At 34.8% G+C, this 72,089-nt stretch overlaps 1 pseudogene; it reads left to right on the plus strand.

Moving 5' to 3' along the window:
* Positions 1-36,657: 36,657 nt before the first annotated feature.
* On the plus strand, positions 36,658-38,359 carry LOC133192491 (uncharacterized; annotated as a pseudogene).
* The last annotated feature ends 33,730 nt before the right edge of the window (positions 38,360-72,089 follow it).

A 72,089-nucleotide genomic window follows, 5' to 3' on the forward strand; every position in this document is an offset into this window, starting at 1 on the left:
TTGATTTCTGAAACGTTAGAGAACAATACTACATTGTATAATTCATTACAACAATTATTGTCTATTGTGCGCACTCTCTCTCTCTTACAAACGAATAAATGTACACTTTTAAACAAGACACTATATAAGCGCATCACCTAGTAACTTGTTGCCTTTGCATGGATTTATACAGGGAATGAGTTTAAATTTCATCCATGCTATAAAACGTAACTTTCCCCAAATGAACACAGCGCACACTAGTATATACATGTATACGTATAACCACTGACGCATGACAAATGTGTTTCCTAACCCGTCATAGGTATTTTGGCGTATTTTCTTCTATTTGTCCGCTTTTAATTACATTGTAAGTGATTACAGAAAATTACACAGGTGAAATTATCATTTACAAAGTGATTAAAATATTTTCCGTTCTATTATACACATATACTTAATTTTTCAGATTTATTAATATTAAACTAGGTGCAATAACTGGTCCCTGGAAAACTACCGAGATACGGGAAGTTAGGGCGAGTTACGTTCGTTCGTAAGATGTCGGTATTTCTCTAATATGAAAGATGCGTCTCTTCGATAAGTTGCGAAACAAAAAATTAGCGGAAGAAAAATAATAATAAGAATAATAATAACTAGTAGACTAATTGTTCTTGAACAATTAGAGGTCTTTCCACCTTCTTAAAATTTCATATATTTTTCTTATTTTACTCTCTAAAGTTAATTTCTATACAAAAAAAATCCATAAATGGCTTGAGAGATAGAAAAAATAAAAATATCAAAATTTTGAAATGACCTTGACCTTTGACCTTGAACAAATATTCAAGGTCAAAGGTTATGGGTCACATTGCACTTGACCCCATGCTTCTACGACTTTTAGTTTTAAAGTTATAAGGTTTAATAGTAAGCGCAAAGACGTTAAAGGTCGATAACTCATATAAGGGGTCATCGGATACTTTCGCACTGAATAGATTGAAGTTGTGCTTAAGACCCTGAAAACATTAGTGAAAGTTTTGTGTCTCTACGGTTTACGGTTTTGGAGGAGTAGTGATAACAAGGTTTTCAGTAAAAGGGGCAATAACTTTTAAAGGGGTAAATCTTAGGGGACAAGTATGAAATCTTTGAAATAGTTTTAAGAGGACATATTAATGATGCAAAGATATTTAGTATACGTTGAAAGACAAAAGAGATATAAAAAGAGCTTAATTTCTCATATTTTGAATGACCTTGACCTTTGACCTTTGCATATGTTTTAAGGTCAAAGGTCAATGAATCTTATGCAGTTGGTTCCATGTCTCTACGACTTATCGTTTTGAAAATTTTTAATTATTATTTAAACATCTAAAACTTTCAGGGGCAATAACTCATAAAAGGTGTCAATTAATACTTTTGTAATGAATAGATTGAAGAGTCACCTAAATTAGTCGAAGACATTGGTGAAGGTTTCGTATCTCTATGGTTTACGGTTTCAAAGCGATAAAAAGCTTTTATTGCGAAAGGAGATGTAACTCCTTGAGGGGTCAAAGTTTATATACGCAGGGTCAGCTGCAAAAATCTTTTACAGAGTACATTCTTTTGGACTATAAGTCTTTTCGATAAATCTTGAAACTCAAAATCACGTGGCGGAAAAATAAGAAGAAGAACTAGTAGACTAATTGTTCTCGAACAATAAGAGGTCTTTCCACCTTCTTTAAATTTCATATATTCTTCACATTTAACTCTCTACTGTTTATTTTTATACAAAAGAAACCAGAAATGGCTTCAGAGATGGAAAAAATGAAAAATTTTAAAAAATTGAAATGACCTTGACCTTTGACCTTGAACAAATATTCAAGGTCAAAGGTCAAGGGTCACATTGCACTTGACACCATGCTTCTACGACTTTTAGTTTTCAAGTTATAAGGTTTAATAGTAAGTGCAAAGATGTTAAAGGGCGATAACTCATATAAGGGGTCATCGGATACTTTCACACTGAATAGATTGAAGTTGTGTCTAAAGACCCTGAAGACATTAGTGAAGGTTTTGTGTCTCTGCAGTTTACAGTTTCGGAGGAGTAGCGATAACAAGGTTTTCAGTAAAAGGGGCAATAACTTTTAAAGGGGTAAATCTTAGGGGACAAGAATGAAATCTTTGAAATAGATTTAGGAGTACATATTAATGATGCAAAGAAAGAAAGTATCTGTTGAAAGACAAAAGAGCTGTAAAAAGACCTAAATTTCTTATTTTTGGAATGACCTTGACCTTTGACCTTTGCATATATTTTAAGGTCAAAGGTCAATGAATATTATGCAGTTGGTCCCATGTCTCTACAACTTATCATTTTGAAAATTTTTAATTAATTGTAAACATCATAAACTTTCAGGGGCAATAACTCATAAAAGGGGTCAACGAATACTTTCACAATGAAAAGATTGAAGAGTCACCTCAATTAGTCGAAGACATTGGTGAAGGTTACGTACCTCTATGGTTTACGGTTTCAAAGGAGTAGCGATAACAAGCTTTGATTGCGAAAGGGGTAATAACTCTTTAAGGGGTCAAAGTTGATATACGCAGGGTCAACTGCAAAAATCTTTTACGGAGTACATTCTCATGGACTACAAATCTTTTTGATAAGTCTTGAAGCTCAAAATCACACGGCGGAAAAATAATAAAAAATAATAATAACTAGTAGACTAATTGTTCTCGAACAATTAGAGGTCTTTCCACCTTCTTTAAATTTCATATATTTTTCATATTTTACTCTCTAAAGTTAATTTTTATACAAAAAGAATCCATAAATGGCTTAAAAGTGAAAAAAAAATGAAAATTTTAAAAAAAAATTGAAATGACCTTGACCTTTGACCTTGAACAAATATTCAAGGTCAAAGGTCAAGGGTCACATTGCACTTGACCCCATGCTTCTACGACTTTTATTTTTACAGTTATAAGGTTTAATAGTAAGCGCAAAGACGTTAAAGGGCAATAACTCATATAAGGGGTCATCGGATACTTTCGCACTGAATAGATTGAAGTTGTGTCTAATGACCCTGAAGACATTGGTGAAGGTTTTGTGTCTCTACGGTTTACGGTTTCGGAGGAGTAGCGATAACAAGGTTTTCAGTAAAAGGGGCAATAACTTTTAAAGGGGTAAATCTTAGGGGACAAGTATGAAATCTTTGAAATAGTTTTAAGAGGACATATTAATGATGCAAAGATATTTAGTATATGTTGAAAGACAAAAGAGATATAAAAAGAGCTTAATTTCTCATATTTTGAATGACTTTGACCTTTGACCTTTGCATATATTTTAAGGTCAAAGGTCAATGAATCTTATGTAGTTGGTCCCATTTCTCTACGATTTATCATTTTGAAAATTTTTAATTATTTGTAAACATCAAAAATTTTCAGGGGCAATAACTCATGAAATGGGTTGACGAATACTTTCGCAATGAAAAGATTGAAGAGTCCCCTCAATTAGTCGAATACATTGGTGAAGGTTTTGTACCTCTACGGTTTATGGTTTCGAAGGAGTAGCGATAACAAGCTTATATTGCGAAAGGGGTAATAACTCTTTGAGGGGTCAAAGTTGATATACGCAGGGTCAACTGCAAAAATCTTTTACGGAGTACATTCTTATGGACTATAAATCTTTTCGATATATCTTGAAACTCAAAATCACACGGCGGAAAAATAATAAAAAATAAGAAACAGAAGACTAGTAGACTAATTGTTCTCGAACAATTAGAGGTCTTTCCACCTTCTTTAAATTTCATATATTTTTCATATTTTACTCTCTAAAGTTAATTTTTATACAAAAAGAATCCATAAATGGCTTGAAAGATAGAAAAAATGAAAATTTTAAAAATTTTGAAATAACCTTGACCTTTGACCTTGAACAAATATTCAAGATCAAAGGTCAAGGGTCACATTGCACTTCACCCCATATTTCTACGACTTTTAGTTTTAAAGTTATAAGGTTTAATAGTAAGGGCAAAGACGTTCAAGGGCAATAACTCATATAAGGGGTCATCGGATACTTTCGCACTGAATAGATTGAAGTTGTGTCTAAAGACCCTGAAGACATTAGTGAAGATTTTGTGTCTCTGTGGTTTACCGTTTCGGAGGAGTAGCAATAACAAGGTTTTCAGTAAAAGGGGCAATAACTTTCAAAGGGATAAATTTCAGGGGACAAGTATGAAATCTTTGAAATAGTTTTAAGAGGACATATTAATGATGCAAAGATATTTAATATATGTTGAAAGACAAAAGAGATATAAAAAGAGCTTAATTTCTCATATTTTGAATGACCTTGACCTTTGACCTCTATATAAATTTCAAGGTCAAAGGTCACACACGCCAATGCTATTGGTCCCATGTCTCTACGATTAATCGTTTAGAAAAAAATTAATTATTCGTAACCATCAAAAACTTTCAGGGGCAATAACTAATTAAAGGGGTTTATGCAACCTTTCGCACTGAATAGATTGAAGAGTCTACTAAATTAGTCAAAGACATTAGTGAAGGTTTCGTATCTCTACGGTTTAGGGTTTCGAAGGAGTAGCGATAACAAGCTTTTATTGCGAAAGGGGTTGTAACTCCTTGAGGGGTCAAAGTTCATATACGCAGGGTCAACTGTAAAAATCTTTTGCGAAGTGCATTCTTATGGACCATAAATCTTTTCGATAACTGTTAAAACAAAAAACCATTCGGCGGAAAAATAATAAAAATAATAATAATAACTAGTAGACTAATTGTTCTCGAACAATTAGAGGTCTTTCCACCTTCTTTAAATTTCATATATTCTTCAAATTTAACTCTCTATTGTTTATTTTTATACAGGAGAAACCAGAAATGGCTTGAGAGATGGAAAAAATTAAAATTTTAAAAATTTGGAAACGACCTTGACCTTTGACCTTGAACAAATATTCAAGGTCAAAGGTCAAGGGTCACATTGCACTTGACCCCATCCTTCTACGACTTTTAGTTTTAAAGTTATACAGTTTAATAGTAAGCGCAAAGATGTTAAAGGGCAATAACTCATACAAGGGGTCAGCAGATCCTTTTGTACTGGTAGACTGAAGTTGTGTCTAATGACCCTGAAGACATTAGTGAAGGTTTCGTGTCTCTGTGATTTACGGTTTAGGACAAGAAGCAATAACAAGGTTTTTCACACAAGGGGCAATAACTTTCAAAGGGGTTAAGCTTAAGGGACAAGAATAAAATCTTTGAGATAGATTTAAGAGTACATATTAATGATGCAAAGAATAATTGTATATATTGAAAGACAAAAGAGCTGTAAAAAGAGCTTAATTTCTCATTTTTGGAATGACCTTGACCTTTGACCTTTACATATATTTTTAGGTCAAAGGTCAATGAATCTAATGCAGTTTGTCCCATGTCTCTACGACTTATCGTTTTGAAAATTTTTCATTATTCGTAAATATCAAAGACTTTCAGGGGCAATAACTCATAAAAGGAGTGCACGAATACTTTCGCAATGAAAGATTGAAGAGTCCCCTCAATTAGTCGAAGACATTGGTGAAGGTTTCGTACCTCTACGGTTTACGGTTTCGAAGGAGTAGCGATAACAAGGTTTTATTGCGAAAGGGGTTTTAACTCCTTAAGGGGTCAAAGTTCATACACGCAGGGTCAACTATAAAAATCTTTTAAAGAGTACATTCTTATAGATTATAAATCTTTTCGATATATCTTGAAACATAGAATCACATCAGGGGGTGGAAAAATAATAATAATAATAATAATAATAATAAACAGAAGAATATCAATAGGTCTTTCCACAGAAAGGTGGAAAGACCTAATAATAATAATAATAAACAGAACAATTTCAATAGGTCTTTCCACAGAAAGGTGGAAAGATCTAAATATCAAAAGGTCTTTCCACGGAAAGGTGGAAAGACTTACTAGTAGACTAATTGTTCTCGAACAATTAGAGGTCTTTCCACCTTCTTTAAATTTCATATTTTCTTCATATTTAACTCTCTAATGTTTATTTTTATACAAAAGAAACCAGAAATGGATTGAGAAAATGAAAATTTTAAAAAATTTGAAATGACCTTGACGTTTGATCTTTAACAAATATTCAAGGTCAAGGGTCACATTGCAATTAACCCCATGCTTCTGAGACTTTTAGTTTTAAAGTTATAAGGTTTATTAGTAAGCGCAAAGATGTTAAAGGGTGATAACTCATATAAGGGGTCATCGGATACTTTCGCACTGAAGAGATTGAAGTTGTGTCTAAAGACCCTGAATACATTAGTGAAGGTTTCATGTCTCTGCAATTTACAGTTTCGGAGGAGTAGCGATAACAAGGTTTTTCGCACAAGGGGCAATAACTTTTAAAGGGGTAAATCTTAGGGGACAAGTATGAAATATTTGAAATAGTTTTAAGAGTACATGTTAATGATGGAAAGATATTTAGTATATGTTGAAAGACAAATGAGAAATGAAAAGAGCTTAATTTCTCATTTTTGGAATGACCTTGACCTTTGACCTTTGCATATATTTTAAGGTCAAAGGTCAGTAAATCTTATGCAGTTGGTCCCATGTCTCTACGACTTACCGTTTTGAAAATTTTTAATTATTCGTAAACATCAAAAACTTTCAGGGGCAATAACTCACAAAAGGGGTCAACAAAAACTTTCGCAATGAAAGATTAAAGAGAATTCTAAATTAGTCGAAGACATTTGTGAAGGTTCCGTACCTTTACGGTTTACGGTTTCAAAGGAGTAGAGATAACAAGGTTTTTGATACAAGGGGCAAGAACTCCGAAAGGGGTCATAGGTCATACTCGTTGGGTACTTTTTAGAAATAACTTTTGTTGTCGACTATCATGAAAATTAAAGTTCTTCGATAAGTCTTTCGATTCAAAAGTCCGTAACGGAAAAATAATAATAATAATAAACATAAGCATTTCAAGAGGTCTTTCCACAGAAAGGTGGAAAGACCTAATAAGAAACAGAAGAATATCAATAAGTCTTTCCACAGAAAGGTGGAAAAACCTAATAATAAGAAGAAACAGAAGAAAACCAATAGGTCTTTCCACAGAAAGGTGGAAAGACCTAATAATAAACAGAAGAAAATCAATAGGACTTTCCACAGAAAGGTGGAAAGCCCTAAATATGAGATATACAACCAATTTTGTAAAAAGGGAGATAATCCAAATTTCCAGTAATTACAACTTAGACAGAAAAATCATGGAAATGGGTCTGAAAACGCCACTGACTTGACCGCACTTGGGAAAGTTCAAGACCATATATATATATATATATATATATATATATATATATATATATATATATATATATATATATATATATATATATATATATATATATATATATATATATATATATACGCTTCTCAACATAACTAAGTTGCACGTCAACATATTTATCTCGCATGTCAACAAAACTAAGTCGCATGTTGACATAAATATGTTGCATGTTGATATTTATAAGAAGCATGTTAACATACCTAAGTTGCATGTTGACATAAATAACTTGCATGCCAACATATTTATTTCGCATGTCAACATAAATAACTTGCATGTCGACATAAATAAGTAGCATCTAGCATGTTGGAAGTCACATGTGGGAAATATTTGAGATTTTTAAAAGATTTTTAACTTCTTATTTGATTGTAATTTTCTTGCATGTCAACATGGTTATGTTGCATGTTGACATAACTATCTTGCATGTCAACATATTTATCTTGCATCTCGACATATTTAACAGAAAAATAACTTGCACACATGGGGGAGAAATATGCCACCATAAGGTTGAAATTGAACGTGCATTTATTTTACCAGAAAATAGAGCTCAAATTTGAATTTGGTCGTGATCCGATGATTTTTGACAGAGTTATCCCTCTTGAACTTATAGAAAAATAAATTTTCAGTTTCTAACTTTTGTAGGGATGTATGTATAAGGTTGAAATTGCATATGCAGGTATTTTACCAGAAAATACGGGTCAAGTTCGAATACAAATTTAAAACAAAATTTTGCATTTGAAATGTTTGCCTGCTTGCAGGGGCATTCATGGCGATAACGACACATACAGTTTTTCAATAAGTGGCACTGAAGCTCTATGGTCATCTGAAAAGTAGGTCACTGTGACCTACTTTTGAAATTTTATGGTAATAATTTTAAAAATGTTTAAGGTATTAATTGGCTTAGAATCATCAAACCTTGTTGATTGTATCTTGGGTCCTCAGAGAATGACACGTGATAAGTAGGTCACCATGACCTACTCTCAGGCACTAATTGGCTTAGAATCATCTTGGGTTCTCAGCGTTTCATCTAAAATGTAGGTCATGATGACCTACCTTTGGAATTCCAAGGCTTTATCTAAATATACAGGATACTTAGAGGCTTCAATTAGAAGTGATAGGTTGTACAGTTTATCAGAAGAGCGATTCAAGGCCCTTAGGCCTCCTGTTCGGGGTCACAAGATCAGGAGTACAAGGTTCAAATTGAATACGTTAGGAATAAAATGTCAATATCATAAAAAGCATAGTGACTTTGAAGTTGTTCCCTCTTTTATATTGTCATAAGGTGGATATATTTTTTATAACATGCATTGATTCACTTGTATTGTGAATTAAGTTTAGGAGGAAATTGAAATCTCATTGTATTAGTTTGATGTAATTGAACAAATGACTCATTAAAAAGGTTACTATAGGATTATTTTTCCTATATTGTGCCAAGACATGGGATTTTTAATCCTAGCTTCTTCATTTAGTGGGATTTTTTGTCCTGTGGGAGAAATAAACCCATTTTGCAACAACCAAGGGATTTTTTTTCCCATATGGGACAAATTATCCCATAGTATTATTTCTCCCATGGGATTTTGGTGGGATTTCAGGTGGGATGAAAAATCCCCCCATTCTTCCATGGGATTTTAAGTTTTGGGAGAAGTTTATAAGAAAACTACAACATTGTGGAAGTTATGATTGACATGATGAAATGAGAATAAAAAATCCCACCAAAATCCAGGAACATTTTTAAATTATTTCTTTTCGAAAGGGTACCTAAAAGTCTGGACTATGTCGTGTCCGGACTTAAATGTCGCAGTGTTCCATGCAAATTATTTCAGACCAGCGAGCTTCAGATTTGCAGCAAACAGTAATATCAGTTACGATTTTTTAAACACTTCTCGCTTCAAGATGTTCATGTACATTTTTGAGAGACATCTACTTGTAAGTTCTTGTGTTATAAAATGAATTATAAGGAGCAAAAATGGAAGTTGAAAAGAGTAGAATATACAACATGCCTCATTATTTGATAAATATTATCGAAGTATGGAGCTGCCCCTACCCCAACCCCCGAAGTCGTCTGCATAGGAAGCGTAGTGCTTTTAAAAGATATATGTACAATTTTTTTTTCATGTCAGCGTCTACAGGGCTAGGTTATATAATCTTGCGTTATCGATAAGGGCATAAATCTATATAAAATATTCACCATTGGGTAGTGGGCTATCTCAAAATGTTGTTAAAAACAACAAAAATCATGTGAGATGAATAGAACATATAAAATATTTGCTTTTTCCGTTCATTCTTATGTCTAAAAAGCTATTCAATCCTTAATTTTGTTAAAAGGTCAATTTCTGTTGATTAAAACCACACGTGTTCTGATAAGCGTCACTTCTCTCCCTTTAAATCAGGACACTGTTATCGTTCTTTCTGTGTGTATTTGCTCTCGATATGAATACAGATAACCTTTTGCCATTCAAGGGCATAAAACAAACAACAGGACGTGAAATAATGTCACTCAACTTAAATAACAGACCCATTCATAGCATGTATGCTTATATGATTAAAACCTATAGCTATGAAGGATTAAAATCCTTTTCGCATACTTCTGTGAAACCAGAAATTCAAGGTCACAATATTGTAAATTCATGAACGGTTACCCTGAAAAAGTTACTCGCTGTTGTAATTTTGAAAATTATGCATTTTTTGACTTAAAAAGGGTTTTTTTTTTCTCTCTCTCTCCCAAAGATTCTGATCTGATATATTTGAAACTTGAAAAAATAATCTGTGCTTTCACTGTTCTCAAACCTTTTTCAGTATTCCAATGAATTAATTTTAAACTAAAGTTTCAATATAAAAATATCTACCATAAATATATTTATACATGTACCAAGAAAATAAATTTGCATCAGCTCACCATAAAGACAGTAATACGGTAAAAGTCTGTTATTTAAATGTATAGAAACCTCTGTTTATGCTGTTCAAGGTTCATAGTCCTTCATAGTCACCCTTATAAAATGTTGTTTTAACGCTTATGCTAGAGAAATATATTTTATAAATAAAATGTAAATGATTCTAGGAAAGCTTGCAGGTCAAAATTAAACCAGAAATACATTTTAACTTGACAAATTGATAAAGGAATAATAGAAATATATTCCATATAATTATTCTAACTTTCTTATAATGAACCTTTAATCGATGAGTCGATTGGACAGTTTTATGTTAGGTCTCAAACTGAATATTTACCGGCAACTAGTTTACAAGGTGTAAAAAGGATGACGGATTAGATTTATTTTTAACATAAGAGTAGAAATGCATGACAACAATTGAAATATCATTTCATTCATAATTGAAAGCCCATTGTCTTATAGAATTTCAAACAAAAGGCTGTCGGACAAAAGTGAATATATTTTTTACTGTGACACTACATGTACATAATGTATTTTTTTTTCGTCATCACCCACTATAGTTCTTTGTTGATGGATTCCGCAACATATTTGAAAGTCATCTATTATTAAATTTCTACTGTAACGTGTCGGACCTCAGAGGTCAGTAGGTCCGTGCTCGGATTACCGAGTTTTACTGGGGGTATGATTAATGCAAAATATACAGATAGTATGACACCTGCCTGGTGTCTTTAAATCAAGTGGCCTACGTGCTCTATACAATATATATCTTCAGTTAAAACTGGCACCTGCCTGGTGCCTTATGACAATTATCTGACTCTACAACTGACTATACAAGTCAATCGACATCTGCCTGGCGTCTTCTGACAAAAGCCTTATAGGTTGACACATGCCTGGTGTCTTATCGCTTACTAGTTGCCTACCCTAGACAAGTGGCTTTTTAATAAACGTACACAGTGCAACTTCACTATTCATGTAACAGGGTACACTATCTTATATTCAACAATGCGTTGCAAATAACTAGTCAGAGACTAAATCCAGTTGCGCGCACCGAATGGCAATTTTCGCACACAAGCCAGCTGAGCTGTACGGCCCTTTGTACTACGGCTTAATGAATATCAATAAGTTTTCCAATTTTGTATTAGCAAAATACAACAAACTGCCTTTCTTTTGACAATACAATTCTTATTGTCTGACTTTACATCATTAATCAATTTTACTTGTATAATTCTTTTGTCAATGGACCAATTAATTACAATATTTACATTGATTATCTATTATCATATAAACAAGTAACGGGAGGTTACTCCTCCAACCATTTCTCTTCGCTCACCTTAAGAACAGGCGTCCCGCATGATCTTTAACAAAATGACAAAATAAGTAAGAAAATAGCAAAATGTTAACAATTGTCAACTAGCAGTTCACTCAATCCTGTTGCATAGTCAAGTTGTCATGTTAAAGTTTATAACATCTTTTCTCTCTTGATGGTGATTACTTTACAACCATTTCCCTCATAATCGTTGTGTTCTTAATGGATTTAGTGTAAAGTACCGGTTCAGTCTGAAAGGCAGCATCCATCATTTTTCGTGGGACATCGTAAGAAAGTTCATCAAGCCGTGGCGCTTTACTCTTACTCGGGGTGAACACTGGAAGTGGGTGCGTTCTTTTCCTGACAGTAGGGTCTGCTACAGTTGAACCCTCTAGTAGATCAATCTTAGACTGTGCACTGGTAGACGGACCTTCAATATTCTCATCTGGTACTTCTTCTCCTAAAAATATGTCCGGCTCCTGTCCGAGCCAATCTTCGTCACCCGAAGAGTCTTGCTCAGGCACTTCTTTCGATGTCTCAGGTAGTTAACCTTCTTGAGGATAGATTAGTCGCATTTCTTGCAAAAATGTCTTGTTTCATAGCACTCTGTCATGTGGTCTTTCCAGGCAGTATGGGATGTTGTCTTGAAAGAGAAAAATTTACACTTTTTGGATTGTTCCCCACTAGTCATCTTTGTCTTTACCATCTGCCTATAATGACAAAAAATAAAATAAAATAATCTTGAGTTACTAAGCTTATTTTGTTTGACAATACAATTAATTTAACACATAGTCTTGCAACCAGGTAGGCGGTCTTCTGATTCTAGCCCCACCCCCATCAACATCAAAATTGTCATCACTTGGAGGTGCTCCTATTTCACTTCTTTCATTGTTAATGACACCTTTTTCTGTGTCTTGACTAATGCCTTCCTGAGAACTACTGTCCTCCACAACCTCATCTCTTAACGTCTGGCTACGTTTCAGGCGCAATCTGTCCACATGCACAATCTGTGGCTTACCCCGTGGTCCACACTTTATCTTATAGGCAATGTCTGTCATTCTGTCTATTACCTCATATGGACCACGCCAGTAGCTTGTAAACTTCGGAGATAACCCCGCCTTTCGCAAAAGGAAAAAGACATACACTTTGTCCCCCTTTTTAAACTGTTGCCAACTTCTGGTCATGATATCTCTTTTATCTCATCATGGCTGCTTTGATATTTTCCCTAACACGTCTATGGGCATCTTCCACAGTCTCTTTCAGATGCCAAGCATATCGTATATAATGTCATGTGGACTTGATACCTCCCGACCAAGCATCATGTAGTTTGGAGTGAATCCAGTCGTCTCATGTACAGATGCTCGGTACCCCATCATGACGTAAGGCAAATATCGATCCCAGTCTGAGTGGTGTTCATTGACAAAAGCGCTCAGCATCGTGACAAGGGTCTTATTGAAGCGCTCGACCATGCCAACGCTCTGAGGATGATTGGGCGAGGTGCGAGTCTCCTTTATGTGCAGGACGTGGCAAACCTCCGAAAAGAGCTCGCTCTTGTACTGGCGCTCTTGGTCTGAATGTATACTAGAAGGAACGCCAAATCGTGATACTACCTCCTCGACTAAGATTTTGGTAACTGTTGAAGCTTCCCTGTTTGGCATTGGGAAGCTTTCCGTCCATTTGGTAAATATGTCGGATATAACAAGGATGTACTTGTTGCCATTGTCAGTCATGGGCAGTTCACCAAGGATATTGGTTGCGATTCTGTCCTAAGGCATTCCACTCTCGACAATTGTCATTGGTGCTCTCTTTTTCTTCTGAGGACTCTTTCTTTTTGAGCATTTTTCGCAACCCGCAATGTAAGCTCTTGTGTCTGCCTGAAGACCTGGCCAATAGAATTTTTGTCGAATGCGTGCTAGTGTCTTAGTCACACCTAAGCGAGCAGCTGTTTCAATATCATGACAGTATTGTAACACTGTCCTACGCTCACTGCTCGGTACTATTGCCTGTAGGCAAAATGACTTCCGACTGTCCTCTTGGTATTTCATATACAAAATGTCATCCCCAATAAGAAGGCTTTCCCATTGAGACCACAGGGATCTAATAACATACCCAAGTCCACTTATTTCATGATACAATGGTCGACTTTTTGTATGCAGCCATCCTTTCAGGACGCTGTCTTTGTCTTGCAGTTCTCTCATCTTGTGACAAAGCTCTCTACCTGGATTGACTGGAAGAGCTGCACTGACATGTGTCACTGTATTTGCATCTTGGAAACTCATTTCATCTTATGCTGATGTTTCCCATTCAGGGTCATAACCACATTGTCGACAAGGCACTCTGCTCAAAGCATCAGCATTTCTATGTTGTATGCCAGATCGATGTTGGATCTGAAACTTGTAAGTACTCAGGGTTTCTAACCATCTGGCCAGTTGACCCTCAGGATTTTTTTAATTTGAAAAGCTACCTTAATGAACCATGATCACTGCGAATCAAAAACACTTTGCCATAAAGATAATGTTTAAAATGCTTAACGAAATGCACGACTGCCAAAAGTTCTTTTTTCGTAACGCAATATCAACGTTCACATTTAGTTAACGTTCTACTGGCATAGGCTATGACATGCTCTTTACTATCTACATTCTGTGACAATACTGCCCCAGTAGCTTGGTCACTTGCATCAGTGTCTAATATGAATGGAACAGTAAAATCTGGATGGACTAGCACTGGGTATTGAATCAAATGATTTTTAAGACAATCAAAACTTAATGCTTCCTGGCAATCAGACGTCCATGCAAACGGTTTCCCCTTCTCTGTTAGTGTATGCAGACACTTAGCAATGGCAGAGAAGTTTTGAATAAATCTTCGATAGTATCCACACAAACCCAAAAAATGACCTAAGCGCAGTGACATTAGCAGGTACTGGCCATTCTTTGACAACTGCTCTCTTCTTCGGATCTGTGGATACTCCTTGTTCAGTAACAACATGTCCGAGATATGTTACTTTTCTTGCAAAGAGACAGCATTTCTTGGCCTTAAGCTTCAGATTGGCAGTTCTCAGCCTTTCAAAGACTTTTTCCAAATTGTCAACCATTTGTTCGAATGTTTTGCCTGTGACAATTATGTCATCTAGGTATATCATACAAACGTCCCATTGCAATCCAGCAAGCATGCTCTCCATGAGGCGTTCGAAAGTTGCAGGGCACAACTCAAGCCAAACGGCATAACGTTGAATTCGAACAACCCTCGTCTTGAGGTAAAGGCGGTTTTTGGCTTGTCTGCAGATGCCATTTCAACTTGCCAATAGCCTGAGCAAAGGTCGAGTGTCAAAAACCAAGTAGACCCAGACAACTGGTCAAGTGACTCGTCAATCCTCGGGAGAGGGTATGCATCTTGTATAGTGCAACTGTTAAGGCGACGATAGTCAATACAGAACCGATATGTTCCATCTTTCTTCCTGACCAACACTATTGGCGAGGACCATGGACTGTTGGGGGGGATGTATGACACCTTTTGCAAGCATGTATATTTTAACAGAAAGTCTTCTGCCTGCTTTAACTGTGTAAAAGTCATGTTGTCTTTACTCTTATTAAATAGATCAGCTAAATCCTTGCGTAGCACTCTGGTAGTTGATGATTTCTCATTTACTAGTGAGTTTTTTTCTGCGTCTATCTCAGCAAGTTGTCCAATTACTGTCCCAGAGTGTACCACCTTCGACTCTAGTTCAACGTTCATTAGTCTAACTGGCACAGTTTCTTGGGGGTTTACCACTGTTCTTGCATTTAGTGTGCTCTGCTGTTTGATGTGCTTATCAACTAATTCAATAATACTCTCGCAGTATGGCAGACTTGAACCCTCTGGAACACACACTTTACCAGGTACGATTATCTCTCCTTAGCGGAATGCTCACTGTCTAAGTTGCTGTAATTCTATAGCATCCAAGTGAACATTTAATTGTCATTCTCTTATCATGACCATTAAGATCAAGAACTTCATTAATAACATCGACTTTGCAATGATTTGTTTTCATAAAGTCAAGGCCCAATATACCATCTGCCTTTAAATTAGCCACCACTGCCTCATTGTGGTATGTGAACTATTCAATGCAAATATTGAATTCTGCCTTCCCATAAACAGACAAGGCAGTGCCATTGGCCGACATGATGGTCTGATTTACCTCATGTAGCTTCGGTCTCACTGATTCAGGCAACTTCTTGTACAATGTCTCAGAAGCAATTTAGCTTTTACTCCTTGCACATTTACATCTATGTACAACCCACACACACTCCTCTATAGATGATCCAAGGCCTACTGATACCTGTGACCCTGATGCTCTTTTTCCATCTTGTTCTATCTGTTTCATAGATGCTTTACTGGATCTGTCATCCGACTGCTTTTGCCTTTTGTTCAACTGAGGGCAGTTACGCCTTATGTGTCCTGGCTTTTTGCATTCATAGCATCTTATATCCTGCTTTGTGCCACTTGCCCTTGTATCTCTACCTCTGTACCGGTTGTCGTAAGGTCTTCTCTGCTTAGAGACCTTAAGTTCCCTGAGTTCTTCAGTAATGCTTTTCATTTTCTCTTCAACAAATTTCATCCAATTCGCAAGATGCATGGCCATTATTACATTTGTCAGAGGTGTCAGGTTGTTCTTCAACAAGAGTTGCTCTCAAATGACCTTTGAGTTCTCTGTCCCTCTTCTCTACTCTGTTGTATGCCTCCAGTTCTACAGCAAGGCTAATGGCCTCATTCCAACTGGCAGGTCGCGACTGCTTGATTCTTATACGGATATCAGAATCAATCAATACATCGATGAATTGATCCTTTGCTAGGGTCTCCCGAACTTCTCCTGGTGCAGTTGGATAACCAAATTGGTCAATTGCCTGATAGATTTGCCTAATTCAGAAAGTGTTTCTGTTGGGTTTTTTGTCTCCTCTATTTTAGTTGTACCCGGTACAGGTCAGTTTGGTAAGGGGGAGAAAACCTTTCTCGCAGAGACCTTACAAGTGTCTCATAATGTTGTCCTCTGTCAGTTGGTAAATCGCCAAGGACAGCTTGAGCTTGACCACGTAGTGATAGTGCTAGAAACAATTCTTTCTTCTCTTCATTCCAACCATTCACATTGGCACAAGCCTCAAAGTGACACTTGTAGTCCAGCCAGGAGCTTGAACCATCATATGTAGCTTGTTTGACTGTGAGCTTTCTCTTTCTATCGTCTCTGTCTGTCTGACGATATGTTTCAGGGACGTATGGTTCAGGGGATGGCTGTCGCATGTGTGTCCCTTTAGACAAGTTGTCTGTTAACCAGTTGTCATACTGTTTCTCTGCAACATGCTGGTCATCGGCAAATCGGACTTTTGGTCTTGCTCCGTCGTATGGGCGTCTGGATGGTGTGTCCTTTATCATTTCTGTTCTTTCATCCCAATGGCTCATTGTACTTTTCCTTCCTTGCAATCTGTTTTCTGAGACGCCTCTCAATGTTCTGTCATATTCAAATGAGTCATCCGACTGACGAGTTGCAAGCCCACTGTCGCGGCTTGACACTTGATAATGTCCCCTTCTTGTAGGTGTAGACTGGTCAGGGCGATACCTCTTCAGCTTCTCTTCCATCTTATCGAAGGTTTCTCTAAGGCTATCCTCAATCTGCTTATTACGTTCACCCATACCTCCAGTAAAATCCCACCGCTGCCACCAACTTTTGTAACGTGTCGGACCTGAGCGGTCAGTACGTCCGTGCTCGGATTACCGAATTTTACTGGGGGTATGATGAATGCAAAATATGCAGATAGTATGACACCTACCTGGTGTCTTTAATTCAAGTGGCCTACGTGCTTTGTACAATATATATCTTCAGTTAATACTGGCACCTGCCTGATGCCTTATGACAATTACCTGACTCTACAACTGACTATACAAGTCAATCGACACCTGCCTGGCGTCTTTTGACAAAATCCTTATAGGTTGACAACTGCCTGGTGTCTTACCGATTACCAGTTGCCTACCCTAGCCAAGTGGCTTTTTTATATACTTACACAGTGCAACTTCACTATTCTTGTAACAGGGTACACTGTCTTATACTCAACAATGCGTTGCAAATAACTAGTCAGAGATTAAATCCAATTGCACGCACCACATGGCAATCAGCAACTAACACACGGCAATTTTCGCACAGAAGCTAGCAGGGCTGTACGGCCCTTAGTGCTACGGCTTAATGAATATCATTCAGTTTTCCAATACTGTATTAGCAAAATACAACAAACTGCCTTTCTTTTGACAATACAATTCTTATTGTCTGACTTGACATCATTAATCAATTTTACTTGTATAATTCTTTTGTCAATTGACCAATTAATTACAATATATACATTGATTATCTATTATCATATAAACAAATAACGGGTGGTAACTCCTCCAACCATTTCACTACATATTATTTTAAAATTGCTACATTGATAAGGGAAGTTGACAATAGAAAATTTGAAGTCATCAAATATATCATAAAGCTTAATTGTCAATTTGCCATTTTTATATTTCTCTAGCAAATTATCCAAGTATGAAACAGAAGTGTCAAACTCCATGGTGTCTTTAATTTTAAAGTTCAGTGGGATACATCTAAATCAAACTGATATTGTTAATTACTGTATAAAGCGTCGTCGATATTTCTAAATGTCTAATTGTAGGCCACGACCTTCGGTAAATGTTTTTTAAATAAATTCTGCTTCAACAGGTCTGGTATTAATGAAACGCATTAAGGACCAGCAGAATTCCAACAGATTGTTGGCAAACCTGCTGGTATCCGAAAGCTACAAAGATATTGTCGATGAGAAGCTCAAGTATCTTTTTTTTCAGATCGGATCCGGAGTTCTTGAGTGTAGAATCAGAATGTTTTAAATGAAATAAGTTAATTGCAGATGATCAATAAGGTATGCAAATTTACGGATTCCATTTTTATTGATATAAAACGTAGATAAAAAAAGTGAAGAACATTTTTAGAGCAACAAATATTTAACAAGTTAAATTGATGCAAAGCACCAAATCGGTCGCAAATTATATTTAGCATTTTGAAGTATATCCACAAGAAAGAAACATTCCAAAATAGAAAAAAAAATAGGCCTATACGATACATTTTTATAATTGCTTAACTTTTATGTGTATTTTTTTTAATACATGTAATTTAATTTTCAGTGATCAATTGTTAAATATCAAAATAAATAAATTCATGGATATGAAAATCCGACTGAGATAAAGGATAGGAATAGATTATCGTCAAATTATTTGATTCAAAGACAAATGCAACAAATTTCTAAATGTTGACAAAAAAGGATGTACAAATTTCACGTGCTGATAGAGGATCGCTGTCACGTGATCAAGCCGATCAGATGTGAAGTGCAAAAAAAGTCATTCAACGGTAGTGTATTCAAAACAAAATTCAGTTCTTCTAATTAAAGTTTTTACAACTTATTAATTACTTTAGGCTCTGTTATTCATATCCGGAAACCCAATACGTTTTTGTTTTATACCTTACGCGCGCTCATGTTGGGGAGCAGTTCATGTAAAAACTTTTATAAAATCATAAAATTAATAAATATCTGATAAGAAATGAAAAACAAATTGAAAAGTATTGCAATTATTTAGACGTAGTATTAAGCAAATTTTTTAACGTTTTATTCGAAATTTTTATGCACGTTATCACTTAAAGGAATTATTCCAACAAAGCAATGAAAAATAACGTCTCATTTCCCTATTTGCACATTCTAACACAACCACAAATAAATCGGCCGCTGCTGCGGCCGATAATAAGGAAAACTGTCGAAATGTTGTTGCATGGATATGACCATATCTGAATTATAATTAAATTATTTTGAAAAAAAAATTAAACAAAGTTATATATCTGATCAACTGAGCTGAATTTGTTATTCAATTTTCACTACTTTTCCTGATGCACATATTTATTCTAGATAATGTAAGTTTCTCCCTTGATATATGGAGATTTCATGAGTAATCTTATCACAGTGCCTCTTCGTCTTTTAATTATTCAGGCCTCAGCAAAAGTTTCAGAAGTCGGGGGGGGGGGGGGCAACTTCCCAAATATATATCTGACAAGCAAAAAAAAAACAAAAAACAAAAAAAACAAAAAAAAAACAAAAAAACAAAGGTAATTTACTGTACAAATCCTAGAATTTGTCAGTGCTTGACCTTACAACGTCAAAAAGTGTGGGGGGGGGGGGGGACCATCCAGCATCTAAAGGGAAAATTACTATAGCAAAATACTACACCCAGAAAAAAGGGGATAGCAAGCCCCCTCCCCTCCACCGCGTTCTACGCGTCTGTTATTTATTTAGAAACCTTGTGATGGTACATATTGTCGTATTGTACATATTGTTGTCGGCGACATTATGTAACCTACCCTTATTGTACATATTGTCGCCCCACAGATAATGTTGCTTAAAGATTTTTTGGCTAAATAATTTTTTTATAGTCTTTTAAATGCAGTTGGTGTGTAAATCACCTTAATGTGTCTCGTATGCTAGTTAATGCAACACGAGTGTGACGGCACATATTGCCGTCCTGTTCATATTGTCGCCGGCAACATTAATGTGTACCTAACCTCACTGTACATATTGTCGTCCATCGGTACATGACACATGACAATACCTGACAATGCTTCCATATAAATATTACTAATCATTGCTTTGCTTTTCTAGAGAAGATTTTAAAGAATTTTCCTATACATTCCTATGTAAAAGTTTGATCGCCCATATTATTACCTGCAGCAGTGTAGTGTTCATGGTGCAAACTGTTTTCTAGGTGGAAGATTTAATATTAGATGTACTTCTATCTGAAAATGAATTCTCCACGAGGGAATGATTTTTCCGAAATTTTAATCAAATGTAAAGTTGTGTCATTTGAATTCAAGTTTTGTGGAAATTAAGCTTTGAGGATTGAAATAGTGTGCATTATTCATATGGATTTAAAAGAGTAAACTCGAGTGGATGCTGTGCAGAATTGTGTTCTGGATTAACTTAGATCTCCGCGTTCTTTTTTTGTTATTTACATGTAAATTAAAGAGTATTTAGTGTATTTGTTATTGTTTTCTCTTGAACACATTTCAAAGTTTACCTGTAACTCTCCATTATGTTTGTTTTAACTGTCCATTCTTTTGGGAAAAAACTGTCCATTTTAAAAGAATGGAAAGTTTTTTGAAAACAATGGACACTTACAGGTAACTTAATAGATTGTTTGAGGAGTTAGCTCAACATTAAGCTATAGAATGGACAACACAAACAAAAGGTTTACGTCACAATCATGTTTTGAAAACAGATTTTGAAACATCGAAACACCGATTGTGAATACGATTATAAAAAAAGAGGAATGTTTAAAGCTAATCTAGCTCTGTTGTTCAAACGTTACAAAATTCCAGGATGATCTTTCTCACTATAAAGGTAACCAGAAAGTTCCAAATCAATTCTCAAAAGCATAAAGAAAGAAGTGCGGAAAACCAAATGGGACAGACTGATCTTTGACAGGCAGACAGAGGCACAGCCAGACAGACAGACGGACGGACAGAGCAGAGGAAACCTATAGTCCCCTCCGGGTTCATCGGTAGAGGACTAATAACCAGAATATATCTACATGTGGTGGATCTACTAAAACACAGAACGATATACTGCTGTGAACTACATGTACGTCTCAAGTAGTTAATTTTATTTGTGAAATCATTACGTTTATTGACACTTCATTTTAAAATATCGGGTTTTGAAAACATAATTTGAAATAATAGTTCATCGGTAAAAATATCAGGTCATTTCAGAAAGAAATATGAAGATAACGAACAGTTATCTAAGATTAATACTTAATTAATGTTGTCTTACTTCTATAAAAATTCAGATTTGTTTCATTTTTTCAAAATCATTTCATAAGAATATATCAGGTCATTTATATAATCAGGTCTTTATTAGAAATATCAGGTAATTTCAAAATTTGTCATCAACTCTGAGAAAATTCTCAAATCAATAAACTCAGACTCAAGCCACCGCCACCAAATGTTTGCGTACATAACAAATCTGAATACTTCCTCAAATTATTTGAAATAGATCTTTACCTTTCTCAACTTGGTACTCAGACAATAAAAATGGCTGCTCACAGGCAACAAAAAGGGTCGAAGCCGTAAATTAATGATCTGGAATCATTTTTCAACGTCAAAAATTAATCATGATCATTTTTTCGGCGTCAAAAAAAAAAAAACAACAAAACACCCCGGTCATTATTTGATGTCTAGAAATAAACCCTTTGCCTGTAGAAAAATTGGCATCACCCTTAAAATCTGCATTTCCTACATGGAGAGAAATGACACCTGTAGAATATAGACTCCTTGTTGATTTTGGTAGGGATATACAGCGCTATGACAAAAGTATTCGCGATTTTTACGCAATGGCGTAGTTCTCGCTGTGCGCTTCGCTGGGAGAATGGGCAATAACTCTAAATAAATGCCGTGTTAATTAACATTCCAAATTTTTCCAGAGATGTCTTCACATCGGAAGTGACGTTATATCATTTTTTTTTTTTTTTTTTTTTTTTTTGTCTGCTGTCTGGAATTTTATGTAAACAAACGGGGACTACGAAGGGTAGGAAATCGACAGAAATATCAAATGATGTCAAAAAAATAATTCTGCACATGGAAATGGAGGGGCAAAAAAACATCAGTAATAGTGAATTTATTACAAATATCTGAATCGACCATCCGATCCATTTGGAAAAAATATTCGTCAACTGGTGAAGTCAGAACTTTGAAAAGAAAAGGGCGCCCTCGGAAGCTGTCAAAAAGGGATCTGAACTGAATAATTAGACATACTAAAACTGACAGAGGACGGGTTTAAAGGACATTACTACATTTAATGAATTTAATGAAAGCAGAGATGCTAATGACTCTGTTCACCCACGGACAGTCCAAAGATTTTAAGCGACGAGTTGTTAGGAAAAAATGGTCGTTTCCGAGATCAACAGAAAAAAGCGTGTTGCCTGATGTTTAGAGAAAAGTAAACTCACAGTGAATAATTATTGGAACACTTTTTTATATTTTCCGATGAAAGTCATATAGTTTTAGGAGAAATCATAGAGTGTATGTGTGTGGAGAACATCTAAAGAGTCCGCAATGCATGTGCCCCCATCGACAGAGAAGGCTTTCGGTTATGGTGTGGGGATGCATCACCTACCACGGGGTAGGTACACTTTGCATGATTAATGGAAATATTAATGCAGTCAGATACATATCCATTTTAGAAGATCAACATTGTTTTTTCATTGTCCGACATTTCCTCAACAAAACGTATCGTTTTCAAGACGACAACGCCCCCGCCCATAGAGCTCGTATTACTCAAGATTACAAACAACAATTTGAAAATAATATTCCTACAATTGTATGGTCAGCTCAATCGCCGGACATCAATATTTTAGAGATGTTTGGACTAAAAATCAAAAGAAATCTGCAAAATCGAGCTCCAAATATTAAGACTCATTAAGAATTGTTCGATACGATTTTACACATATGGATTTCCTTCGATGAAAACTATATTAAATCCCTGTGCGAATCCATTCCCCGTCGATAACTGTAATCAAGTCTAAGGGCCATCTCACCAAGTATTATTAAAGGTAAGTCCGTCAATTATTTCACAATTTATTGTTTATCAAAGACAAAATTTGCTTACTAGGGTACCATCTCAAATTAAACTTAGGAAGAAAAACTGACACATATATGTCAGGTTTTTATAATGGTTTATTGGCGGTTATGGCCATGGCAGCACTCGTAACTGCAAGTACAAAAAATGGAAACAGTTCTAAGGTGAACCCTGGGAACAAATGAACACCCGGAAATTAAAATAATGATCATGTTCTTTAATACTTTCTGAATAAAATTAATTGAAAAGTCCAGGTGAGCACTACTGGTAAGCTGAATATCCGCCACTAGACTATGCAGCAGCTGCATAGTCTGCGCCACCAGTAGAGCTAACCCCCCTTAAGCCTTAAACACCAAAACATCTGACATAGTGAAACTGTAAGTGAAACTAGTATAATGAACCTTTGAATAATCAAAACACCTAATTAATTTGCTACCTATAGGGCCTGATAATGAAAAACGCTGTGAACACATCATCACTCAGTGAACACTTTGCGGCAACACAAATGGGAGCCAGCAACAATTTTGCTTTAATAGGGCGTCCCAACAAAGACAGTGTCACATCATCAATCAGTGAACACCAAACCACAACATGCAAATGGGAGCCAAACATTCTCCCAAAACAAAAAATCGTGTCGCATCATCAATCAGTGAACACCAAAACAACACAACATGCAAGTGGGAACCCACAACAATTTTTACTTCATATGGGCATCCCACACAGACAGTGTGACATCATCAACAATACCAAGCCACAAATTCAACTGGATGCCAGCAACAATTTTACTTTGTGTGGACTCCCACACAATTCATTGAACAAATCGTAAATCGATGAATACTTTTCAACAGAAACTGGGAGCCAGCATCAACTTTCTAATATTAAAGCACCCCAGCAAAAATTGATAACATACATTGATACAAGGCAATGCAAAAAAAGGGGGAAATGCAGCATACATTAGCAACAATAATATCCTAAGCCAACTAAGAAAGATGGTTACCAAAACCATGCCCCGACTGAGCTAGAAATTAAAACATAAGCATAATCAACAATATAGTAAAGCGTAACTGTCAATACTTCCTATTTCAAATTGTGATATTAACCAATACCCTAACATATAAGTCATAAACACTTGGACTTCAAGAATAATGCAGCCATGGTCCATGATCGCCGACCTTTGGGGTTACTGATATTTCATGATTCGTTAAGAAATATTGCAACGATTGCTGTATTCTATGAAGAAACAAGCTATTGGCCAAGAAGTTTAGGTGAACTTGGTCTTTGAAAAGATTAGGATTTGCATCTCTGAGCTCTGGATATCTAATATACTTTCCCCCAAGTTTAAGGATGTTGGTTGCTACAAAGCTATTTCGACGTACTCTAGCTCTCTCTAATGCTAAATGGTCCACCTCCCCGCGCCAATGTAGCCTGGGTAGAACTTGTGACCAGACTAATGTAGTTTCGGGTAACAGCTTCTGTATTTTTATTAGACCTCTTTTAATACCATTGCGAAGCATTACGCACTTACCGTCTTGCCCAATGTCATTCCCCCCACAGTGTACTGTAAACCAACTTTTATTCGCGTGCGAGAAATATTCGCGAGTTTCGCGACCTACTTGAACTCGCGAATATTAATCGCCGCGAACCATTAATTTTGCTTTGTATTTGTAGAGAATGTTTCCTCAGTCGCGAAAATTAATCGTCGCGGATTGATTTCAAACTGACGAATCACGAATTAAAGTTGACGCGAATAATAGTTGGTTTACAGTATTACGAGATAGTGGGGTGGGTCTTCAATTTTCAATAAGGTCTGTACTTTGGTGTAGACTTGGTTCCATTTCATACCCCCATTCCCTTGCTAAAATACTGAAGCATTGTGTCTAATTAACTGGAGATTTGCCTTAAATGAGGAAGAACGGGCATGCAAAAACGCATGCTTAATAAGTGAGGATCCTAAAATCCAAATTCTCTCGTGATCTACAATGACATGCATGATTTGTTATTAAAGACTAGAAAATGATTACATGTAAGTGTGCCCTGTTATAAATACTAACACCCCAACAAAACAGGCTACCCTAATTAACACCTTATATATTTATACAGACATTTAGATTTCCACCTGCCCCCCTTTGCAATTTGATCCTCCCCTTTGCCTTGAACCCAAGCTTCTGTAGCTGCCCCTATACGAAAGGAATGTGTCTTGTATGCTTGGGTATCTAACCCTAAATTGGCATTAAGCATAGAGAATACTGCCATGACCTGATATCTTGTAACCGGGTCCCATCGGCATGGCAAAAGAAAGGGCCAAGTTGCTGTGGTCTAACTCTCATAAACGCTTTTAATGACTGCACTGGACATATGATCTTAGATATTGGTATTAAATTTATGATTGCACCCTTGCCTTCTTGGTCAGTCTTTGAATGGCTAAGATAAATTTGAATGCTATTGCTAGATTTTGAATACTTAACATCCTGAATTTGAATAGCATGTCCTACTTCCCTACAGCTGTTTTGGACAAGCTCCCCCATTCTAAAGTACCCAAAAAAGCAGTGATGAGGATAGCAGAGAAAAGAGTAGCCTCATATTGTAAAGGACAAACTACCGGAAGCCTGTCAAGCATTTTGTGAAGTATATCCTTAGTGATGGGCTTGCGATTGTCCGACTGTTTCTTAGAGCGGCAAAGGCCTGACAGTGTTTTCTGCACTACTGGTATCAGGTATGCCTGATATTTTACAGTAATAGGAAATTGCTGCTAAATACGATCTAACTGTGCTAGAGCTATATTGGCGAAGTGACAAAAATGCAATAAATTGTGAGAGTTATTGTGTGGTCGGGGGCCAGGATATCTGATGGTTGTAAGTCGTTCTAAATGCATTAAACATGTGTATGCCCGAGCTGTACAATTTTTTTCGTATTATCAGCTAAAGACTGGTTTAACAGGACTTGAGATTTATGCTGTAGATCTGCTGCTGAAATGCGAGGGGTACCTCCGTTTGCTGCTTGTCTGCATCCGAAAATGACTCTTTGAACCTTGACCATTGCTGTCGGGAAAGAGAGTCCGCTTTAACATTTTTTACACCATCTATGTGTTCCCCCCTAAATAAAATGTTATGTAATAATCTTTGCAAGACTTAGGGTCTAAGTCATTGCATGATTTGCTTCGATTTTGATGTCTTGGAACTCAAAGATGGCCCCACACCCCAAGTCTGCATGACCAGCACCGTCTGTGAACAACTGGTGGTCAAAGTCTGTAGTCCAGTCGACTGTCTGATAAGAAGTCACCCCGTTAAATAAATTTAGAAATAACAACCAAGTGTGGATGTCTTGTTTCATGTCGGCTGAAACCCTACGTCGGTGATAAGGCCTCGTCAAGCCACGAGTAGCATCGTACAGTCTACGAACAAATGCCCTGCCTGATGGTATAGACCTAACACAAAAATTTAACAACCCTGTTAGCCTTTGCAATTCCATGAGGGTAGCCTTCTTTTTAGCCAACATAGCCTTCAATTCAGTCTTAGGTTGACACAATTTTTCATGTGGGATTTTGATTGTCATGTTAATAGTATCAATTTTTAATCCAAGAAAAATCAAAACTGGAGTAGGACCTATTGTTTTTTCCTGAGCCAGTGGAATACCAAGGTCTGTGCAAATTGAACTAATACACGACATAAGATTTGCACAGTCCTGAGTGCCTGCTCGCCCTGCTAACAAAAAATCGTCCAAGTAGTGTACAATGTTGCTACTTCCTGCCTTTTCCCTTAGGGCCCTCTCTAGAAATGTTGTTAATTTTTCAAACTTTGCGCAGCTTATTGACAACCAAAAGGTAAACACATATCTATGTAAACTTTGCCTTGGACTTTAAAACCTAACAATTCGAATTTATCAGGATGAATGGGTAAGAGTCTAAATGCACTTTCAATGTCCAAATTTGCAATCAAGGCCCCCCTCCCCAACTTAGCTAGCATATCAAGGGCAACATCAAAGAATGTGTAATTTATAACGCTAGACCCTGCTGGATATGACAAATGATGAATAAGTTTAAAGGATCCGTCTTTCTTGGGCACTAGACCCACTGATGATAGCCTAAGATTAGCTAAAGGCGTAAAAGGAAATGGCCCCGCCACTCTACCTAAACAAATTTCTTTATCAATTAGTTGAATTGCTTCATGCTCTAGGCCCTCTAATGATTTCAGGTTGCGACAATCTGTTGCATGTCTCGGACCTTGGTAACAGAGTTTAAAACCTTGTGAAAACCCTTGTAATAATTCTGCTGCCGTGTGTTGGTATGGATAAAATCTTAAATAGTTGCCTAATTGTGAAATCTGAATAGGGGTAGTAGCTCTGTTACTAATGTCTAAATGGCTGCACTGGTTTTGCATTGTTTGTGGCTGTTGCCGACTAGGCCCGTCCGGCTGACTGTTGAACACTGGGCTTAAAGCTGAAACGATTTGCAGGCAAATTTAATGAACATTTAATGGACGGGTGGTTCAGTGAACAACGCATGCATAGATGCTTATAAAAACATGGTCTTTTTTGACAAGAACCCCGAAAATTAAAATCATAACATTTGTTAACATGATAGAATTACAAAATGTAAAAAAAAAAAAAAAAAAAAAAAAGGAAAAAGGAAAAATAAATGTATTTGCATACAAGGTTGCTAAAATGATCCGGGAATTTTCGAAATGCTGACTTTGACTGAGACTGAGTGAAAGTACTAAAACACTACATTGTATCTTATTTGTTAGTATCTTGTCTCTGTTTAGTAGTTGATTGTACTCAGAGCATGCTGTAGCATACCGAATAATTTGGGAGACTTAAACACCATATGCAGGCGATAGTGGAACATTACTACATAAATACATGTAAGAATTAAGTTGGCGACTGAAAAGTCGATTCGAAAGTCCTCTCATTAGAGTAAATGTGTTAGTGGGTCATAACCGTCTGTAATCAGTAAAATGCCAAATATGAAACGGATGATAAAGAAAGATTAAGATAACGGTTTTAAGTAGAAGCCACTGTGACATATTTTTATTGTATGCTGAAATATGAAGACAATTTACGGAAATCGGATTGATCGTCCTCTTTTCAAAAATCAAATGGTCATTTACATTATCATTCATTTAATAACTTTAGATAGAAAAATAAAATTCTAATCTACATATATCAAATATTTTGCCTGTAACGGATCGGATGAAAATGAATAAAATTCGCCAGTTAATGTTTTTTAAAAATAAATTTTGACAATTTTGTAGCATTCTCTTAAAAAGTCATTAAATGCAAAGTAATTTGGAATCTCCAAATGTGTAGTCAATATACTAACCGACAATGGATGAATGGGAGGCTTATTTAAGTATTCGGGTCAGAAGTTCTTAATTTTCACCTCTGGATAAATAGTCGAAGGGTAAGCAACATATCAAATTTGTACAGCCATTCTACAAAAATACTTTTACTCCTCAATGCGATAATTCGGAATCTAGAGGCACTTTTTTGAGTATTTTGTTTTGCTATAGTAAATTTTCGTTTAGATGCTGCTCCCCCCTTCACTTTTTGCTGTTGTAAGGTCGAGCACTGTCAAATTGCAGTATTTGGACAGTAAATTATATTTATTTTTGCTTGTGAGATAATATTTGGAAGTTGCTCCCCCCCCCCCCCGCATTTTTTGTCAGTTTAGGTTTTTTTTTCTCAGATTTTTTAGGGAGTCCCCCCCCCCCCACACACTTTTGAAGCCGTTGCTACGGGCCTGTCACGCACAGATTGTAGATTTCAAACAGAACCGAAACTTATCTGAAATTGACCACGGAACCTAATATCATCGATTGTAGTTGAAAGTCAGCTATTTTAGACAATTACATTTTCGACATAACAAAATGAATTAGATAAAACAGTTGTCTTTCTTAAAAATTTAACTTCGTAACGGTAATTCAGGAAATATTTTGCATGAAAGGTATAAAAAAAAGTTATTTGTTTGGGTGCGAAATGCTTCATACTTTTGTTTCACATCTTAAAACAAACATTAATTTCATCTACTGCTGAGAATTTTAACTTTTATTGCTGGAAATTAACTTCCGTAACGATTAACTTCCGAAGCGGTATTTTTCCCATTTTAACTTAATATCGGATTCATGCGAGACTTCATGAATCACAATTTAGCGTTCTATACTGAACATTAGAAACAAAAAATTGGTCAAATTTCGCTTGATTTAAAAAATAATAAATCTTGATAAAGCATTTACCTCCGTAACATTACCTTAAAATCAATGATACATGTATATAGTATATTGAAATTGTTGTAAAAAGATATATAACTATACCAGTTTTTTGATATTTCCTCTAAGAATTATGATGTTCGTTTTGCTATTTGAAACAATTATTTTTTCGTGTTTTATACCCTGAATTGGTCCTTTTATCGTAGAATAACTGGTTATGGTCCTGATGTGAGAAAACGAAAACATGATATACAATGTATCTGTAAAAAAAAAACTTTGCTGTATGAATATCAATGTTAAAAAAAATACTGAACATCAGCGCAAATAAAGCAGGAAGAAGTGGCAATCAGGCACCTCCATATTTCCATAATTTTCGAATCTTATCTCAAGGTTATCTTAAGGTTATCTATAGAGAGTGCCTTTTTGGTGTTTTCATATAGGTCATAATGTATTTGTTAATCAACGAAGAAGGTTAGTTAAAGACAAAATGAATGGTGAGTATTAAATGATACATTAAATTGTATTTAACATATACCATGTACTACAGGTGTAATTTTTTTTATGATTTGCGTGCCTGTTTGCGACGTTTTTTCTTCATGACGCAAATGTCCACCTGGATGACTTGAAACGTATATATTAAAGTATCCACAGAAATACTTCATAATTCGTAACAAATGTATAAAATTAGGTTTAAATAAGCATCTTTGTTGGGTTGAATGATATATGGGTTGAATATATAACGACAACAAGAAGAAAAGACTAGGATTTTGTAATAAATGCAGTTAATACTCAAATATCTTAGAAGAGTGATGCCAGTGTAAACATGGTAAAATAAGACGAATAATGACCCCAATAAAATAATGACCGGGGGTCAATTTTCGCCGTCGAATAATGAGCCCCGGTCATATTATTCGACGTCGAAAAATGACCCTTTTGCACGTAGAAAAAGTTTCATCACCCTAAAAATCTGCATGCCCTACGTGAAGAAAAATGACCCCCGTAGAATGATGACCCCTTGTGGATTTTAGGGAGCCAAAAAAAAAATCAATCAAGAGACTTGTTGGCCAAAATGGTCACCTGAGCTAAATTGGGAATACCAGGTAAATCGATGATATGTTGATCTCATTACATTATACAATTATTGCTGTGTTTAAGGTCAATGCGATAATTCGGAATCTAGAAAAGTAAAAAGATTTATCGAGCGCAAAGGGCGAGGTGAACATTGTTTCGTAATGGTGGAAAATCATTCTACTGACAGAAAAAACAACAATAACTGTTTTATTATATGATTCAGGAATTAAATTGATACAAACTGATCATGATTAAGCAGACATGTCAAGTTTCTTGTTTACATTTGCTCAAGTCCTAGCCAAACACAGTGAGAGAATCGGGGTTAACATAAGCATAACTTGTATTAATTTGCATTTGAAATCTATTTTTCGTGCAATGTAGAAAAAATAAATGTAAGGCATAGCATCGAAAGGGAAATAGGGCATTACAAGAAGCAAAAATGACAAGATACCTTAGAAATATCTTTGATGAATCCCTCAAAAAGTTTATTGATGTAAGGGGGATTTTCTTTTAAGCTACTGTATCAAAAAGTTGGCGTAGGAAACCAGACTTGCAATGAACATTTTCAAGCGAAAAAATAGAAAATTTAGTTCATGAAAATTGGGTGTTCTACCCCACCCCAACCCTGATTCTGAATGCTATGTTCACCTTGTCCACTCAAGAAGGAAACTATACTGTATTAAAAAGAGGGGGTGGTTACAAGACTTTCAATGAACATTTTCAAACTAGAAATTTCTAAAATTTACATTCAGAAAAAGTGGGACCCCCCCCCCTTCTCCGATTCTTTATGCCTGAATATTATGTTCACGAGTGGAATTCGGATGCAGGTGAATTAAATAACTTTTCAGATTTGTTTTCAATCTATTTTCAGTTCAACGTAAGAAAAATAAATCCTTATGTTCACCCGGAAGGTCAATAAAATGGTTTGTCTTTAATGATAAATTGAAAACATTAATCTATTTCAATATACGAGGGGTGATCAAAAAGTTCGCGAACTATATCTATATTTACAAAACCACAATTCAGATCAAAATGAAATTTGGCCCAGATGTAGTCATACACATGTTCTATGAATAGCAGATGTTATGTAATGTTTTGCTCCATGTTTGTGACGTCACAATGTGAAAATGACGTCAATATGTAGGTGACTTGTTACAAAAAATGATTGACTCAGTAGTACTCGAGCAACGAAGTTGCTGTAAAGTTTAACGTGTATCTTGGAAATTCCTTTGCAGTAGCATATAATAACTTGTACAAGGTTTATGAAGACAAAAGACTTGCAAGAAATTTAATCATTAATTGGATTGATTGTTTTAATGAAGATAGCCGTTAAAAATGATGTTTGTTCTGTTGCCCAATGAAAGCAAGCTGGGGAAGAGATGTGTCCTTAGCTGAGCAAATTGTTATAAAAGAATGCCAAGTTACAGTTAGAAAAATAGTTGAATATCTTAACAATAATATAATTATTAAATCCCTGAAATATCATTTACTTTAGACTTTCAACATATCAGATATGATAAAAAGAAGGCGCCCACACTTTATCCACAATGGATAAACGACGCTTCCGAGACAGAAGACTCGGGTTGTGATGGTCGTCATGCTCATTCTGGGAAAGGATATTATCCTTATCCACCCATCCTATTGCCGAGATTTGGCCATTTCTGACAAATGCACAGTTCTTGTTATAAAATATAACTTGCATGGTAAGAAATATAAGACTCGGAAAAATCTTTAAGCTTCTGTAAACAGAACGCTACGGAGCATGTCACGTGACCGCCTATATCACGCCATTCGCGCATGCGCAGAACGGTGGCAAATGTGCATTTAAATTGGAGAGGACTACGTTAAAAAATAATGAACACTAAAACCTAATTTCATTTCTTTTATGGTAGTAATTCAATTAGTTCGCGAACTTTTTGATCACGACTTAGACGACCATGTTAACAGACTTGGATGTACATTATGCTGGGATTCTTCTTTATTACCTCTATATATTTGAAAAGAAATTCCCATAGACCACTGTTTATGAATAGAATTGAATGCACATTATACGATTGTATATATTTCAAACATGCAGAAATTTTATGTCCTTCTTATGTTTGCCACGTCTAACTGTAGACGATGAAGACCAACTAACAACAAAATTTTCTGAAAAACAGGTTGTTTACGTCTACCAACTTATTCGATACCCCAAAACACGATTAATTTTTAAATCGAGGCAGGCTACCGACAGATACATGTAAGTTGATGTTACAGGGGTTTCAACAACCTCGTTTAAAGTCAGCATTTCGTAAATTCAATGGTCGTATCAATGACCCTGTCAAAAGACATAACCTATAATTGGGTCAATTGTTTAGCCTTTGTTTTTATACTAAATTCGACAACGGAATCTCCCGTTTACCTGATTTATTCATAGGGCTCACGGCGGGTGTGACGGACCAACAGGGGATGCTTACTCTTTCTAGGCACCTGATCCCACCTCTGCAATTTTCGGGGGTCCTTTTTTATGCCCTGTTAACAGAATTGTATTGTTTGTGGATATTTTAAAATCATCACTGTTTGTTATCTTTACCTTTTTTCATTAGGAAATATATCTACAGTATGTTGTTCGCACGAGATATAATGTCATTTGCGATACATTCTACCTCATTTGCATGACTTTTTATGTCATTCAATAAATATAATTTCAAAAATAAATATTACATTGCATAACTTTCCGTATTTATTTCAAAAACTTATCTCATTCATTTTTTCCTTTACTTAATTTTTTTTAAAAAAGTTTATCGTACTCAAAGCATGCTAAATACTTTAAGAGACATGTTTAGATAGAAATATGCATGTAAATGTAATGTTGTTTTATTGCATTTTAATTGCGTGTTCGTCCAGTGTTGATCAAAAAGGTCATAACTTTAAAAGAATTAAACATTGAGGTAACGTTCAAATCTTGGCATCAATCACCTGTTATAAATATTGTATCAATCTGTACATTGGAAAAGGGGTCATTTTTCAAGGGGGGGGGGGTCAATTTCTTATAGGTCGCATTTAGGTCGCACATATAAAAAAAATTCCAATATGGTTCATTTTCTACAAAAAGTTAATTTTTTCCACTGCTTGGAGTCATTTTTTGTCGTTGAAAAATGACCCCGGTCATTATTCTATGGGAGTCATTATTCATCTTTACACCGGGATTTCGAGCCCTTATTGACTAAAACAAAAACTGTAAATTTTCTTTTCTTTAAATTGAGAAGACACTTTATTTCAGTTATTCCTCCTTTTCGTAGTTCCTCAAAAATACATGTATGATGTTTTAGCGCTTTCATATTTGAACTGAATTTTCGATTATAAATTGTTTAGCATTTATTTAGATAAGTGCGTGAGACCTTTGAACTGACCTCCTAACAATTGCAAGATGTTTTATGTCACGTTTTATTTAAATTCTCTTATTTTTGCATTACCTTAATTTACTCATGGGATTTTACAAAAAATCTTGAAGCTTGGTGGTCTTGTAAAAATACCCCCCCCCCCCCCAAAAAAAAAAAAATCTTGCTCTCAGAAAGAGATACCCCTCACAGACCCTCCTAGCACCCCCATTTTAGAAACCTGGTGACAGTCCTGCACGAATGAACTTCCAATATAATTTTTTTCCAAAACGAATTAATACAGACATGCAAATATTTTTTTTTTTAATTCCAAGTTCATGACCTCTCTCATATTATTAAATAACATATTTACATCAACTAAGTTATGTCAGGTTGTTTTCGTTTTTTTTTTTTTTGAAAAGTATATGTTATATTTAACTACTCATTAAGTCTGACTCAAAACCGCAAAGAAAACTGGGGGGTCAGTGTGCATCTTATTGAATAAAAGTACAATTAACTTGACTTTTTGTCCCCCGCTTTCGCGAAAGCGGAGGGACATTAAATCTCATTTGTCTGTCTAGCTGTCTGTCCGTCTGTCTGTTTCAAAAACTTTAACCCTGGTCATAACGTTTGAATGAGAAGAGGAAGGGCTTTCATATTTCACATGTACATTACCAGTGACAACCCCTTTCCAAATAAACTATGGTTTTTGGCCCCGTGACCTTGATGTTTGACCTACTTTTCAGAAATTACAACATAACTTTAAATTTTTCATAAAATATGAATGAGAAAAGATAGGGCTTTCATATTGTATAATTATGTACCTTATCTGTGACAAGAAATTCCAAATATACTATGGGTTTTTTACCCTCGTGACATTGACCTTGAAGTTTGACCTACTTCTCAAAAACGTTATCTTTGCTTATAACTTTTGATGGAAGAAGATAGGGCTTTCTTATTTGACATGTGCATTATCTGTGACAAGATGTTTTCGAGCATGCTATAATTTTTATCCCTTTACCTTGACCTTCATGTTTGACCTAATTTTCAAAACTTTTAACTTTTGTGATTGCTTTTGAAAGACATGTGACAGGGCGTTAATATTTAACAAATGCATTACCTGTGTCAAAATGTTTCCAAATGCGCTATGATATTTGACCCCGTGACCTTGACCTTCAAGTTTGACCTAATTTTCAAACATTTTATCAGTGCTGGTAACTTTTGAAGGAGCGAAGATAGGGCATTCATATATGACACGTGCATCACCTGTGACAAGCATTTCCAAATGTACATGTACTATGAATTTAAACCCCATGACCTGACCTTGAACTTTGACCTAATTTTCAAAATTTTAACATTGCTGATACATGTAACTTGATTGAGAGAAGATATGGAATTTAGGTTTGACATGTGCATTACCTGTTTTAAGACCTTTTTGATTGTATACTCTGGATTTTGAAATTTTTTTTTCACATGTGCATTACCTGTGTCAAGACCTTTGGGATCTAATATGATATTTGACCTCATTGACCTTATGATCTTGATCTTGAAGTTTGATATAGTTTTGAGAAGCTATAAACTTTGCCATAATTGTTATAAGTTCAATAATTTATGTCATTTTTGCATGACGCACAGACAAGACAGGACACACAAACAAGACAGTTACAATATGCCAGAAATAATGACATCTCATCCACTAAGACACCGAAAGTGGGGGACCACAATATTTTGACATTGCTTGTTTGCTCTTAAATTGTAACACTCAAGTTAATTACTGTAACCTTTGTCAAATTTTTCCAGATGTAATTATGGCAATAAACATGATCTTATTTTATGTAAAATAGTTAGAATAACATTTATTATTAAAAGAATCATGCAAATCAGTGCGCAAAAATTACTGTATGACCATTTTGCACTAAGAAGTATCATGTTTGAGGTATTTAAAATCTGAAAAGGCAATAAAATACTTTCTTGTATCAAGTTTTTTTATGACTAAAGTGCAGAACGGTTGGAAGTATCGTGTAGTTTAAAATTATGAAAGAGAGGGAGTTGGGGTCAGTGATGTCAGTTTTGAGAGGGGCTGTAAGCACGCTAGCTGCAATAATGTAGCCCTCTCCCGATTTTTTTTTTTTTTTTTTTTTTTTTTTTGGAGAGGGCTACAACTCCTTAGGATCTCCGTAATGGTGCAAGTGCGGGAGTGATTCACTACCGCACAGATTTCGGCTCAAATTATCAGAAAGTGGGTATTTTATTAACATATCTTACCTGAACTCATAAAATGTAGTTATGCAAGACATGAACTGATCCAAAAATATACAGAACAATCCGTATATCGGTTATTTTTCGTGTATGTCAACATCACAACTTGAATTTATCCGCCATGTTTACTGACCTTGATCGATTTTATTTTGGGACAACCAATGAGAATTTGGGATCTAGGGGAGCGGATCTGTATGGATTTCCCTTATTATAAGCATATATATCACTGTTTATGATAAAAATATCACATGGAATGCTTTTATTTATCGATGTTTAGTTATATCATACAACACAAACATTTATCAACACCGACATTTACATTATCAAGTGATTCTAAATTTCAAGCGCAAGTCTCGGTACATCACGCGAGAACTGTCATGGCTGCTGAGGTGAACGACTGGAAAACACGCATATTTATTTTACTTGGTTTTCGCGTATAATGGGCTATGATGTTGATAGTGAATAAAAATTCCGTCTTCTTGGAAGTAAGTTGAATGCAAAAACAATTTATTTTGCCTGCAGTCGCCCGTATCTAAAAAATATATTTGCACCATTACGGAGATGCAGTGGAATTGTAGCCCTCTCCTGAAAATATCAGATTAAAAAAATCGGAGAGGGCTACATTATTGCAGCTATAAGCACGCAAGCGAGATGGCGCGAGATTTGAATACTTCCGGTGACAAACAACATGGTGATATGCTTTGCCTTCGGTTACAGTCACGTGCACCGAAGTGGTGTAAATACTTGTAGTTTCTATTGTTTTCCCACGGACGCAAAGAAAAGGACATAAAGGGGAAGATTGTGCAGGTCAGTTTAATGCATTTTTTAAATATAATAAGCATGTATTAAATGAAATATCGGTCTGATATACAGCATGAGTTACAAGAGATCAACACATTGCATGCGTGTACGCGCCACTGTTACCGAGCTCAATAAAAAATGAGACGATTCCTAGAGTTGATTAGTGGAACTTAATGATAAGTTAATGATTTTTAATCCTTTCATATTAAAGTATAGCCCTATATCTGTATTGATCTACATATATCTGTATATCAAAGAACTATAAGCTGTACATACCAGCATGAATATACATATCCCGTTTACATGCATCATAAAATTATATAAGAAATTGAAAATGGTTAATTGGAACTGTGTAATACTGCTTCAGTGTTATGTTGAGCAGTGTCAATATAAAAAATATATGTGTTGTAAACTATACAGGGCAAGTACCTGTTTGCCATTACCAAGATCACGATTAATATCAACAGTTGTCAAACTATAGAAGCACATCATGATGATACTGATGTGTACATGTAAATGATGTCAATCAGCACTGACAATATAAATGTTGCTACTTTAAAATTATACAAACAATCCTTTATTTTTATTTAGAAGAGCTGATCGACAGCCAGAGAATCAAAACGACAGAATATGTTCTTGCCATTTCAAGGAGGGAAGAAAGGAAGGAGACCCTGTCTACTTTCCTGGGAATGATAAAAAGTACATGGACTATCCGGACCCTGAAAAGTTAGAGAAGTGAAAGAGAATTGTATGTAAATATTAACTCATTATAAATATTGTTTTACATGTAGTTTAAATTACAACATAAACATTTTGGGCAAAAAACATGATAAATATAATGCATTTATGATATTTTTTATTTACAGGAAAAGGAGAAAAACATGTTGGTCTCCATCCTGTGAAGTCGATAAAATAAGTCACCCCCTATCCTGTGAAAGAGAGCAGACACAAGATGATGTTGATTGTGATGACGTAGAACATGTAATTCTATTAATAATTTTTTGGGATTGATTGATTTTAAAAACATAAATACATAATTAAAATACTTGTAAAGAAATGAGATTATAAATGTGTACACATGTATATATTTTAAGGTTGAAGTAGAACACAGTTATACAGTGTCTTGATCTCGAAACTGTTCCAAAGAAATGCAACGACTCTCATCAGAGGAAGAAGTGTTACATGCTATGAAGGTCAACAGTGATAAAAGAAAGCCCATGAGTGTAGCAGAAATTAAGGACAGTGAAGAAAAGGTAACATTGTTGATGAGGTAAGATGAAATTTTCAAACTATAAAAAATTATTTTGTAGGGACCTTTATATGTGAAATTTATCAATGACAATTCTTTTTTTTTTTTTTTTTTACAGATGCTGCTTTATACTTCAATACAATATTATGTCTTTGAAGTGCTTGTGCAACTGCTTGGTCGCTTCAAATTAAATTACTTCCTTTGTTAGACACCATCCCTTAAACTTGAACATCAACTTCTGATTGTTTTCATGAAGCTAAAGCTAAACCTTTGAGACACTGATTTGGCTCACAGGTACATGTATATACTGGTAGTTACTCTTTACTCTGAATAAATGAAATAAATAGTTTTCTGATCATGCGATTAATGACATTCAGTAGTTGTTTTAGTTTTTTTAGCTCTACTGGTCAGAGACCAGAAGAGCTCATGCGATAGTAAGGTGTCCGTCGTCCGTCCGTCCGTCTGTCTAGTTGTCTGTCTGTCCGTCTGTCTGTAAACAATTTTTCAAAACGCTATTCCTCCTACAGTTTTGGTCTGATTTCAATATAACTTGGCACATACGTAGACTACACTAAGATACATAATTTAGTGCATTGGTTTTTGATTTCGATGAACGGTGTTGCCATGGTTACTAAAAATAGAAATATCTGTGAAATTCCTTTTAAACGCTACTCCTCCTACGTTTTGGTCTGAATTCAATATAACTTGGCGCACAAGTAGACTACACTAAGATACATAATTCTGTCTATTTCTACATATTGCAAAGTTTCAAATCCAAGTGCTACTTTTATATTACAGACCAGTATAGCTACAGTCTCATCAGAGACTTCTGGTTTATATAGATTTTTTAAAGTAGGACACATATTTTGATAACATGATACATTTTGATTTGCATCAATGAACCGGTTTTGTGTAAGCAGACCAACAATTTCCAACATTTTCCACTCACTAGATCATGCCCTCCATGAAATATTGTACAAGGGGGTTTGTGACGGTACATATTGTCGTTTTGTACATATTGTCGTCGGCGACAATATGTACCTACCCTCACTGCACATATTGTCGTCCATCGGTACATGTTGTCGCCGGCGACAATATGTACCGAGACGAGCCTTATTTTTCTCCTGCATAACGGACGACAAAATGTGCAGTCAAGCACCAGTATATATTGTTGTCGGCGACAATATGTACAGTCAAGGCCGGCATATATTGTCGTCAATATATTGTTTTGATGAATATTTACTTGAGAAAGAAAGAGAGATAGACAAACACACACACGCACAGAGGGGGACGGACAGTGTTCTTCGCAATACCATAGGGAGAAAACTTTGTTGGTCAGAAAATTGTGTCCAGGATTGATGTACATCACTATGATATGTCAAGATACCAAAATTCTTGAGATATCTGATAAATCAGCCTCTTCTTTTTTCTTGTGATATATACATGTACTTGGAGATTGAATACATGTATTAGTTTTTTTGTTCAGTAGTAATGATTATTTTGAAAATATATTTTTGCACTATTCTTATACAATCAATTCCCGTATAATTGGTGTTGGGGTTGACATTTTAGATCACCTGAACTGGAAGTTCAAGTGAGCTTTTCTGATCACATTTTGTCTGGCCGTCCCTCTGTCTGTAAACTCACAATTTCAGCTTCTCAAGAACTACTCGGTCAATTTCAAGCAAACTTGCCACAAAGCATCGATGGATAAAGGGGATTCCAGTTTGTTCCAATGAAAGGCCATGCCTTCTTTCAAGGGAAATAAAAAAAATCTTCTCAAGAACCACTGTGTCAGAAAAGTTGAAACTTATGTGAATGCTTCTTTATAAAGTGTAGATCCAGTTTTATTCAGATCATGTCCCTCGGGGGAAGGGTGTGGCTACAATAGGTGATTAAAGTTTTTCATAGAATATTTAGAAAAAAAAAATTTTTCTTTCTTTTCAAGAAGTACTGAGTCAGAAGAGATGATACTTTTGTGAAAGCTTCTTTACATAGCGTAAGTTCAATTTTGAGGTGCTGGCGGGAAAAAGATCCATCACTGCTCAATGACCCTGAGTGCCAAGTATAGGTTTAGATTTGCATCTCTCCACCGGCATGTTAATGCAAATGAAAAATTCAAAAGGGTAGGGCAACAATGGGTGATCAAAGTTTTATATAGGAATATATAGAGAAAAGCTTTAAAAATCTTCTTAAAAAACAAACAGATGTAGCACCGGCGCACCCTTCCCGCCTCCCCCCCCCCCCCCCCCCCCGTGGTTTGTTTTTTTCTGCTTTGGTAAATTCTATAGTTTTAATTTGTATATATTATTCTCAATTAAGTCAAGATGTAAAATTCCATAATGAAATAATTTACTTAAGATATACATATACATTAATACACTTTTTAAATTTTTTTTTTGCTTGAAAAAAAAAATTCTGAACAGCCCCCCCCCCCCCCTCTCCCCGTTCTGAAATTTCTGGATGCACCATTGAGAACAGCAGTAGGCCCGTGATTAATGTTGTTTATATGGAAGCATCATCAGGTAGTGCAGATTCCTTCAAATCAAACCGGTCCTTGGGTGGGGCCACAATGGGCGATCAAAGTTTCACAGAGGAATATATAGGAAAATTCTTTAAAAATTATCTTTTCAAAAACAGCAAAGCGATGATTAGTCATATATATATATATATATATATATATATATATATATATATATATATATATATATATATATATATATATATATATATATATGGATTGATTGATTATTATTGTTTAACGCCGAGTCGGCAATATTTTAGCCATATTTCGGAGATCAATTTAAGTGTATAAGACCATTTTTAAAGTTTGTGCTTTCTCTGGCCATATTAATAGCCATTCTCTGTAACCACTTAAACTTTTGTGGCACGCATAGTCACAGCTTTTATTCAAATTTGGCTAGAATTTACCACCTCATAAACTACTCCAAAAAATATTATTAGATCATATGAATGTTAAGTAGTTACCATGGAAACGGTGTCTAAAGTTGATTTTTCCTGAAAAAATGCAATTTTTGGGAATGTTATTCAATGAAATGAGGCTACCTCAACTCATGTTACTCACAGAAATAAAAAGTATGACATCTGATTTTAAAAGGCATTTAAAAATATTGTTGGTATTCAGTCTATAAATATGAGAAATCTATTATCAAAATAGCAGACATTCACTTAAAAATTGAATTATCTCCCTTTGATAATTGTGAACTCTTTAGTGTGAGAGATAAAAAAAATCATTGGACAAAACTGAATGGAAGTTGTTTACATTGTCAGCATATATCCTGGATTTCAAGTAAAATCAAGTGTTTTTTTCTGTTTGTTTATTGTGCATACAAATTTTAACCTGTTTGTTTATTTCCTGGATGCAAAAGAGTAATTTTGATGTGTGAACAATGGCAAAATATAGTTTAATGTGCAAGACCACATGGTACAAGAAATTAGCTCTGTTAACATTCATGATATTGAAGCCTATGCCTCAAGATCTTAGGAGTTTCAAAATGGGGATAAAAAGATAAACTTAAGATATCAGAACTATATTGAATAGGTTATAGGAAGAAGTACAGTTTCTCAGTCAAAGTGATATATTACAATATTTAAAAACGAATAAAATAAACTGAATTTTAATGTGAGAGAAGTAGGCTTTTGATTTTACTTAAATAATTAAAGTCAAGCTACATGATCCTTCAAAATTGGAAGTTGAAAGTTGGATAAAGAATAGGCTCGGCAACAACAACAAAGTACAGGTGTATCAAGTTTATATTGAATGATATGATATATTAAGTTGATGCCTCTCATCAAAGGGAGGACCATTTGATTTTTTTTTGGGGGGGGGGGTGACAGATTTTAGAAACTAATAATCTGTTCTTGAAAATGTTGAAAATAAATAATCTGTCCTCGACTGACAGGAAAATAAATAATCTATCCTTGATAAGTGCTATATGTACAACCCCCACCCCCACCCACAGGCACTTGTTTCAGTAATAATTTTTTAACCCATAGTAACCCATAGTATAATAAGTATTATTATTATACTATGGGTAAAAAAATTATTACCAAATCAAGTGCCTGCCCCTCCCCCCCCCTCTCCTTCCCACGAAATAAAGTTTGGGCGTATTCCTTTTCTTTTTGGCTCTTCAGACTTTTTTTAAAGGTGAAACAGAAAATAAATAATCTCTCCTGGATCATCTTGGAAATAAATAATCAGTCCTTCACTACCACGAAAATAAATAATCTGACTAGGAAAAAAACACTCTTTACACCCCCATCCTAAAATTAAAGAACGAAAAAGTATATTTTATCTCTATTGATAGGCTACATGTAGAAAAAGAATCCACACCTACATTATGTAAAAACCAATTTTTAGTGAGGAATGTAACAGAAAACTCAAATCTTTTTGATTCCTCCTACTGTCTACCTTTATCTGTATCACAAAAAAGAGAGAAAAATTATGTGTGTATATTTCAGATTTTGATTTTTTATTCAATGATTTTGAAAACATTTACAAAGAAATTGATCATGTTGCTGAAGCAGGAATTTTCTTTAAGGGAAAGGTCTTTACCCAATTAAAAAAGAATTAAAAAAATTGTTAAGGCCAATAATAAAAATGTTTTGTTTGATTCCTGTCGATCAGTCAAAATTATACTTCAAAAGCTTAAAATCTTCTTGAGATATCGCTCGGAAATGAAAGTTTTACACACAAACAGAATGTATAAATTTTTGACATTGACCTTTGACTTTTTGACCTCAAAATCAATAGGGACCTTCTTCAGTTCATAGGTAGTTGTAGTTTAAAACTTCAATGCAAAAGCTCGAAGGCTTCTCGAGATATCGCTTAGAAATAGTGTTTATACAGACAGAATTTATGAATTCGTGACCTTTGATTTTAAAATCAATGGGAGTCTTTCCTAGGCCACAGGGATTTTTTATGCAAAATTTCATTGCAAAGGCCCAAGGCTTCTTGAGACATCAGGCCGAAACGAAAGTGTTACAGAAAGACAGACTGACGGACGGATGGACGGTCAGACAGACACAAATCAATATCCACCACTTTCAGTGAAAGCGGGGGACAAAGAGGCAAATTTTATATACCATTGTGACCTTGAACTTTGACCTTCTGTCTGTATTTACCAATTCATGTGATGCTACATGTAGTTATTGTCCACCAGAACTGTAATTTTGTTTATTCATACTGTTTAAAACAAAAGTTTTATATGGAAACTGATTGTAGATACCTATTGCCCTTGTCTGGAATTTTTTAAAAAAAGCATAAGTTTGTAACCATGGTAACATGAAAACAAAATATGAAAACCAAGTGTTTCTTTGCAGTTTATATTAGAACTATGTATGGACTTTCAAACCAATGTATTTTTTTTTTCCCAAATGTCCGCAAAATTTTATACCAGGCTTTTCAAAAGAACCTAAAATCTACAATTTTCCCCCAGAAAAATCCTACCTAAAAACGGGCAATATTTTTTCTATTAGGTAAAGTTACTCAAATACTAGAAATTATCTAAAGAACTATAAAAATGATGTTTTTTGGCAAAAAGGATGTCATGTAAATATCTTGTTGTATTAAAGACTTTTAATTAGTCAAAAAAGGGTCATTTTCATCAAAATTTAGCATTTTAAGGCCATGAAAAATGTATGTTGGTTGCCATGGTAACCATTGACCATAGCAACCATTTATTGTGAATTTTAGTTTCATACATCAATATAGGAATGTGTGCCAAGTTTCATAAAAATCTAAGATTTAGCGTGCCACACTCCCTATATATGAGTTTAAATGCTTACAGAGAATGGCTATTAATATGGAACATTGCCGTGCAGCGCCATGCGACATGTTCTGATGAACGACAATATGCACAGTGAGGGTAGGTACACATTGTCGCCGGCGACAAAATGAACAGAACGACAAAATGTACCGTCACAATTACGCTACATTGAATAGCATACCAGATACGTCAGTTTGATTCATACCCCAATTACATTCACAAAACAATCAAAAAACTACAAAAGAAATCTTTAAGGAACAATATCTGTGGGGCGACAGTATGTACAGTGAGGGTGAGGCACATAATGTCGCCAGCGACAATATGTACATGTGTTACTTTTCTGAAGGCGACAATATGTACTGATGGACGACAATATGTGCAGTTAGGGTAGGTACATATTGTCGCCGACGACAATATGTACAAAACGACAATATGTACCGTCACATTTGTTGACACATATTTTCCAAATCAACTAAAATGTAAAGGTTTATATGTTGAGTTATAGTATGCAAATGCTTGATGTATATACTATACTCAATTTATCTCTCCCCTATTCTCTAACTCAATTTACTTGTGCAAACTTTATTTTATAAAGAGAATAATATTCAATGAATTGAGCATACTGCTGTAACTTAAATATTGTATGCTACCCAAGGGGTGGCTAGTATTTCTGAATCCTCAGCATGTATACAGGTAATTGCTTCATCATCTAAATAAATCATCTATTTACCAGGATGCACCAATTAATTTGCTCTCATGTAAAATAGACCAGGCTCCTCTCTTTGTAGATACATGTACTTGGTGGAATAATACTTCAGATGAATGATCAGTCATACTTATCATTTATTGTACGTAAAGCATCTCATTAGCCTAACAATATAGGCAGTACACAGATAACAACATAAAAAAAACATAGCTGATTCTTCAGAAACACAAGTCTAGGTCCTCCAGTGTGGTAGGAGATTTCTGACTAGGCTAATTACGTGTAATTTACATTATAAGTATCTCACCGTCTTTGTTTTCTTCTTTATCTTTTTAAATGTTGCCGCCGTACAACTAGCTGAAATCTTTCGTAACGTAGTACGCGCTTGCTTATATAACCTACTATCCCCTGTCACATGACACATATTATCCAATGAAAATATGCCGTACGAACTATCAACCAATCAACAGCTTGTACGGGAAGCTGAGTTCCCACACAAGTTCCCACATAGAACTACTTTTGCCACACAAGCTGCCGTACAATATCGTAACAAATATAACAATATAAAAGTAACAACTAGAAATAGAATACATAAAATTAACTTGACTAGACGAATAAATTAATACCTTTAATGTTTATAAAACATCCCTAGGCTGTACAATAGGTACTGAACAATGTAGCGTATGAATACAGTAACTACCAACGATAGCGTAAACAAATGTAGTCCCGATTAAGCTGACTCCTCGTAAAGTTAATGCTGACAATAAAGAACTACCGGTACTTATAGCCTCAAAATGCACAAGAACTCAAATTAAAATGTAGAATCTGATCCAATATTCATAACTTGAATCATAGATTACTATAGTAAATATGTCACTAAACCGGAAGTGACGATCCGAGTAAAGTATGATGGCTTCCAAAACATGAAATGTAAAATTCACCCTCTTATCCCTGATATTATAAATCTTACGACTTTAAATGAAGCAACAACAGGTAAAATATGATGATAATAGCTATTACTAGAATCGTATCAAGATAAGCTGGCATATTATTTTCAATTAAATCGTAAACGAACAACTTTTCTTGCAGGTACATGATGAACATAGATTTAACAAGTATGAGAACTGGACGACTGCACAATATTACGTATAAAATAAAAAGATATATTGCAATATATTACAATATAATAAAAGAATATTGCTATATTCTAGGCTAAAACAACTCCACTTAAATGAAGAGAATGATAGTAGTCAGTTGAGCTGTATATTATTGCATGAAATTGACTTCTATGGATGTCATTGAAAAAAACTCGAGATATTCCTGGACACCTTGATACACAGGCTATGGCACAATTCATATGAGAGCCGTCACACTGTCAAAGCAGTGAGACTTGGTGCACTCACTTACTATTCTCCTTTATATCCAGGATCAACATCTGATGTTGCAATTGTGCGTCACAACAAAATTCTTGAGAAATTTAAGCCTGGAGACCTGATTTTAGCTGACAAGGGGTTTACAATCCATGATCAACTACCACAAGGTGTGTGCTTAAACATTCCAGCATTTTTATCTTCAAGAGGGCAGTTTACGAAGAAGGAAGCAGAACTGTGTTATAAAATAGCCAGAGCAAGAATTCACGTGGAGAGAACTATTGAGAGAATAAAAAACTTTGAAATAATTCGCCACATACCAGCAACCAACAGGCCATTATCGACAAAGATATTTCAACTTTGTTCTGCATTGGTCAATTGTGCAAGCTCCTCTTTTGAAAGAAATTTCATAGTGCACTGTATATTTATAACGTATTAATCATTTTGATTCAACTTCAATATTGTTCATGCAACATTTTAGGATGTAGAATGATGTACATAGTCATAGTCTAGCATATTGATTTTTGCAAATCCTGTAATGAGACTTCTAACATACTGTAAAATTATTATATTAAGCATGCACTTAAATGCATTTCTGAATGTCTATATTCATGGATATCTGTAAGACATTTAGCTACATGTATGTACTACAAATGAACATCAAGAAGTTATACTATTGGCATGATTGTAATAAGCATTGAGCCCTCTACCAAAATTGTGAAATTCGTGGCCCTAAAATCAGAAGATCTGGTGCTAGGGCGGGACTCTGTTGAATATATAGTGAAAGGGCATTATTTATTTAAAAGTCGTCTCCTCTGTTCCAGGGTATTAAGCAAAAAAACTAAATGCATCTTAGTTATGATGAACAATGATACTTCTTCCAAAATTTTGATTTTCATGGCCTTTGGGTCAAGGTTTCTGGTGTTAGGGTGGGGTCCTATTGATTATATAGTGAAAATGCATTAATTCTTTGAAAACCTTCTCCTCTGCTCCTGGGTATTAAACAAAATAACTAAGTACATAGTTATGATGAAAAAAGTGCCTCTTCTAAAAATGAATTTTATTACCCCTGGTTCAGGGGTTCCGGTGTTAGGGTGGGGCTCTATTGGATATATGGTGAAAATGCATTAATTCTTTGAAAGTCTTCTTCTCTGCTCCTGAGTATTAAATAAACTAAATAGGTACATAATTATGATGAGCAAAGGTAGCTCTTCCAACTGAAGATTGTGAATTTTATGGCCCCTGGGCCAGGGTTCTGGTGTTAGGGTGGGGCTGTATTGATTATGTAGTGAAATGTATTAATTCTTTGAAAATCTTCTCCTCTGCTCCTGGGTATGAAGCCAGTGAAATATTAAGTTCATATTTATAACAAGGAAGGGTGCCCTTTTCAAAATTGTGAAAGATGTGGCCTCAGTGTCAGGGGTTCCAAGGGGGTAGGCTCTTGTGATTATATGGTGAAAATGCATTAATTCTTTGAAAATCTTCTCCTCTGCTCCTTTATATCATTAAGCAAGGGTGTCTCTTCCAAAATTGTAAATTTCATGGGTCCTGGGTCAGGGGTTCTGGTGTTTTGGGTGGGTCTCTGTTGATTATATAAGAAAAAATGCACTTACTTTTAAAATCTTTTCCTCTACCCCTGAGTATTAAGCAACTAAATGCAATAATATAAATGTAAATGTATAAATACAAATATATGTGCCTGTCCTTGCTTCTGGGTATCTAGGAGGCAAACAGAGTTCAAAATTTTAGTAAGTGAAGCAGATGAGTTACTCCCCTTTGGCAAATTGTATTAATCGAGAAATCCTTGTATATAATTTAATTGCAGAATGAGAATACAAGAAAGAATGTTTTATATATATATATATATATATATATATATATATATATATATATATATATATATATATATATATATATATATATATATATAAAACAAGTAAAAATGAATGTTTGGTTTAAATGAGCAGAGCATGCTGAAAGCCAGATTCTTATAACTGGGCTATGTATTTTTTCTGTAACATCTGATTCCGTTAATTCCTGTAATAACAATCAAAGAAAGTAATCATGAGTCATAGTCATGAAACTTATGAATTAGTCGATTAAGGGGACGAAGGACACATGGTCACATGACTGTTTATCTACGTCATAGTTTCCATTTATATATAGTGCAAAACGTGTGAACCATCGGTTCTTGTACAGATTTTTGACAATTTATTTTACTTTAATTGCTATCTAATATGAAAATAATACAAAAATTTAACATTCTTGTAAACATTAACAAATTACGGAATATGTTGTTCCACTCCTCTGATTCCCTACACTGCGTGTCCAACAAGTCGGTGACGTCATACACGATCTGTTAGTACAGCAAGAACATACTCGGTAAATACACTGGCAGTATTATTGTGTAAAACAGGTCATAATCAATATATTATGAGATATTTTGAGAAACGGGGAACATAAAAATTATTTTTGTATGGCTGATGACGGAAATCTTATGTAGGTCTATCTTATTTCGTTTATTTAACTTACGTGTGACGTCATAGTTGGTTTTTCCCGTACTCGAGAAATGTAAACATGTTCGTTTTTGTCATGCTTATGTCTTGTTTAACGATGTCCTGAGAAGTATTAAGGTCAGCTTCACCATTCGATGTTTTTACAGTTAAACAATAAAATGAAGGACTTGCATTTCAACGTAAATTTTCAAAAATTAAATGATAGAATTTTTTGCTAATTAATTTTTTTGTTGTTTAAGTTGTCCTAAAAAGTACGTAATTTTCCCTACCCAGATGCAGTGTAATAGAAGAAACTTGCGTTTTCGAATTTTAAACCCTATTCATACTCTGAAATATTTTAAAAGATACATGTCCACTGAGATATTTTTTATTTATGCATAAAAAATCCAAATATGGACAGAGTAATTAGCCCGCAAATATGGAGAATCAAAACTCCACTCAGACACTGTAGGGCGTAGTATTTGTTAATCAATATCTCTAAAATAAGGCAAGAAACCTAATGTTATGACTGCTTTAAGATATGTGGGACATACTAGATAGGAAATATACAAAATATGAAAAAAATTGAATGACAAGTATTTTTTCAGCTCAAGGTCCTTCTTCCCCTTAAATCCATAAGAAGCCGTTGTGCTTACATGTATTTCAATGTCAAAAGGTCTGTTATACGAAGGACGTTCAATATATGATTAAACATACGATTATACCATACTAAATATAGATTTTATTTTTTCGAAGTCTAATACTTCTATTAAGAAGTCTAAATCACTGGAAAAAAGCATGATTATCTTATTGTGTCCTATAAATGTAAGACATTTACTTTTTTAAAAAGTTGGGATCAGTACACTGAGTTGAAAAATAAACAAAAAAATGTCTCTGAAGCAGACAGCAATTAAACATTAGCTGTTTGTGAAAAACTGTGCTACATTACAAAAATAGCCAACGGACACATATGAAGGTATGGTTTTGATATATAAAAGGTTACTCTATCATATAGTAAAGCATAGGAAAGGATAAAAAAATTCCAAATTGAAAAGGAGAGGTTAAATATGACATTCGACTTAGTCGATTGAAATGTTCAGCGACACAAGAAGAGCTCGATATTGTGAGAAACGTATCAACATATGCCAAACTTACAGTGAAATGAATTGCTAAGACACTAAACTTTTCACCCAAAACAGTTCATAAATCCCGGCAAAGGAAATGAATCTGAAGAAAATTGCTGCTAGATTGTTGTCACTTAGCTGCTTACAGATGCCCAAAGAAAACGATTTAAAATTGCCAATGAATTTTCAACACTTCGACAAAAAATAAGTATGTTAAACTTATTTAAATGGGTGATAAAACATGGATGCACAAAGTTAAACCTTAAATTAGTCAGGTCGTTAATAAAAGAGAAGCATGAACTCCAAAACTGTGTTTTAATCGGCCGCAGAAGCAGCCAATCTATTCGTGGTTGTGTTATAAAGTGCACATGGGAAATGAGAAGTTATTTAAAATTTGTTAATATGAACATGCATAAAAATTATGAGTTAAATATTTCAAAACCTTGCTTTAAACTAAGTCTTAATGGTTATTATTATGTTTCAATTAAAATTTTTACATCTTATCAGGTAATGATTAAATTAGGATTATGTAGAGAGCATTTGCAGTAAATATTCCCCAACATGGAAGTGTGTTGGATATGAATACAAATCGTTATTATTTCCGTATAATAATTACAATGGTATAAATTTAAAAGTTGGTTAAAGTAGCAAATGTTGTTATGCCCCCGTATCGAAGATTCGGGGGTATATAGTTTTTGCCCTGTCTGTCCGTCCGTCCGTCTGTCTGTCTGTCTGTTTAACATTGCCAATAACTTTTGATTGGTTGGAGCTATGGCTTTCATATTTCAGAAGTGTATTCCTTGTGACAAGACCTTTCTTTGGGTACCACCATAGTTGACCTTTTGACCCAGTTTTGCAACATTTTACCCAGCTTTAACCTTGGCCATAACTTTTGAACCATTGGTGCTAAGGCTTTCATACTTCACATTAGTAATCCTTGTGACAAGGCCTTTCTTTGGATACCAACATCTTTGACCTTGACCTTGGAGTTTGACCTACTTTTGGAAAACTTTAACCTTGGCCATAACTATTGAACGGTTAGTGCCAGGGCTTTCATACTTCACATAAATAATCCTTGTGAAAGACCTTCCTTTGGATACCAACAACTTTGACCCTTTGACCTTGGAGTTTGACCTACTTTTGAAAAACTTTAACCTTGGCCATAACTATTGAACCATTGTTGCTAAGGCTTTCATCCTTCACATTAGTAATCCTTGTGACAAGGCCTTCCTTTGCATACCAACAACTTTGACCTTAACCTTGGAAATTGACCTACTTTTGGAAAACTTTAACCTTGGCCATAACTATTAAACGGTTGGCGCCAGGGCTTTCATACTTTACATATGTAATCCTTGTGGCAAGACCTTCCTTTTGATACCAACAACTTTGACCTTGACCTTGGAGTTTGACCTACTTTTGAAAAACTTTAACCTTGGCCATAACTATTGAACCATTGGTGCTAAGGCTTTCATACTTCACATTAGTAATCCTTGTGACAAGGCCTTCCTTTGGATACCAACATCCTTGACCCTTTAACCTTGACCTTGGAGTTTGACCTTCTTTTGGAAAACTTTAACCTTGGCCATAACTATTGAACGGTTAGTGCCAGGGCTTTCATACTTCACATTTGTAATCCTTGTGACAAGACCTTCCTTTGGATACCAACAACTTTGACCCTTTGACCTTGTTGTTTGACCTACTTTGAAAAACTTTAACCTTGGCCATAACTATTGAACCATTGGTGCTAAGGCTTTCATATTTCACCTTATTTATCCTTGTGACAAGCCCTTCCTTTGAATACCAACAACTTTGACCTTGACCTTGGAGTTTGACCTACTTTTAGAAAACTTTAACTTTGGCCATAACTTTTGAACCGTTAGTGCTAGGGCTTTCATACTTCACATATGTAACCCTTGTGACAAGACTTTCCTTTTGATTCTAACAATTGTAATCTATTGACCTTGACCTTGAAGTTTGACCTACTTTTGAAAAACGTAAAACCTTGGTCATAACTTTTGAACGATTGGTGCTTCAGCTTTTATATTTCACCAGTATATTTCTGGTGAGAAGGCCTTTCCTTAGGCACCATTCATTTTGACCATTTGACCTTGACCTTTATGTTTGACTTATTTTCGAAAAACTTTAACCTTTTCCATATCTATTCAATGGTTGCTGCTAGGGCTCCCATATTCCACAGGTATATTCCTCGAGACAAGACCTTACTTTGGGTACCAACATATTTGATTTGCATTTAAGAAAGTTTAACCTTTGCTGTAAGTTGCCATACGGGGGCATCAGTGTTTCATAAACACATCTTGTTTTGAATATAATATGGTAGCATATTTCTGCCCCCTACATGCATGATAAATTATGTTAACATGCAGAAAAAAGTACGTCAACATGCAACGTACACTCTAATTATGTCTACATGCAAAATGTTGACATGCAAGTTACCAATCTTATTTAGAGAATCTGATTTTAACATTGGTAAATTTACTTTCTTAGGCCATTATCTGAAATCAAACGTCTGAAAAGCAACATGATCAAAATATTTTAAGAAAGAATCTACTAATAATATAATTTTAATTAGTGAAAATTCTGAACTTATAATTAAACTTAAGAAATGGCAAATTTTGTATGAATATCACAGGCCAGTTGAAAGCTATTTCAGTTTCGAGGGGTACAACCTAATATTTATTTGGGGGGGGGGGGGGCACTACTATGCAGAAATTCCTTGACAAGCAAAAAATGGGGGACAAGCACATAGTATTCTATATGTCTATACATAGTATTCTATATATCGGCAAATTTATTGGGGTCACCCTCCGTTCATACGGCCATGTATCACTAATTAATCCATCTAAAAGAATTCATAATAAAATATACTTGTATTTGTTTATTTTCTTATTGTTGGAACAATACGTATGCGTTGGATGTAAGCCAATAATTTCAAGATGGGGCATTTAAAAAGATTAAATGCTCAAATACTTCTTAAAATGAGCGTAAGAGCACATGCTTTATCAAGATACAGGCTTTCTTTATTGAAAATCAATGACTAAAGTATTCTAAAATTCTTATATCTTTCCTGCTCTTCCTTCTTTTCTTCAAATATTTAAAGTGATGGGGGTTGCACCCCTTCCACATAGACGAATGTATGCCACTGTCTTTAAGAATGCTTACATGTATCAGCGTATTAATTCATTTTAAACGTTTTAATATATTTGGAACTTTCTTAGGCCATTATCTGAAATCAAACGTCTAAGAAGCAACATGATCAAAATATGTTAAGAAAGAATCTACTAATATTATAATTTAGTGAAAATTCTGAACTGATAATTAAACTTAAGAAATGGCCAAATCTGCTGACAAATCGACAAAATGTGAAACATTTATTCATACATGTAGCATACGTTCAAGGATCTGCTAGACTTTTTTCTTCAAAAGAATTAATAAAAATGCACGTAGAAACATCTTATAAATATACATATTATATATATATATATATATATATATATATATATATATATATATATATATATATATATATATATATATATATATATATATATATATATATATATATACATGTATAGATATATATATATTACAAAACATTTTTCATTTTGAAAATACAACGGTAGTTACATGTATCCTTGCAATGACATTCTCGGACTTTTTAGTCAAACGACAGTCAACTTGTCTATATCCACATAACATAAACTTTTCAATCGGGAGGCCGTGGTTCGATTCTAATCCGTCACGCCACGTAAAACCTAAGATGTGAAATAGCTAGAGACTTCATTCGCAATGCGCCAGGCACTAAGTGTGAAAGTCACGGGTCTTTCGGATGAGACCTTTTAAAAAAACCTTTGTCCCGCGTCACGGTCAGCGTTGGCACGATAAGGAATTCTCGAATGGGACGTAAAACACCAAAACAACATAAATCAATCAATCATTCACATAAACCTTTTTGGTCGGAGAGACCAGTTTTGCTGAGAAATGTCAGAAAACTCATGAAATGTGCAAGCTTTAACCTGATTTGATTTTTATTGCACCATCCGAATTACGATGTCTTAGGAAAACCCCGACCTATGCGAGAATTCTCGTTATCATTCAGAAAGTGTCCCTAAGCAGAATCCATCAAGAAAGCGAGTTTCGTGCTTTGTTATGATCGTAGTTTAAAAAAAATATATCTTTTCACAGTTACTCTGGGGGTGCCTGATTACCGTCTTCCTTGGAAGACGGTATACAGAGTTGAAGTATTTTACAGTCTTCGAACTGTGCACTTCCTCTCTTTTTTGATTGGTAGAAATTGCATGATGAGAAAATTTTCAATTATTTCATTGGTTGAAATGCCGTTCAAGGCAAGGGAGATAATTTTCTGATGATCTAATTTTCGTACGACTTAACAATTTTTCAAAATTTTCAATCGTAAAAAAATATGACAAAACGAACAGTGGAAATTGGCAGTAATTAATTCCAAATAACATGCTAGTTTTTTTTATAGCAATTACCAAAAACGTTTCTATATATTCATTGTTAATAGAATTGATCTTTACTGTATGCAAGCTTTACAGCTTGTATGTATTCTTTTTCCCTTTGTTTTGCACTGTCTTTCTAATTTCTATAGCACTCAGCACACCTCGGCCGATTCGCACCACATATATCAAAAATGACGGAATCAGCCGACGTTTGCCGAATGATCTCGACAACAGAGTCGAAGTTTACGGAGACAGCCGAGCATGCATCTGTTAACCTTTCACTTGGCAGGGCTTATTTCAGAAAAAAACTAATGAAAAAATACAAAGCTAAGAATTTTTCAAGAATTATACGTCCTGACATGTTACTATTTAAGGTTGTTTCTAAAGACGGTAAGCTTTTTGTAAAAGCTCTACTTGTGTCGTATTCTCACTCATTCAGGTACACACACGTTCTAGGCGATTTTTGTATCACGAACCCGATGATAAACCTTCTTTTATGCACCATGTTATGATGTCCAATAATAATATAATGTTAAATTATCAGCATATAATGTTAAAGTATCGACATATAATATTAAATTATTAGCACATAATGTATGTTATGATATCACATGACTTTGCAGATCACGTGACGGTCATTTATAATTTTTTGAAGTGTTTCATATAAATCGCTTCGGCGTAGCTGATTAACACAATAATTATTAACATTTTGTTATATTAATAAACTTATCGTATCCTTATGTATCCGAAATGTGCTTGGGAAAAGTCACAGTATTACTTAGATACAAAATATTTCCTGAGAAATTCAATTAACGAACAAATTTGAGGGTTTTTTCCACACAATATCGTAATCTGTATTAAAATAAAGCCAACACACATTTTTCCCAAGCAAGATTCAGTTAGAGAACAACCTCTTTTTACAGATTTCCACAAAAATTCTCGGATTAATCCTCATTAATCACCTGCGCCAGACTCTTTTATGCACACAAAATAAATTCTACCTCCAACCACGGGTATATTTTTAACGGTTGAGGCTATCTCCCTAACAAAAAAATACTATAGTTAACTATAGTTTACTATAGTTAACTATAGTAAATCAAAGTTCCAAAGTTTTTACCATAGTAAATCAAAGTTCCAAAGTTTTTACTATAGTAAATCAAAGTTCCAAAGTTTTCACTAAAGTAAATCAAAGTTCCAAAGTTTTCACTATAGTAAATCAAAGTTCCAAAGTTTTTACTATAGTAAATCAAAGTTCCAAAGTTTTCACTATAGTAAATCAAAGTTCCAAAGTTTTTACTATAGTAAATCAAAGTTCCAAAGTTTTCACTATAGTAAATCAAAGTTCCAAAGTTTTTACTATAGTTAATTAAAGTTTCAAAGTTTTCCCTATACTTAATCAAAGTTTCAAAGTTTTTTCATTAGTTTAACAACTTATGTAGTTTTATTAATTTTTTTTTTATTATTTAGCCGTTTTAGGGGAGGGGTGGATATAGGGTTGGTTGGGGCTGGTTTTTGTTGTACATCTTTATTTAAAGATACAAAGTAGTTAATTCAAATGCAATATTTACATTTATAAATTTAAAAAAAAATACATGTTGACTAAAGTTGATGAAGCAGATATTTTGATTCTAAATGACACAAAAATATATTATTTTTTCTCCATAAATAAGACTTACGTTACATCTGCATAACATTAAAATTAAATGCATTGAAATAAATATTGCTTATTTACTTACATTAAAATTCATATCTTGTACATTATTTTTAGGGGAGGGGTCGGGTTTAAAAATGTTCTCTAAAGCTTTTATGAATCTTAAACTTGAAATATCATAAAATGTAAAGAATGGGAATCAAAAACATAATTCCACAGGATTTATCGTACTTAACCAAAGTTTTTACTATAGTAAATCAAAGTTCCAAAGTTTTTACTATAGTAAATCAAAGTTCCAAAGTTTTCACCATAGTAAATCAAAGTTCCAAAGTTTTCACTATAGTAAATCAAAGTTCCAAAGTTTTCACTATAGTAAATCAAAGTTCCAAAGTTTTAACTATAGTAAATCAAAGTTCCAAAGTTTTTACTATAGTAAATCAAAGTTCCAAAGTTTTCACTATAGTAAATCAAAGTTCCAAAGTTTTCACTATAGTTAATCAAAGTTCCAAAGTTTTCACTATAGTAAATCAAAGTTCCAAAGTTTTTACTTTGGTACTATAGTTAACTATAGTAAACTATAGTTAACTATAGTTTACTATAGTATTTTTTTGTTAGGGCTGGTACCGCTTGCAGGGTGGCTGGTAGGAGTTATCTCTCCATAAGTGCGTAGGAGTTATCTCGCATTACAACGGTGACATACATGAATTTGTACCCTTATTCAAAAGTTTCACATCAATCGTTCTCTAGAAAGGTTAATGTTTATTTAATATATAAAACGTAATAATTAAGAGAGAGAAAGGGAAAGAGAAATTTATGTTTTCTAATTGCTGATCTTAAGGTCATGCGAACTTGGGGGTGGAAAGGGGGAAGGGGTTGGTCGTCACAATAATTTTAACATTAATGATTATAAAATCGTCACAATAATTTTAACATTAATGATTATAAAATGTTCAACAGGAAACAAAGGTGTTTAACAGAGTTGTGCCCCCCCCCACCCACCCACCCCGACACACAAACATATGCATGACGAAGTTTATCTACTTAAATATTTAATTATTTTATTTATTTATTTATTTACAATGTATTTAATTCATATATTTTGGCTTCTAAAGGAATTTTTCTTTGGTTGTGCCCTCAAACTTTTTAATTAATATTGCCTAGAGAGCACATTCCTGGATCAATGAAGAGCCCAGACCAATAAATATCTAACACCCGCCACCCCCCACCCCCCACAAACACACACAGAGACACCCTCCTGTGAAATTTTATGAACAAGATGCGTCTCGATATAAAAAGCATTACAAAAAAGAATGCACATAGTTTAACGGTATAATTCTATGTATAATATTCTTATTTTAGAATTTATGGATATTTGCTGCTGCAAACAAAAACTTTTCATTCTAACTGATATTTTTCAGTGAATAATTCTTCATTTCATTTCATTTTTTAATGCTTTGGTACCATTAGACAGTATCAAATGCATATAAAAAAAAAAAAAAACTAGAGACATTTAGACAAAAATATCGGTTTATTTTACATCATTCGATATATTGGTGGTAAAGAGTGCTTGTGAATGCAGAGAATAATTTAATGATCAGAGAGCAACAACTGTCGATTTCATTTTTTCATTTCCGCATCAATATATTCAAACTTTTGCACTAACTGGGTTGATGAAAGATCTATATCCAAATAAATTAAATGCTTCAACTATTATCAAAGTTTATCTAAATTTGGCACTCTGAGAAATGTGGCCAAACATGAGAAAATTGTTTTAAGAAATTAAGACATAACTAAGCAATCAACCCCTCATGCATTCTACTGAAATTAAAACATTAAGAATAAACAGAAAAAATATCGAAAACTGAATTATTTTGAGGGTTATTTGATTCTAAATATGCAAAAAACAAACACATTTACGCCATATGATACAAAAATAAAGCACTCTACGTTTAACAGGTACCAGAATATGATACTACCAACCTCTAACAGGTACCAGATTTCTAAGATACCTACCTCTAACAGGTACCAGATTTCAAAGCTACCTACCTCTAACAGGTACCAGATTTCAAAGCTACCTACCTCTAACAAGTACCAGATTTCTAAGTTACCTACCTCTAACAAGTGCCAGATTTCAAAGTTACCTACCTCTAACAGGTACCAGATTTCAAAGCTACCTACCTCTAGTAGGTACCGGATTTTAAAGCTACCTACCTCTAACATGTACCAGATTTCTAAGATACATGTACCTACCTCTAACAGGTACAGATTTCTAAGCTACCTACTTCTAACAGGTACCAGATTTCAAAGCTACCTACCTCTAACAGGTTCCAGATTTCAAAGCTACCTATCTCTATCAGGTACCAGATTTCAAAGCTATCTACCTTTAACAGGTGCCAGATTTCAAAGCTACCTACCTCTAACAGGTACCAGATTTCAAAGCTACCTACCTCTAACAAGTACCAGATTTCTAAGTTACCTACCTCTAACAAGTGCCAGATTTCAAAGTTACCTACCTCTAACAGGTACCAGATTTCAAAGCTACCTACCTCTAGTAGGTACCGGATTTTAAAGCTACCTACCTCTAACAGGTACCAGTTTTCTAAGATACCTACCTCTAACAGGTACAGATTTCTAAGCTACCTACTTCTAACAGGTACCAGATTTCAAAGCTACCTACCTCTAACAGGTTCCAGATTTCAAAGCTACCTACCTCTAGCAGGTACCAGATTTTAAAGCTACCTACCTCTAACAGGTACCAGATTTCTAAGTTACCTACCTCTAACAGGTGCCAGATTTCAAAGCTACCTACCTCTAACAGGTACCAGATTTCCAAGTTGGCTACCTCTAACAGATACCAGATTTCAGGACTACCTACCTCTAACAGGTAACAGATTTCAAAGCTACCTTCCTCTAACAGGTACCAGATTTCTAAGTTACCTACCTCTAACAAATACCAGATTTCTAAGTTACCTACCTCTAACAAGTGCCAGATTTCAAAGCTACCTACCTCTAACAGGTACCAGACTTTAAAACTACCTACCTCTAACAGGTACCAGATTTCAGGACTACCTACCTCTAACAGGTACCAGATTTCAAAGCTACCTACCTCTAACAGGTACCAGATTTTAAAACTACCTACCTCCAACAGGTACCAGATTTCAGGACTACCTACCTCTAACAGGTACCAGATTTCAAAGCTACCTACCTCTAACAGGTACCAGATTTTAAAACTACCTACCTACAACAGGTACCAGATTTCAGGACTACCTACCTCTAACAGGTACCAGATTTCTAAGTTACCTACCTCTAACAAGTGCCAGATTTCAAGGCTGCCTATCTCTAACAGGTACCAGATTTCAGGACTACCTACCTCTAACAGATACCAGATTTCTAAGTTACCTACCTCTAACAGGTACCAGATTTCTAAGTTACCTACCTTTAACAGGTGCCAGATTTCAAAGCTACTTACCTCTAACAGGTACCAGATTTCAAAGCTACCTACCTCTAACAGGTACCAGATTACAGGACTACCTACCTCTAACAGGTACCAGATTATAATGTACATACTTCTATGAGCTTTTTATTATGAAGCTACTTGAAGTCATTTATCTCATACAGGTACCAGATTATGAATCACCTACCCTAATATTTATTAAATTATGAATTACTCTTCCCGTAAGAAGTTCCAAAGATTCACTTTACTCTGCCAAGAGCCATTATAGTGAAAATTGAGATCACAGGAAAAATTTAAATTTTTTGAAAAGATTGATCAAAATTACAGAGCGTAATTAAAATATATATCGGCGACAGATAAGGAAATCATTTGAATCTAGTACAGCAAGAAAAAATATGGTTTTGACAGTTGTAAACCAGTTCCTTTAGGTTTTGCTGTTATTTAAACTTAAAGCCTCTAGTAAAACACGATGTTAATTGATTTTGATAATAAACTGAACATAACAAAGCAATTTAATTGGATGATTTTTGGTATCACAATTTAGTTCCTGAAAACCTTTTAAGCCATTTGATTTTGCTATGCATAAACCTAAATTGCACATTTGGAGTTGGTGACTATCTTTGAAATTTCATTAAAATTCTCCAAGCCATCTGTGGACAAAATTTTAGGTCTAGGAATAAGAATATGTCGCTTGACTTTGTTTGGGTTGACATAATGACATAGTTTTATCTCAAAACAGCATAAGACGCAAGTAACCTTTTCTGATTAGAGTGTCCAGCGTCTGTCTGTCTGTCTGATATTGTATGTCATCTGTACGTTATCCATTCCCATTTACAATCTTCTCCAAATAGACTTGTCATAAACCATTCTCTGGTGATTAGAATTATTTTTTTTGTTCAAATGAAAGGCTACACTATCTTTCAAGGGGAAATAATTCAGAAATAGTGGAAAAATGGTTGGGTCTTCTCAAAAGCCATTGTGCCAAAAAAGTTAAAACTTATATGTAAGGTTAGACCGTGTTGATTCAAAGTTGTTTAAATTTTGATCATTTGGGATAGGTTAGAAAGCCAATACAGAATCAAATTTATACTACGAATTTGTACGATTTTTTTTTTTTTTTTTTTTTTTTTTTTTTTGCAAAATCTTGCTTGAAAGAGCAGGAGAATTATGATTAGACATATAATATGCAAACATCCTCAAGTAGTGCATATTCCACTCGTTCATAGCATGGCCCTCAGGAGTAGGTATGGGGCTGCAATAAGATCCAAAATTTTACACGAGAATAAAATTGAAAAAATCTTCAATATTCTCAAGATCAGCAGGGGTACCATCATCGACATTATTGCGCATTTATCATCACCCCTTTGTGTAGGATGGGGGAGGAGAGGGGAGTAACATTTTCATGGGAATATACAAAAAATATGTACAAAAAAGCTTAATTGGAAGATTTATATCTTATTTAAGAGCCAACAATCCATTACTTTGTGAATTAAAGATTTTATTAGTTCACTGGGTCCCCTGAGCCATCATTTGTTTTATGTCCGTCACCTTCTGTCGTGCATCGGTGAAAAATTTAAACATTCTCATGCTGCTTCTTCTCATGAATGGCTGAATGAATTGCCATTTTGGCATAGAACATCTAGGGCCAAGGAAAACAAAACTTTATAATTCATGGCTTGTTCTCCCTGGGGCCTAAGAGGTGGGGTCAGAACAATAAAAAGTAATGCAATCTTTAAAATCTTAGTCCTGAACATCAAACAGTCAAACTGTTGGTATGATTATATCAAGCAATAAGATCAAGGCCGTAACTAGACTCAAATTTTTAGTGAGGTAATGGTTCGGGTTGGGGGACACCCGATTCCTAAGCGGGTCCAGGGTAGTGTCCTGACCGGGGGGGGGGGGTGTCCAAAACCTGGATTTTAGCAAATTAAAGACTTTATTCTTCGAACTTTTTCAAATGCTTTGAATTCTTTCTTTCTTTTTTTTTTTTTTTTACATTCCTCTTAAACTATAATGAATCACCTGATGTACAGGAATTAAAACAGAAATTGAAAGTACAGTGTATTAATTTAGTACAAAGACAAACATTATTACAGTTCAAAGTAAAGCTTATTTACTTCTCAGAAAACTCTAAAATCTTATTGAAGCATTTGGCTCACTTGTCTCAATGGTAAATATGGCCTTTAGATCTCTAGTAATACTATGAAAATCACGTCCCTAGGATCAGAGTTTCTGGTTCTTAGAGAGGGACTCTATTGATGATATAGTGAATGCTATAATTCTTTGAAAATCTTCTCTACTCCTGGGTATTTATAATAGCTCTTTTGATTATTTGGTGGCTCTGTTGATAATTTAGTGGCTGTATTGATTATACATGTATAGTGAAGCTATAGCTAGTAAATCTCTTTCTCTGCTCCTGTGCATCTATGGTCAAGCAAAGTACAAAGTTGTAATGAGTAACGGTGTTTTGTGAAGATTTGTGAAATTCTTGGTCACTGGGTTAAGCGTTATATTGCTAGACAGGGCTGTAACGGTCAGGGACGTAGCATCGATTTTAAAAGTTGTGGGGGTGGGCAGCCAGAGAAAAAAAATCAACTTACCTGAAAAAGCTTGACAAACAAACAAAACAAAAGGGAAATTGACAAAACTCGAAAATCTTTTTTCCGGGGGGGGGGGGGGGGGGGTTAAGGTTCTTTCTTTAACCGACGACAGTATGTACAAAACGACAATATAAACTTTACAACCATAACATTTAATGTATTATGTATTATAGCAAGACTAAGGCTCATTTTTGTTTTGTGTAGGTGTAATTGTTGGCATATATATAACATGAAAAAAGAGATGAAGCTATTAAACAAAAGCAGAAAGTTTCAAAATCTAGTTCCTGTTCAAGGTAGTAGTTTAATAATCTTATACCTAATAGAGATACGTTATTTATAATGTGTTTGTTTGTTTGTTGTTTAACGTCCCTCTCGAGAATTTTTCACTCATATGGAGACGCCACCACTTGCCGGTGGAGAACTACAAATTTTGACCTATACTCGGCACCGAGGGCCATTGAACAGTGAGGGATCTTTTTCGTGCCAGCACCTACTCCGACACGGAACTCGGTTTATACGGTCTCATCCGAAGAACTGGTCTCTACGTCCAACAGTGGGATTCGAACCTGCGACGTAAGGATCAACTCCTTACTCCGCGACTCTACAGCAGACGCTCTTACCACTGCGCCACGCAGGCGACTATTTATAATGTGGATCCTAATAGAAAAAGGGTCCCTTAAAAACACGGTACCTAATACAGGTTGGATATCTTCAAAATCTGAAACTTGGTTGAGGTTGGCACCTTCATAATCTGATATCTATTACAGGAAGGTGGATCTGGTACTCCTTACAGGTAGGTAGATTTATAATCTGGTACATGTTAGAGGTAGGTAACTTCATAATCTGGTACCTATTATAGGTAGGTAGCTTCATAATTTAGTGTCTGTTACAGTTAGGTACATGTAGCTTCATAATATGGTGCATGTCAGAAGCTACTTCATATTTTGGAACCTCTTACAGGTAGGTAGTTTCATAATCTGGTACATCATGCAGATAGGAAATTTTATAATACTGTACCTCTTACAGTAAGGAAGTTTCATATTTTGGCAGGCAGCTTCTGAATGTGGTATTTGTTAGAGGTAGTTAGATTCGTAATCTGGTACCTCTTACAGGTAGGAAACTTCATAATCTGGTACCTCATGCTGGTAGGTAGTTTTTTATAACCCGTTCCCTGTTAGAGGTGAGTAGCTTTATAATATAGTACCTCTTACAAGTAAGAAACTTCATAATCTAATGTTAGAGGTAGGTAGACTCATTATCTGGTAGGTAATAGAGATTACTAGCAGAAGCATTAGAAGAAGATAGTTTTGCAATCTAGTACCTGTAAGAGGTAGGTAGTCCTGTAATCTGGTACCTGTTAGAGGAAGGTAGCTTTGAAATCTGGTACCTGTTAGAGGTAGGTAGCTTTGAAATCTGGCACCTGTTAGAGGTAGGTAGTCCTGTAATCTGGTACCTGTTAGAGGTAGGTAGCTTTGAAATCTGGTACCTGTTAGAGGTAGGTAGATCTGAAATCTGGTTCCTGTTAGAGGTAGGTAGCTTTGAAATCTGGTACCTGTTAGAGGTAGGTATCTATGAAATCTGGTACCTCGTTGAGGTAGGTTACTTTGAAATCTGGTACCTCTTAGAGGACATAACTTGATATCTGTACGTGTTACAGGTACAAGCTACATAATGTAGTACCTATTAGTGGTGGGCAGTTTCATTTTCTGGGGGTCGTAACATAAAGGGTACTTAAGTCTAAGACCATGCTTAAGAAGGACTTAAGAATGTACAGTGTTAAACTTAAAGGACTTATCGCATGTTTCTAAATTATTTGAAATTAAAAGCGTAAAACGTTCCTTATGACCACAGTTTATAAATTTTGTGTTTTTACTGCGGATAAACTGCGGTAATTAATCAATTATTTACTCAAATGAGAACCCCTGAATTAAAAATCGAAGTTAATTAGATAGCGATCACGTGACCCTGTGACGTCAAAGGCGACAATGGCTGATCAGTTCTTCACGTAAATCTTACTAAAATATACGCAATACAACCTGAATTTTCTGCGTTATGGACGGTCAAATCTCTGATTTTATCGATATGAAATTTATATCCAACCTTATATTATAGAATTGTCAGCAAGAAATAATCTGAAAAATCCGTAAACATTGTAAAAATAGCAGTGACGATAGCAAGGGAGACACGGCGAAGACGAAGAAACCCGCCATCACAATACAATTTCATTTGTCATTTATCACATGTATTAACTTATTTGATTCACAAATTTAATATTATTTAACTTTGTTATTCTTCGTTTTTAACATAATATTAATTTATGCAAGTATGCCTTCATATGTTTTGTAAAGGATGGCGGTCTTGAAAAATAATTTTCCGATCACGAAACATTGCCGTAATCAGAGCTACAGATTCTAAATGTTTGGAATAAAAAACGAAAATATCTCAAAATTCTTATACGTTAGAACTAGTTAATGTTTCTATGATAATTGAAAATCACGTTAGGAATTAATTTTTTCAGCATTTTTCATAATTAAGCTGTATTTGTCATTGATAACTCCGTAAATAGTGTGCAACTTCTCATCTCTCTATCACTGAATTGTCGCCTATGACGTCAGAGCAGTATTTCGCCGAAATCCGACTGAAATATGCATATTGCCGTATTTGAATTTCAACTCTCAATATCTCTTAAAATACACTTTTAACAACGTTAATTGTATTCAGAATTTTAATAAACAAGGTTGTAGATAATATTTTTCTTAAAATTAAGATTTCTGAAAAATCATGCGATAAGTCCTTTAAGACCTTAACTAAAAGCGTGCAAAACTTAGGTGATCGGTAGAGTTGACTTTAGTATGTCTTAACTTTTATACACATATTTAGAACTATTACATGTTGATTCTCGGCGTTAAACATTCCATTATTCATATTATGCATTAAGGAAAATAAATATCACTATGGAATACTGGTTTCAGAATTTTAGTTTTTTCATCGGAGGGGTGGAATACATATAGATGCCGAATTTTATTTTTGGGATAGTTATGAAATACTAATTGGACCTATGTTATAAACGCTATCATTATTGGTAAATTGTACAAGGTTATCATGGAATTGTTATGTTCACTGTGAAAATATAAGATGAAATATATTTTTAAAAAAAAAACAGAAAATTTTTCGTTGAATTAGAAGATGATGCTAGAAAGCTAACAAAGGGTGTCTAAAAATTAGATTAAATGTAGCAAGCACGGATTTGGGCAGGAGTTCACTACCGTCAGAGAGAGAGAGAGAGACAGAGAGGGAGAGAGAGAAAACTGTTAATAATTTGGAGACATTCAAAAACACTTCCTTTCGGCCCTTGATTAAATTGTAAATAAGTATATAATAAAAGGTCTACATGTATGTAGAGTCTTTGCATACCGAAATTCGCTGATACATGGAGGGGGGTTCAAAATTCCCTAATTTTTTATACCTTAAAGAGTTTCAATTTCAAGAAGAAAGACGTTCGATTATCTTGCCACGTCTGCGAGAATGACAAAGCGAGTGAACATTTGTCAAAAGAAAAGAATAACAACAAAAGGTAACTGAAAACATCGCAGTCTCGGGTATGTATTTACAACAATAAATAAATAAATAAATAAAAATATATACATAAAATAATATATATAAAAGAATAATTAATTAATTAAAAAAATAAACTTCATCATACATGGTTTTTTTTCTTGGGGGGGGGGGGGGAGCTCCGTAAGACATCTTTCTTTTCAAGTGAATATTATATAATGTTAAAATCATTGGGACGATACGCCCCCCCCCCCCCAAGTTTAAATGCACTGTTTGCTCCCAAATCGGCAATTAGAGGACTTTAATTGTCTCTCTCCCTTTCTTTTTCTTAATTTTTACGCTTTACATATTAAATAAACAGTAACCTTTCTAGAGAACGATTGATGTGGACCTTTTTAATAAGGGTACAAATTCATGTATATCACTGTTGTAATGCGAGATAACTCGTACGCACTTATGGAGAGATAACTCCTGCTAGCAACCCTGCAATCGGTACCAGATAGCCTCAACCATATAAAACAGAGTACATTTCAAAAGTATATTTTTCATAAGCATTTTGAACATGCTGAATTTCAATCAAGGGTATGTAAGCGGTGTATTTTTAAAATATTCGGACATATACGACTTAAAAAACCTTTAACGACCCGTGAATTTTGCAATAGCTATCTAGCATTTAATAGCGATTCTCTGTAACCACTTAAACTTCTTTGCCACGCATGGTCAACGATTTTGATGAAACATTGCCCATTATTACAACTTGACACCAGAAACATATATCAAATAAAATTTCGTTGCTATGTGTCTTGGTTGCCATGGTAACAGCCAGAAAAGTTGAAAAAAATTGAGATTTTCAGCTACTTTAAATCTTTATTAAGCCTTAATAAAGACTAAGAAAAACAAACAAACCATTCTCCCAAAAATATGACACCTTGTTGCCACTTATGCTCTAAAGAAACTATTTAGAATTTTTCTCTAAGTAAGTGGTAACCATGGGTACATTTGGAATACATTTTAGATGCTGAACAATGCTGAAAAACGCTCTATAGTCACAAATGATAGATGTTACATGATCAAACTCAATCAACAACCTAAGAAAAACAATGAAAAATATTTGACCTTATGTAATTAGGTATTAGCAATATTATTCTAAAAATAACTTTCATGGTTGCCATGGTAACACAGTGCCACCATGCAAAATCTGTTGCTATGATTGGGTTAATGCTACTATCGTGAGGAAAAACAATAAAATTCATGACTGGCACATATGCATCCATAGGACCTTGCAACACTGACAACATAAGAAAAATTGAGATTAATTGTTACTTTGCAGTGTAACCATGGAAACAACGTACTAGTTGTTTAAAGTGATATTTTTTGCTGCTTTAGGAATTTACTAACCTTTTAATCAAGAAAAATATTATTTGAATCACCTTGAATAGTACTTATCTCGTAGAACTAAAGTTGAATATCATATACTGATAAAGGTTGTTGAAAAATACAACACTGTTGCTATGGTTACCAAGAAGAGAAAATGTTCGATTTTGTTAATTTTTTTGTCAATATTAGACCCTATGTGCCAGCTTTTTGCATCCAGTTAGAGATTGGGTGATAGTCAAAATTGAAAGTCAGGTTAGTTGTTCACATATATCAATTATTGAAGTTTTGGGAATCTACATACAACGGTACGTATCCAAGGAAACTGAGTATTTTTCAGATTTTTATGCAGGTTTTTTCGCCTTATTTCCATAGCAACGCACTATTTAAAGAATTGAAATTGAATTTTTTGAAATGTAAAAATAAGGGTCACACCAAGGCCTTTAAAAATTGATCATCAGTTATATAGAAATATGTTTTTTAAAAAGATAGGATAAGATTAAACCAATAAGAGAGTAAATTTAAAATCCCTTCGTGGTATTAAAACCATGGCAACCATTGCCAACCTATAAGAAATATCATATTTTGTCCTTGGTATACGTTACAAGGATCTCTTCTCTATTATTTGCTTGCATTTCAACCTATAATTGTTTTTATTCTTAAGTGTATGACTTTATAAAATTAAATGAACAAAATTATTGATTTTGAATACTTTGTTTCCATAGTAACGTATGTTATAGATGATTTACCAAACATGTTTATCATGCATTTAAGAAACCAGACCTTCAACTTTCAGAAACAGTCATTGCCACTTGTTTGCTTTGCTGCAAACGTTAACTGTGGGACTCTGAAGATGTTGAAAAATGCCATTTTTCAAACTTTAGGACATGTTGCTATGGTAACCATGACACGTAGCAACCAATTTTTGCCTGATTTGAGTTAACGGTATCAAAAACTTTTATCATAGAGAGTTTGGAGAAATTCTGAGACTATGCGTGCCACAGCTCCTATATAAAAGTTCAAGTCATTACAGAGAATAGCTCTTTACATGCAGTTTGAAATAAAGTGTAAAGTTCATGCAGTGATTTGACGTCATTTTCCATTATGACGTCATATTTTGGTAGTTCAGAGATGTGAAGGCACAGAGTGCACTGTGATATTCTAAGGGAAGCCTTAACCTACCTGCGAAATGAGAGGTAAACATTTTCCCCACAGCGCAACCCTTTAATTGTTTTAGTTGACAGACAGGAAAAACTCAGGCAAGAAATGTTCTAAACTTTCCCTAACATTCCCCCAGATCTGCCACAAACATAATGTTCTTCCATCCACCTTTCATTGTCAAACTTCCCTATATAGTGCTGAATACCCCCTGTCCTACTTGTCCCTCTCTACCAAAACAGAATTTGAGGCAGTCAGACTCTGTGTTTTTTTTTATTTCAAGTCCAAATTAAAGAAATACTAGTATACTGGTGTCTCATAATATTGCGGTACTTATTTCTTTAGCGTAAAAAAGTTATTCTAAATTCTTACATTAACTTTTCACCAAATACTATTCATAAACCCATCAATGGCCTAACTTTTTAGTGGCTAATTATTTTCTAAGCTTTCTTCGTTTACTTTGTAGTCTATTTTTAAAACAGGAAGTCTTATTTACCTCCTAAAGTGGAGAGTCTCATATGATTGAATCGCGGTATTGAAAATCATTGAGGTTTGGCACTGTCACAAAGTACAATTTTTATTTTTTTAAATTTATGATGTAAATCTACAATGAAAACTTAACAATAATACAAACTTAAGGCTTTAAAAATATTAACTTTATTATGGATTTTACTTGGTTATATATTCAATGGTCTAAATAAAATAAAAACGGGAATGGAAATCTGTAAGAATTTCGTTTTATTTGAATAAATATTTTTCCAGCGGGTGTTCCATACTTTTTAATCATCCCGAAAGTTAACATTCAGACGACAGACAGATAGTCCATCAACGAAAAAGGATCCTAATTTTTGGAAAATACCGCGATACAATGCAACCCACGATATCATGAGAATTAAGGATATATCGAATCAACGATAGGAATGAAAAGAATATACTAGACAAAATTGCTAACGCATCACAAAAACAAATTCATGCTCAACTTTATAAAAGTTGAGTATGATGTATTTAATGTATGAAAATGTCACTAACGTTAAAAGTAAGTCATTTAAATGTCTAAACTGATAAATGACTTCAATGTTTAGTGGAGTGTACATATAACTATTTCATAGAAAACACGAAAATCGTACTCAAGGTTTTTGGAGGATCTGTGTTCTTTATGCTTGTCCTATTAAAAAGCCCGAAACATATAACAACATATGCAGCTTTGGTCCGAGAAGAAAGTGCTAAGGTAGTTAAATTGTGTCTGCAGGGTGTTCCTTTGGAAAAGTTTGTAAAACATTATAACAATTTAAAGGTTTGTCTTTTTTCTAGTGTAAAATCGTTGCCAATAGATAAACATTAGAATATTTTTCTGTTGATGGCAAGAGCATTTCGCTGTTACCACACAACAATTGAAAAATTGTTCCAGATTGAACTGAGGCAACCGGAAGTGTGGTGGTTAGGGTATGGACACCAAAGCACTGGGTGAATAATAGGTGATGTAGTAGGCAAATCGCCCTGTATCGTTAGGATTTTTTTACTGGAAAATCTTTTCAGTTGCAACATTACTGACCAGCATTGGTAACCACCAGTTTTATTTTACATCAGGACAAAAACAGTGCGCATTGATTGGGAAATTGAATTTCGGGCGAAGTCATTTGAGGATATTGTCATGACACCAAGACATTTGCCAGTTCGACTGCATTGGGCAAGAAGGCACAATAAATATACTAGAGCCGATTAGGCAAATGTTCAATAAACAGATGAGAATATTAAGTGGTGCGTTAGCAATTTTGTCTAGTGTATTGTTCATTGATGAAACGTTGTCGATAAATTAAAATGTCGAATTGAAGGCCGCAATAAGAAACTTCCTCGATTTATGAAGAAGCCTTTGAATAAATGCTGCATCATATGAATACAAAAGCAGCTCTGCTAATAACGTGGTACAATAAGTGCCCATGGGGATTTTTGAAAAAAAAAATTGTTAGAAGAGCTGATTTCTGAAAACTACACATATATTGTCAATCAGAAACACAAGCATCTTTTAAATATCAACAACTGAGCACGTATGTTTGTATGTTGTTTAACGTCCCTCTCGAGAATTTTTCACTCATATGGAGACGCCACCACTTGCCGGTGGAGAGCTGCAAATTTTGTCCTATACTCGCCACTTACGGCCATTGAGCAGTGAGGGATCTTTTTCGTGCCAGCACCTACTGCGACACGGGACCTCGGTTTATACGGTCTCATCCGAAGTACCGGTCTCCACGTCCCACAGTGGGATTCCTGAGCACTATTGTGAAGAATCAGAATGTTCAAATAAGTATGACTATGAAAAGATGTGTAAAATTTGACAAGAAGGTTAAACTAACTCAGAAAGAAATGAACCATTGGTCTAATTTTTAGTGGAAAAAAAAATATTTTGACGTCCACAAGCCAATTTCTTTAACGTCTTGATCATGATCGGCTCACTAATCACCGAACCAGTTTCAATCAAGTAAATATATGTAAGACACAATGGCCATAGCAAATGGCTATAGCACTTATAAAGGTGGAGATGGGGAGGCTGAGGTATGAGAACTAATCTGATTGAAGAAAGAATATTTTGAAAAAATGATTGAACATTTTCTTCATTACAAAATATTGAATCTACATATTTGTCTGCTATTAATGTGTAAGTTTAAAGAGGATGTATCCTGTTATCAAAAGTATTGAGAATTTTTTATCAAGTATATTTTTAGAATCTACACACATAGCTTAATTAAAAATCAAAACAGAAAAAGGGGGTCAATGGAATTCTAGTCAATTCGGCACCTGGTAAACTCGGCACCTGGTTAATTCGGCACCAAGTTAAGTGAATTCGGCACCTGGTATATTCGGTACCTAGTCAATTCGGCACCTGGTGCACTCGGCATCTAGTTAATTCGGCACCCTTTTTTGAATTATTAAGAAAATAATAAATACTAAAAATTTTTGAAGATGATTTAGATAATTATCTTTATCAAACAGTTTTCTTTCATTTTCACGGTGTGATACCTAAACGGTTGCTATTGGAACAAAAATGAGTTCAATGTTTCTATTCGAAAAAGGAATGGCTGCTAGCTGAAATGAATATATTGGAGACATTTGAAACAGGTGGTAAAACTGTCAAATTCGATTAAGTCTCTGATTAATCCTTGTGCACGGAACAAGTAATTTGATTTTTATAAATGATGCTACATGTATACTTTGCGGAATAATCTTCTATAAATTATAGATTAGTAAAAACTTCCGAAGACTGTACGCATTGTCAAGTCAGTTTACTCCAAGTTTTCCAATCTAATTAAAATCAGATCTTTGTTACGCTCCGAAATTCTAATGGACGACCATCAAAATTTTGGAGCTTAAGGTCAAGATCTAGTAAATGAAAAGAGCCTACAGATTTCTCTAACTTGAGAAATAAATTCCTTTTATGATGCTTTATAACTATAGCTCGCTCAAATAAGGTGTATCGGGGCATAATTAGCAAGAAAACAAGACGAAAAACCATCTTGTAAACTGTCATTTTCAATGAAAAATTAAGGAAGCCAGTCACGAATATGGGAGTTTTTTTCCATATCAGACGAAGGAAATATATTCAGATTGCCTACTGTCATGGATTATCCGCGAGTTCATGTAACGTTAACTTTGTTGTGACGTCATAATACTTTCGTTTGTTTCTATAGATAATAACAAGTCTCAAATAAACCACTATACGATCAAGACGTCTTTCATTTCATTCCACAACATTTTGGTGCCGTGACCGACGGAATTCTACGTAGTGTACATACAATGGAAGGAAGACTAAAAGCTATACGAGCAGGCAACAGATCAGCAGTTACAAAGCTATTTAGACGGTTTTTGGACTTGAAGGAAAATCCAGCCAGTGAAGAAATTACCGAGGAAATCAACATAATTAGAAAGTCTCTCGCGCTGAAAAGGCAGACCCTACAAGAATTGAACGACCGCATATTGGATACCCTATCTGAAGAGGACATCGAAACAGAAATCGCAAATACAGATGAGTACATGTATGAATTAGATTGTAAAATTAGGCAAACTGAGAAATTTACAGAAAAAAATCCATGTAAAACTTTGAACGCCAATGCCGAGTGTTTTACACCCGCCACAGAAATTTATGATAATAACGTTAACACGTCAGCTACAATTAACTCAAGTGAAACGGCTTGTGAGAATATTTTGAACAATGTTCCTGCCTCTGATCTCAATGCACAAAGTAGCCAGGAAAATGTTTTGTCATCAACACCC

Source organism: Saccostrea echinata, unplaced genomic scaffold (assembly GCF_033153115.1).
Source record: "Saccostrea echinata isolate AGI-Se365-2 ecotype Australia unplaced genomic scaffold, CSIRO_AGI_Sech_v1 ptg000025l, whole genome shotgun sequence".
Classification (NCBI taxonomy): Eukaryota; Metazoa; Mollusca; class Bivalvia; order Ostreida; family Ostreidae; genus Saccostrea; species Saccostrea echinata.